At 41.6% G+C, this 60,948-nt stretch overlaps 1 protein-coding gene and 1 pseudogene across 1 annotated transcript; one reads left to right on the top strand and one right to left on the bottom strand.

Moving 5' to 3' along the window:
- Positions 1-14,061: 14,061 nt before the first annotated feature.
- On the top strand, positions 14,062-15,102 carry LOC147437364 (uncharacterized; annotated as a pseudogene).
- A 2,572-nt stretch (positions 15,103-17,674) lies between these two features.
- Positions 17,675-22,412, bottom strand: LOC147437363 (glucan endo-1,3-beta-glucosidase 13-like). Its single transcript, XM_086486912.1, has 4 exons — positions 21,810-22,412; positions 20,165-21,427; positions 18,564-18,591; positions 17,675-18,037 (listed from the first exon to the last, which is right to left on the bottom strand). Exons 1-4 carry the CDS (start codon positions 21,862-21,864, stop codon positions 17,932-17,934), a joined length of 1,452 nt encoding a protein of 483 aa, XP_086343038.1. The 5' UTR covers positions 21,865-22,412; the 3' UTR covers positions 17,675-17,931.
- Between the last annotated feature and the right edge of the window lie 38,536 nt (positions 22,413-60,948).

The raw sequence follows: 60,948 nt of genomic DNA, 5'->3' as shown, positions 1-60,948 counted from the left end.
AGACAAAGTACTGAAAAGCTCTCTTTCTTGTTGCATGGTTTTGTTAAGGAGTTTAAGAAAGATGCATCCATTCCTAATGAAGTCAAAAATGAAAACAAAGAGGAGTTACGATTCACTGGAAACACTATACCACTTGTACAGACTCAAACTTTAGACAAAGTAATGAAAAGTTCTCTTTCTTGTTACATGATTTTTGTCAAGGAGTTTAAGAAAGATGCATGTGTTCCTAATGAAGTAAAAAATGAAAACAAACAGGAGCTAGGATTCTCTAGTTTCCCAAATGAGTTTCAAGATGTGTTTACGAATGACATTCCTAGGGAACTACCTCCCAAAAGGGGACAAGATAATCATTCCATAAAACTTCTACCTCGTAGTTCACCTCCTAATATGTCTCCTTATCAAGTCTCATCGGCTCAACAAGAGGATATTATGAGACAAGTGAATGAACTCGTGGAAAATGGGATGGTCAGGCCTAGTTTATCTCCATTCTATTCACCAATTCTATTAGTACAAATAAACGATGGTACTTATAGAATGTATGTGGACTATCAAGTGCTTAATGGGATAACCATAAAGAATAGATTTCATGTTCCCAAGATAGAAGATCTATTCGATAAGCTACAAGGGTCTACCTACTTTAGTAGATTAGATCTCAGAAGTGGTTATCATCAGATAACAATTGTGCCTGAAGATATGGCCTATATGAATTCTTGGAACTCCCTTTTGAACTTGCCAATGTGTCAGCTACCTTTAACCAAATGATGGAGAGACTCTCCAGACCTCATCAAAATCTACGAGGACATAAGTAGCATCTTTAGATAGTATTCAAGTTTGGAGAGACAATAAGCTTTACATTAATTTTAAAAAAAGTGAGATTTTCTTAAAAGAGATTTAGTATTTAGGTCATATTATCTCTTAAGCAGGGATCCAAATGGACCTTGAAAAGTTGGAGGTAATAAGAGAATGGCCTATACCAACGAATCTACATGAATTGAGAAGTTTCATAGGAATGTGTGCATACTGTAGATGCTTTATAGAAAAATTATCATTCATAGCAAGGCCATTGTATAACTTGACTAAAAAGAATGTTGAATTTGTATGAACTGCAAAAGAGAATGATTTTTTTGAAAATTTAAAGGCAAAGCTTACCTCTCAACCCTTGCTAATATTACCAAACCTTTCAAAGCCTTTTGAAGTCCAATGTAATGCTTGTGGAAAATGCCTTGGATTTGTTTGCTTCAAGAAGGGTATGCCATAGCATACAAAATTAGGGGGTTGGATGACCAAGAAAAGAATCTAGGCATATATGAAAAAGAGATGTTAGCTATCTTACATGCCCTAGATGCATGTAATCATTATCTCCTAGGCACTCCATTTATTTTGTGCTCATATCATCAAATTCTTAAATACTTTTTGATACAAACTAAATTAAGTGATAAGAAAATGAGTTGGGCAAACACTTTTTTACAACTTAATTTTCATATTGCTCACATAGCTAGTAAGCACAACCCAAGTGGCCGATGCTCTTTCACGAAGGCTAAGTGTGAATGTTGTATCAATAGATTCTCATAATGATCTAACCACTATGATAGATGAGTACACCATGGATCCAAACTTCAAAGATGTAATGTCAGCTATTGCACTAAGAAAGAAAGAGGAACCATACAATGTGTAATATGGTTATCTTCTATATGGCAATAGGCTATGCATTACACATTACATGAAAAGGTTATGTACGAATCTCATGTTTCACCTTATGCGGGACATAGAGGGATTCAAGCCACTGTCAAGGGAGTAGAGATGTACTTTTATTGGCCAACAATGAAGGAAAACATATCAGACTATGTTTCCAAATGGATTGTATGTTAAAAGACAAAGTATGATAGAGGGGAGCAGTCTTTGGCTTACTGTAGCCATTGCCTATACTTAATTCCCCATGGGAAAATATACCCATGGATTTCATCTTTGGATTACCAAAATCCATACATGGGAATACGGAAATATGGTCAATAGTAGACCCGTTTAGCAAGCAAGTGCATTTCTTACGAATCAAAAAGACCATATGGCAACTCTCTTTATCTCACACATCTTTAAGTATCATGGCTTACCAACATCTATACTATCAGATAGAGATCCAAGAATGACCATCAATTTTTGGAAGGGTCTCTTTGAGAATATTTGTGCTAAGTTGAATTTTCTTTAGCCTATCATCCACAAACGGGTGGCCAAATTGAGATAGAAAATTCAACCACCATAGATCTACTTAAAGCCTATGTTATGCAAGTAGTAATTACCCTAGGTAGAGTATGCGTACAATAACATTGTCCATACTTCTACTGGAAAAGCACCCTTCTAGGTAATTGAAGGAAGACCCAAGCTCCCATTAATAGTCAAGACACTTGGAAAGATATTTGAGTATAAGAGAGACCTTAAAAAATCTTTTCACAATATTAAGGAAACTATATCTATATCCATCATGCAGCATAAGCAAAAGGTTGATGTTGATAAGCCATAGATGAGCCTTGACCTTCAAAGAAAATGATTGGGTATTGCTCAATTTTTCAAAAGCACGCCTAAGCCACACTCCGGGCAAGGGAACACAAGGATGCCCAATGGGTGAGCACCAAAAATATTATGCTAAGAGCAAAAAGATATTATGACCCATTTTGAATTCTATCAATGGAATTTCTTAAAGTTGAGGTTACCAAGTACCTCACTCATTCATAATACTTTTCATGTGAGCCTCTTGAAACCTTTTAAGGGAAACCAACCCAAAGAACCAGTAATTGAAGAACCACCTAAGTTTGAGGGTCAAGAAGAGATTTTGCAGCCCGAGAGCATCTTTAGACATGAGGACAAGGTTTTAAGAAGTGGTAAGAGTCTTGTCAAATTTAAGAATTATCATTTTGAAGCTGCAAGGTGGATGCAAGACATCCACCTAAAGGATAGTGTAAACCTCGTAAATACTTACAATGACTCTTGTTAAAATGTAACAATCAAGTATGAAGAAGTATACTATATAAATAATTTTTTCTTGTTTTGACTCTAATATTTCATTTAAATGTTCATAAGTTTTAAGTGTATGCATACTATGAATCAAGCTTGTGACAGCTTAGTCTCTCAAGCATCTAGTAGACCTTGCCAATCTACTATGAAAGATGATTAGGGTTAAGACATGGTTGCAACATCTAAGCCTTCAAGCACCAAATGGAGTTAGTCACCAATGTGGAAGAATGTTGACGGATAAGAAGGGATCCTCTTCCCAAAGAAACACGACTAGCTATGAATTTATTTTCCCTACCTCATAGTCAAGGATGACTATGATTTCAAAGGAGAGGTAATTTCATGAATATTAATTTCTAAGCTTCTGAAAGTATTTTCCATCTTAATTTAGACACTAAATTCCAAGGAAATTAAAAAGAGAACAAGTGAAATTGATTAAGTGTTGATGGACCAACCCAGTCAAGGCTTGGGACAACAAGTGATAAAATCATGAGGCCTGCACTTGAGAGTAGCAATGAAAGGTAAAATAAATGCCAGTTGAACTGCTTTGATTATGCTGAAATGAAAAAAAAAGAGTAGCTAGCTACTAAATTGACAAGATGACTAGCCAATATATAGTAATATAAGAAAAGGATAAACCCTTGTATGCAAAAGTGACAAAAAGAATCTCTCATACTTTCCAAAAACTTGTTGGTTTGCCTCTTTGAGCTTGATGCACCTTAAGATAGAAGCTCTCTTCGGCCCATGAAACCAGACTTCTCTGGCGATCGATTCTTCTCATGTCTTCAAGGGTTGCAAGATATGACTTGATGATGGGACGCTTCCGTCTACTGGCAACGCTCTCTGAGACCCTTTTGGTCTTGAGATATCCTACCCCCTCGGCCAAAAAGACAAGGGGAGCAATCGCACTTCCAATGACAACACCACCATGTAGCTTTAGGCATGGGAACTCCTCCCCTAGAGCATGCCAAATTAAATTCCTCATAGCCTTGCCTCCTCTCAGCAACCTTTATTACAACAAGGGATGGCCATACAATCAGATGCTTGCTCTCATTGCTAAGAGCAGTAGTACAAGCTCCATTGGAACTTGGCTGTGGGATGAAGTTGTCCCATGAGTCTCGAGAGTAGCTTTGATGGCATCGCCATAGCCCCTATGCTGCTGAATTTTCTTCTTTTTATATGCCTCTGTGTGTGCTAAGACGTCCCTCCAACCCTTGAATGACTGCATCATTGTACAAACAACACACAAATTGTCCACCTTGTCCGCGAGTAAATTTGGTCTCAACTCTCTATACATGAACCTCAATGCATCCTACAATGCCAATAGGTGTTTCTTGTAGGCTTTAAGCCCTCACCTCCTTCTTATCCTCATCCTCTTCTAGCTCTCTTCATCATCACCATCGTCTGCTTCTTCCTTTGGATCTGAATTTTTTTATCGCCCATACATCAATATTCAAGTGGTATCTACATCAGCCAATTCCATGTGCATGATATCACAAAAACTAAATTCTACAACCTAACATGTGTCTGGTGTGAGAGAGAGAAATGTTCAAATGCATGTAGATGTGTACTTGTAGTCGGATGACGTACATGAAGTAGGAAATGTTATGATACTTGGTCAGAGTCAATGTTCGCCATTGCAACACAAAAGGCCCAGAGCAGTGGACTAAATTTTTTTATCTAGTTCGTTTAGAAAGGATTCTATCAACATAAATTATATGTGCATCATATACTGCAGATAAAGCTAGAGCTCAAAAAGCTCCCCCTTTCATTAAGCAAGACAAGGATTGAGCTTCTTCTCTGGAAATTGTCAACAAAAATGGGACAAGGATTACTTACTGCTACTGAAAGGAGCTGGAGTCACGTTAGATGGTTTGCTTGGTTTGTGACAACTAAAATCAACAAGCCTGCACGAACATCAGTTTGACTGGCATCTGCTCACATGGGCCCTCTCTTCTTCAAGACCAATTCTAAATGCTTACAAATGGGGAGGGCGCAAGGTATCCAAGAATTCCTCTCCTATTCTCCTAGTTACACTCACGGTGGGTAGAATGGCAAACAAAGTAGAATCTGCACCATTTCCATTGGTACAATCCTCAGTGCTGCGAAATTTTAGAGGGCGATCCAAGTTCCTCCAAGGTCTCAATCATCCTTTCCTAGGGCGTCCACCTTTCAAAAATATCTATAGCACATGCATTTGAGAAGTATTTATAAAACCCCTCCACACACACACACACAGCTTTTTTATTTTCTAATCCCTCTTGTACATGTAATTTTATAACTTTTTGAAATATATAAAGCCTCTCAAGGTGAACTTGCATGCTACACTCACATGATCATGGTCGCACAATCATCAACTACCTTGTTGTCAAGCTAGAGAAAGAAATGGGAAATCCTACTTTGCAAGCGGAGGTTCAAAGTCAAATTCAAGCTCTTCAAGTTTCCCCAAGTATCCAGAAAGAGAGAGCTCATGTGAGGCTTCCTAGTGAGACCTCCAAAGAAGAATATCTTTGGGTAATGAAGAGGATATGCTTGAAGGATCTCCAAGGGAAATTTTCCTTTAAGCTGGACTGACAATGTATATATACATACAATACAAGTAGACAATGACCATGATCATCTACTGAATGCCCATGAGTGCCCGACAATGTGCAAACTGCTCTGAAGGTAATCCCTTTGTCAGAAGATCAGCAAGATTTTCAGTGGTGTGAATTTTGGCAAGCTGCAATCGCTTGTCCTCAAGTACCTCACGAATGAAGTGATACTTCACATCCACATGATTTGTCTTTGCATGAAACACTAGATTCTTTGCCAATTGTATAGCACTTTGGCTATCGCAATGTAACACATGCATCTCAACATTGATTCCCAAGTCTCCCACTAGCCGACCAAGCCATATAGCTTCCTTGCAAGCTTCTGAAGTTGCAACATATTCAGCCTCTGTAGTAGACAAGGTAACACGATCTTTAAAACGAGATCGCCATGAAACTGCACCTCCAGTGAATTCAAAAACATAGCCTGAAGTGGACCTTCTCTTGTCCAAGTCTCCTGCATAATCTGCATCTGTGTAACCCATTACACATGCTTCCTTTCTTCCAAAGAAAATGCACATGCCTTTTGTACCATTCAAATATCGTGTAACCCCTTTTACTACCTCCCAATGTTTCTTGCTTGGATTTGACATATATCCGCTAACAACTCCCACTGCAAAAGCAATATGAGGACGTGTAGCAATCATAGCATACATCAAACTCCCAACTGTAGATGAATAAGACACTTGTGCCATTTCAACCTTTTCCTCTTCAGACTTAGGGCAATCATTTTTAGAAAGTTTCACATATGGAGGCAATGGAGTACTCAATGCCTTCCCCCTGTCCATATTGAAACGCTTGAGCACTTTAGCAATGTACTCAGATTGAGACAAATATACCAATTTCTTGCATCTGTCTTGTTTAATGCGCATGCCAAGGATATGGCTTGCTTCACCCATGTCTTTCATTTCAAAGTTTGCATGTAACTCTGATTTCAAGGCTGAAATCTCATCCCTACATTTCCCGGCATTTAACATATCATCCACGTAAAGGACCAAAATCAGCAAACTACCATCTTTAGCTTGCTTAGTGTAGAGACAATGGTCCATATTGCTATGTTTGTAGCCTTGAGAGAGCATGAACGAGTAGAATTTATGATACCACTCCCTTGATGATTGTTTTAGACCGTAAAGAGTCTTTTCTAACTGACACACCAAGTCTTCATTGCCCTTCTGAACAAAACCTTCTGGCTACTGCATATAAACTTCTTCTTGAAGATCACCATGCAAGAGAATGCCGTCTTGACATCCATCTGGTCAAGTTCCATGTCGTCTTTTGCAACCAATGCAAGTACACACCGTAGAGTAGTCATCTTGACAACCGGAGAAAAAATCTCATCAAATTCAATACCCTGCTGCTGCTGCTTAAATCCTTTAGCAACAAGTCGTGCCTTGTACTTGGGTTTATTATCATGAGGTGTAATTTTTTGCTTATACACCCATTTGCATGGTAATGCCTTTTTACCTTTAGGCAACCGAACCAACTTCCAAGTTTGATTCTTATGCAACGAGTCCATTTCTGATTGCTTAGCTTTCTCTCGCCTTGTCATCCATTGACATGGCTTCCTTATAGCAAGAAGGCTCTCCCAATCTATCAACATAATGTAGCCCAGTGAGGGAGTAAATCTATCAGGAGGCCTTGAAACTCTTGTAGACCTTCTAATAACTGCTTGAGCCAGTTGTCCCTCAACAACATCTTGTACTTCAGGAGGATTCTGTCCTTGCTGTCTGGCATTAGGCACTTCAGCCCTATTGTGGACAACTCCATCTTCTTGGAAGATAACTCTCCTGACCTCCACAATATGCACAGGCTTCTTATGCATCTTTTCTTCATTGAAGTATATCTCATTGCTGCAAACTATCTTTTTAGCTTCAGGATCCCATAATCAAAACCCCATCTCGCCAGGATTGCCATAACCAAGAAATATGCATTTCTTTGACTTAGGAGCCAACTTGCTTCGAAACTCCTTTGGAACATGGCAATACTCTTCATAGCCAAAGACTCTAAGATGATTGTAAGAAGGTGGCTTCCTAGACCAAAGCTCTTCAGGTACCTTCTCATCTAAAGCCATGTTAGGAGATCTATTAATAAGATGGACAAAAGTTGCTAACGCTTCCGCCCAAAATCCATTAGGTAACTCTGCATTAGGCAACATGCTACGTAACCTCTCTTGTATGGTACAGTTCATCCTCTCAGCAACACCATTTTGTGGAGGGTTATATGGAGCAGTCAACTCTCTTTTGATGCCTTTTTGGAATCACAAAAACTCTGAAAGGCTTTAGTGACATACTCACCACCATTGTCTGACCTTGCGCACTTGACTTTCTTGCCAAACTGATTCTCCACTAATGCCACAAAATTCTGAAACTTCATCCTTCTTCCTGAGAGGATAAACCCACACTTTCCTTGAGAAGTCATCAATACAAAGTACAATGAACCTCCCATGGATACGTTAGGCATAGGTCCACACACATCACTATGCACTAACTCTAATGGCTCACTTTTTCGATTTCTTCCCTTTTTGTGTGGTGACTGTGTTTGTTTACCATAAAGACAATGCTCACAAACTGAAAAGTTTGAGAACTTGAAGCCAGGCACATAACCAAAATGAGACAGGATTTTCATTCCCTTTTGAGACATATGTCCTAATCGACGATGCCACAAAGAACCACTTGGCTGCTCGGTTACACAAATTACATGGTTTTTAACATTGGATACATGTAGCATGTACAAAGTCCCAGACTTTGAACCATGTGCTACCACTAAAGAACCTTTGGTGATCTTCCATGAACTATCACCAAATGTACAGTAATATCCTGCATCATCCGATTGTTTTGTACTAATCAAGCTTTTGGTAAGCTTCGGCACATGTCTCACATTCTTGAGCATGAATGAAGAACCATTATGAAATTTTAGCTGCACATCGTCGACACCAACTATGTCGCAAGCAAAATCATTTCCAAGACGAACACAACCTTTACGGGCTGCATCATATGTACTGAACCACTCTCTGTGAGGAGTCACATGAAATGATGCACCTGAGTCAATAACCCAATCTTGTAAAGCATAGTCATCAGTGGCAACCAAAAATGCTGAATCCATGGCAGATGTGAGATAAATATCTCCATCAAAATCTTCAACAAAAACATTGTTGATCTCTTCAATCTTTATACTGCTTTCCTTAGTCTTTCCTTCTTCCTGCTTCTTGTCTTTACCTTTCTCTTGTTTCCACTTTCGACAGTCTTTCTTCATATGACCCTTTTTGTGACAATGATAGCATTCAATGTCTTTTCGGCCACGTGATTTGCTACGAGATTTTCCTCTCTGATCCTGTTTGCCCTTTTCTTGTGATCGACCACGAACAACGAGAGCATTGCTAGTACCACGAGAAGTATCAAGATTCTTCCTTCTAACCTCTTCAGTAACCAAAGTGTCCTCAACATCAGCACATGTTAAACCATCAGGAGGTGCTGAGTTACTTACGGCTGTGCAAAAAGTATCCCAACTTTCTGGCAACATAACTAGTAAGAACATTGCTTTGACCAAATTGTCAAAATTGACTCCCTATGTAGAAAGCTGGCTGAAAATTGTGTTGAACTCATTGAGATGGTTCCACATGGGTGTGCCCTCATCCATCTTCAAATCAACTAACTTTTTTAGCCAATAAACATGTGATGCTGCACTTTGGTTCTCATACAAGTCACATAACTTCTTCCACACCTCATATCTAGTCTTTTCCATGTTCACATTGAAGTACACATTCTTTGATAAAGTCAGCATGATGGTGGACCTCGCAAGCTCATCCAACTCCTACCAATCATACTCATCTATATCCTCAGGCTTTATCCCTTTCATCTTTATCGGCCGGATCTGCTTCTTCTGTACTAAGACATTGTAAATTTGTTCCTTCCAAAATGGGAAGTTAGTGCCATCTAACTTCTCAATGTTGAACAAAGAGTTCTTCGATGATGAAGCTATCACTCGACAAGGAACAAAAGTAATAGATCCGCTGCACTAAAGAAGATGATAGAAAACTTGAAAATTTCGGCAGAGTCTCCCCTGCAAAACCGACTTCTGAACCCAAAACAAATGTGTACAATGACTAAAACGCTGATAAAGTGGCTAAACTGGCAAGATAGAATCTCAAAGAACTGCCATTGTCAATGTCTCCAACTCTAGAAGAGTGTCTCTGACCAATTGAACACTGTCAAGCGCATACGCATAAAGATGATACCAATGCCAACAATGGCGGGTCAGCAGATGCACACCAATATTGCACTAACCACATAAACATACATCCTATGTCGATACTGAAGGATCTCCACATTTGAGAATCCCCCAGCTGAATAAAACCTTACCACGACCCTCAATAATAGGCTTTGCATGTTTCCATCACAATACATAAACCGCATAAGATCTTACATCAACCACAGAAATCCTTTTCTGTAACCACTGCGGCGGTTTGTTTGATTGAATAGACCCTCAAAACCCTACATCAAATATGCATGTGACAGAGATTGCAGAAAGAGTCTACAATGAAAACCTGTACGCAGAAGAACCAACGAAGGTAGACCACCTTGCTGTCTGAACTGAATATCTCTCAAACTATGCAAAATTTGCACAAACTTCCTTCTATAAAGTTGTAGACCACGCGAAAACGGTTGGGCATAGCAGGAATGGACATGAAATAAGCTGTTTTTACATGTCAAATTAGAACTGTAAATCTGGAGCTTCTACTTCACTACCTACAGGCAGTCTGAGTGACGTATCTCAAAATTGGTGAAGATTTTGAGAAAACTTTTTTCTGCAAAGTTGAAGAGGACAAAAAACTGGTCAAGAATCGCGATAATCGGCTTGAATGAAGACGTTTTGGTGGGACAAAACAGATATACAAAAACATGTTGCAGTTTTTGTTGCTTCTCCGCTTGCCTCCCCGCTGAGCTCCAATGCTGCTCTCAATCCCTGAGCTCTGATACCAGTTGAAGTGCGCGTGCGAGACCGTGTGTGTGTGTGCAGCAATGGAGAAGAGAGGAGAAGAGATGAGACACAGGTTTGGGTGGACTCCAAATACAATAGTGTTAGGGTTATGAGTCCTTATTCTCTTTATGTAGAATGAATGGTCAGTGTTAGTTCCCGGTAGTCTTCGGCCGCTCAACACTTAGGCGCGGCACATTGGGCTTTACCACCCCAACATAAGTTTATGGTCGTTAATAAGTGAAAGGGAAAAGCTAAAGTCTTAGGTTAGATTAGCCCTTCCTTATTTAGAAAGTTGACTCTACTCCTTCTCTCCTTCTAAGCTCGGCTAGACCACATATCCCAAGTAGCTCATACTTATTTTATGGGGGGTTGGACAAGTGTGTGTGTGTACTTATCAAGTCCAAGAGGGGGGGCGGGGGGTTCAAGTTGGCGAGAGGGAACGTCTGTGAGCATGCATGAGCTGCATTTTGAGTGTTCACTTCTCATTGGATTGAGTCGTAGGCCTTCCATATGGGGAGGATAGCAACTTTGCATGTATACAAAAGCAAGGGCTCGTTGGATTTCTCTGTGTGTGTGTGTGTGTGTGTGTGTGTGTGTGTGTGTGTGTGTGTGTGGATGGTTTCCTACGGCGTTAAAACTCTCTTATTCTTCTTCTTCTTCTTCTTATAATTTCTCACTCTCTCAAGTGCCAAGAGTGGCCAACCAAACCTTCTCTCCCCCCTTTTGTCTCATGGGAGCTCTAAAGATGGCTTCTATGCTCAAGAGCTTGGCTATGGATCCATATCCAAGCAAGTCAAAGATCTTCTTCTTATTCACCATCTTCTATTACTCTATTATGCTAAGCTATGCTAAGAGCTTTCTCATGAAGTAGGCATATACAAAGTACTAATTCTCTTGCTTGCAAAATACTTCTTTCACCCTCATCTCCCTCTTAGCCTGCAGTTCTTTCTCTTTGTGGGGTGTTTAGGGCTTGGAAGGAGGGTTACACCATGGAATCTTGAAGTACACCATCTTCTTGGTTCGAGGATATCTCTGCAAGAGCACAAGTTGTGTTGTAATCAAAGCTCTCTTTGAGAGAGAATTATAATACAAAGACCTTTTGCAGGGGGATTGGCTCCAAGAAAATCCAGTCCTCATCAAGTTATCAATCTTAATTGTGGCATTCTCTTTGAATTGCATGCATGGTTTAATTTTCAATGTGTTAATGTGCAACGAAATTAGCTCGGCACAACCTCTAATCTCCTCAATAGAATCTGTAAAGAAAAACTCTCTCCTTTCATAAGTTAATTTCGTTGAATCTATAAGTACTAGATTCTCTGGCACTTCATCCTCTCCTAAGAATCATTCCTTTGGAAGGCCAAATATATGAGAATTACATGAGCAAGTTTGTGAAACCAATAGTCATGTTATGAGTATGACAATGATGTGTCTCATGATTAGAATCATACATGGAACTTTTGTACCCCTCCTCTCTTAACCAAGATGGTACTCAAGACATGTTAACTGGGAGAGGAAGAAGAGAAAAACTCCACGGCTAGTTAACACGTTCCTTTTCTGCCAAACACATTGTCCTTTTTGGCCTACCTAAGACCTTAGTAAAGCATGGAACTCTTGGGAGAAATTTTGGAATGTGGATAAAGCTTACTGACTAGTGCCACATGGAAAGGTAGTGATGGCAAACACTTTTTTTTATAAGAGGGGCACTAACTAAGAATCCTTTTGTGTATACTTAGGCCCTTGTGAGGCCTTAGTACACATAGAACTCTTGGGAGCAATTGTGGAACGTTGGATAAATTAGTCATAAATGGCAAGTTAACGATGGAAGACCTTTTTCCTTCATTTTTCAAGAGGGACATTAACTAAGCATCGTCTTATGTTTATGTACGCCCATGTGAGAGATAGTTGATATTTTTTTTATGTATCTCTTGCGAGGGACATTGAGTAGTGGGTCACACCCTCTTTTCATCCTCTTACGTAGGCCATTGTGACATATCACCTTGTTGTTTAGGACAATGTCAACTACACAAACACCTACAAAATTAGAATGAAGAGCAAAATATGAATTGACATACCAAGACACGGGGACATCGATTTCATAGGAATTAGGATTATTGGTCCATCACAACAATAGTCCAACATCATTGACAACATCCATTTTGAGAGAGAGAGAGAGAGTGAGTGAGTTTTTGTTATTGTCCTCAAAGATCATATATGAGCTACGGGACCAAAAGAAACATATCATGTGGGGTGTGTGGAGCACATAATGGTTGGAATGAGTATTGCAATTGAATCCACAACTAAGTTGGGAGAGGAATGTGTTTAAGAAGAGCTCATGGATGAGAATGTGGGGAAAGCACTCTAAGGTCCGTGTCACACTGGGACACGCAAAATGCGGCCCTATTGAGATGTAGGACACTCAATTGCCGCACGAAAAAAGCAACTATTGGCCGCAACATGCTGTTAGAGGGTTGGCTTTAGCTGCCCCATTAACTTGTGTTGAAGAGCCTAAAAAACGTGATGCGTGAAGGGTGATGATAGGCTTCAAGATTTGGTTGTCAGAAAGGGAGGCCGAGAGGCCACCAATTGGCTACACACACTACTCTTTTGGAGATGGCCGAAGTTTTCCACACATTCTAGTTTGACAATGTGAGGCATCCCACCATCCAAAATGGAAGTGGGCGGTGTTCAAGTGTGATAGTGTGATCAAAAGCTACGGAGAGCTTTTCAAACTCAAAGTAAAACTTGGGTGTCCCAGTGTGATAGTGTGATCAAAAGCTAGAGAGAGATTTCCAAACTAAGGCTAGGTTCAGACAACCCGACGACCAAAGTACTATAGCGTGCAACCCAATCTACTTGCACCACTGGTCATACCCATTCACAAGGGGCGACAATAGCGTGAGCCTAGCGGGCTTAGGAGGGACCCCCCCCCCCCCCCCCCCCCCCCCCCCCCCCCCCCCCCCCGAGTTTGCCTTGATTCACTTTGTGCATGTGGGCTACCTTCTTTGATCTATAGTGACACAGGAGCAAGAAGGTGATTTTTCCATTTTTGCAAAGCAATGGAATGCTGCACTTTGTTTTTGAATAGCCTACACTTGTTTCCACTTCTAATTTGTTTTCTCCTTTTTATTGAAGGCGATCATCGAATTCAAGGTTGCTAGGAAAATTCTTTGCCATACCAAATCCTTCTACCCCTCCTCCCACCCTTTCCCAACCCTCTTTCTCTCTCTCTCTCTCTCTCTCTCTCTCTCATATAAAAATAAAAATAAAACTAAACAAATATCTATATATATACATGTGTGCGTGTGTGTGTGTGTATTGAAGGTCTATATTTTGAGGTCTCTAGTGATGTATCAATTTACAAATTACTACACATTAAGAACAAAGTTTGTCAATAATTCCCTCTCTCTCCCTGTGTGTGTCAGGACGCTCGCGTGTGTGTGTGCCAACTGAAATTAATTATTCTTTTGAACTCTTTGTGTATGCAAGAATCATGGATCCATCTCAATATTAGAAAAGCTAAAAGGACATGGATGACAATGCATCCCAAAAGGTATTCTCCCAACCCTCTTACTACGCCTTCACACCACGCCCATTCACGATGCCCTTGCAATGTTGCACAACCATGCTAATGTCTCCATTATCCTCCTCGCCTTTCTTGTTCAACCCCCCCCCCCCGCGGCCACCATGTGCTCCACCTCCACACCATAAGCCTACACATGTAGAGAGTGGCCCAAGCCCTAACCCCTCCTCTCATAAATCTACTAAAGGGTGTGCAAAGACATTCAGGAAGAAAGCTTTACCCTTGGGTGGCAAGGATGTGTAAGAGATTGCACCGATGGCCTCGTCGAAGAAGACGAGGATGTCCAAGAAGAAGGGTGTTGTGGACCTCGAAGATGATGAGGACAACATCCAAACATCCAAGGGTCAATGGAAGGACTTTTGGATCGACTAGCTTATCCATGTGAGGGGGGGTATGCACAAGGAATTCAACAATCCTCAAAAGAAGGTGTCAATCTATAGGAGAAAGTGGCTGCATGGTTGGCCTCCACATACCATGAATTTGATAAAGATAGCAAGGCATGCCGCAAAAAAGTGGGGCTGTACTATACTTGGCCAATACAGGCTAGATAAAAGAAACAATGTGACATTCAACAATGATAGAAAACATGCATGTAAATGGTATGATGTGGTAGATGAGTACTATTATGACAGAGCCTCTATGAACTGTGTTAGCCATGCCTCCTCTTCCACCCAAGAAAATACTAACATGAGTGAGTTGCCAAGGGAAGAAAACTCCAAAGCTTCCCAAATCAAAAGTCAAGCCATATCCACCACCAATGGCAAGCGGTCTTTTCCAAAGGTTGAGGAGTCATTAGCACAAATGGCGGACACTGGTCGAGCTTTGCTTGACCACTGGAAAGATAACTCCAACTGGCAAGAGTCACTTGAAAACAAGCATCTTGATTTGTTGTCTAGCTTTCATGACACCATGGCAAGATTCTTAAAACACACTAATAATGACAACAACTAACGATCTACTAACTAGTGAAATCTGGGGTCTTCAAAGCTTATGTCACATGTTTTATCTATTTTTTAAAGTTGGACGTGACTCTAGGTTTAAAAAAGAAAGTGAGCACCTTGTGTCCCTCTGTGTGTGTGTGTGTGTGTGTTTTTTTTTTTTGTTGACAAATTGCATTGCTTGTGAAAACTTACACGTTATGAGACCAATGTCTAAGGAGATGGCGCTTCATTGTGCTTGGTTAGGCTCTTTAGCAATTGCAAAATTTCTAAAGGATCGCCCCAACCATGGCCTTCTTACAAGAATGGCTGCATTTAGTCCAATGTATGGACCGATCGATCAAAATCAACACTGACAGAAGAAGAGGTCACGAGCATATAAAAGCTTAGGCTTATGCCCAGTCCCAAAATTTTCTCCATGACTTTCTTCTAAAGTCCTACTCAAATAGCATGTTCAACAGACACCTTCGAGTTAGCAAGGACACCTTTCGTTACATTTGTGAAAAGGTGGCCCCTTTCCTGTCAAAGCTCATCACTAACATGTGCAAAACCATCAACCTTCCTACATGTGTGGCGATTGCTATTCTCAGATTAGCTTCTGGCACACAGTTGGAAGTCTTGGTGACTTGAATGGTGTGCTAAGAGCACAACATGTGGCATAGTCCTTGATTTTTGCAAGGCCGTCATGAAATCAGAGATGTCTACATTCGTTGGCCTTCTCCATCTTGCTTTGAGAAGTTGGCTAGTGAATTTGAAGCCCTCTGAGGAATACCCTATGCAGTTGGTGTTATTAATGGTTCACATATTCCAATCATTGCACCAAAGGAGAACCATTCATGTGAACATTTCCCAAGCAAGATCTCTTCTGTTGCCTCGTGTGATTGGGGGGGGGGCGGAGGATCCCTTTGAGTTTGCTTCCGTTGTGCTCGGGAACATAAGGGCAGCAAAAATTGCCTTTTTGTGATGCTTCCACTTGGAAACACCCTTTGCAACCCTCCATTTCCCGCTTGTGTTGGGATTTCCTTTCCCTTGGTCTTTTAAGTCTCAACTCATCCATGTCTTGGGGGGGGGGGACTCTTTTGGTGAGCATGGCGCGTACTATTTAGATGATTTTTTTTTCCCCCTCTACATGATGCCCAAGGTCTTGGGTGTGTGTTAGCTGACAACATGTATTTATTGTGAAACAATATCATTTGTTTTGGAGTGGCTGTCCCACAACACTAAGTCCCATGGGGTATTCAATGAAGCTGGAGAGATGGGATCAACGATTGTAAGCCAATCAGGGAATCTCGAGGTGGATGGACGGACAAAAAAAAAAGGCTACGGTCAACGCTTGCATGGTGAATCGAGCCCACCACCTTCCCGTTGACAAGCTGCTGCCCTAACCATGCGAGCGCGTAGCTTTTGATGGCCACCAAGGTGAAACACAGTCTTATATGGTAAACACAAATGAGCAAAAGTAAACTCGGCCAAAAAAAATTAAACTCGAATAACATCCGACGATACACGTTTTTGAGTCCTATTAACGCGTCGTCATTCCCGTAGCTTGGGCTTCATTAAAGACCTCGTGGTCTTTAGTGCTGAGGGTGGCTATCCACACACACAGAGAGAGAGAGAGAGAGAGAGAGAGAGAGAGAGAGAGAGAGAGACGCCTCTGTCACTCATTCGGTCTTCATACATGCAATGATGTGTGAATTGACTGCCTTGTCCATCACTGGAAAGCGGACTGTCGACATAATATGCCTCCACAATATGGCCTTAAAATCTACTAACATAATATGGCGGAAGGGGGAGCCCTTTACACGTGTCGCAATCTGCGACCTAAAGGCTAAAGTCCAAAACAAAAACAAGCCCCTTTGCACGCGATAAAGAGGGAGAGAGAGAGGCCGCCGAAGGCAGCCGGCCGTACTAATACACACTAAGGATGTCCTCTTGGTGGCAACCTTAGGATGCTATATTAACCTCTTTGCTCCTACATTCCGGAATGAGAAAGTACCGCCTTGCGAATAGTACAATTATATGACATACAATACTAAACTCACAATGGCCTGTCATTAATGTTTTATCCTTGCAAAAAAATGTATGAGATAGAGTCAAAGACATGGGAGAGGGGGGAAAAAAGAATTTGCAAGCTCTCCTAGAACCAGCTTTAGTTGTTATACATGCTCTCCCTTATTGAAAAGCCTAATACTTGGGGTGTGTTTGATTTAGTTATAATGCCCTACACCAAAGAGTTGAAGTGCATTTTGGCGAAAGGGAGTCCCTTTATTGAAAAACCTAATACCACAATAGCTGACAAAACTTCCTCATCTTCAGTTCTTACCATTCCTCACACACCCAAAATTGTAGTGTAAATTTCTCGTTTAAAAAATAAAAACCCTGCCTGTATTCGATTGAACTAAAGTTAGAATTGGACGTTTTAGCTATAAATGATAGTAAATACCTTAAATTTCGACATCAATCCCAGTTGTCTCGATAGGTTAGCCTTAACAATCAAGGCCAAGAAAATGGTTTTCTTCCAAGCAATGGCCCTTTCAAACAAATGGACAACACATGAAGGTGGATTTGCGTCACAAAACCAGGTCGCAGTGAACACTAGCAAGTAGGGAGCCTTTTATCTTTACAAGCAATTCATTTCTTACAAGGAATTCATAAATTGTTTCATCAAAATTTGTGTACACAAATCACAGCCCACAAAGACTGCAGTAATGTACACTTTGTCTATACGTCCGACCGACGTATCTTAACCTATTTTAATACAAGTGTGAGTACAAATTTAATTCATAATTTCTAGATATACAAAGAATCCTTCCAATGATTTGAATGAGCCCTGATCCTTTGGCTATAGGGCAAAGACAAGGAGAAATATAATCAAGATAATTTTTGTAGAATTGCTTTGACATCTTGTTGAATTGTTAACATACACGTTCCCAGATGGCGACAAAGCACTGTAATAAAAGACAAGCAAGCTCAAAACTCTCTCTCTCTCTCTCTCTCTCTCTCGTGTATATACCTACACAAAAAATATATATGGGTATGTACATATTGTTCCTATAATGTTAAAAACTTCTCTTCTTCCTCTTCTTCTCTTGTGTGTGTGTGTGTGTGAGCTTGCACCATACAGAGTGGATTATAAGAGAGCACATTAGCTATTGTCAACAATCAAAGAGAGCACAACTCTCTCACACAACTATATATACATACATATAAATGCATGCATGCGTGTGTGCACGCGCACGTGTGTGTGTGTGTGTGATGTTGAGTGCACGCATGTGCACACTCTCAACCCAACAATTCAAGGAAAAAAAAAAAACCCGAAGCAAATCAAGCCCAAAATCCAATGCATACACTAGAGCATTGCACTAATCTTGCTCACTACTGAAGTGCTCCTAGAATGCGCAGATTATATCTTGAAAGTGTTCTCTCTCACTTTGCTTCATACTTGGAGATTAAAGGACAGATATGAATACTTACTCTGCTGGGTATATGCATGAACCATAACCTGAAAAGCAAAAAGAAAAAACATAAATGAGCATCGTTCTTGCTAATGACATGAAAATAGCTAATCATAATCAGCATCAAACAAAGTACACACCATGTGGCATGAAACAGACTCAAAATACCCTTAATGCTTCAACATTTCCTCGGTCTAAAAAAAATCCATGATCGTGTAAAACATTATCATGCACAACAAAGCTTGTGACAGTTGCCAATTAGGGAGGATACACACTAGTGGACAATTTCATTGCAATCTTAGCCTACTACACTAATAAGACCCAGATAGATGCCTCTATGGCAAGGGGGTCATTTTATTACCTCCGAGCATGTAAGTATAGGGGTTTTTTAGTTACCCTTTTAACGCGTGTCATATAGATGAACCCCCAAGCAACCGGCAACTTCATGAAAGACAAGCACTGGTAGTATCGCAAAAAACATCCTTACACTCTTTTGGTCCCTTCAAAGATTATCCATACTAGCCTAGCACAGACACAACTTTTTCACTTACTATCCCAGGCCTTGTACACAAGCCAAGCCTTGTTTTAAGCTTGCCACAAACTTCGAGGTTTGCTGAACCTACCAGTATTGGGGAGATGACCGTAATTTATAGAGAAGGTCTGAGATAAAGTGGAAACATGAAGTTTATATATGCTGTTTGGTATTTGGAAAGCTTAAAAAGAGTTTCTTGTGCTCTGCTCATATATCAGGACCCAACTATACACAAGGCATAATTATCGCACTTAAACAGTGAAAGCAGGATGACCACTAGAAGCATAACATATGAACTTATCAGACCACAAACCTCCACTACCAAGAGTACATACATTAATGCAAATTCAAAGCAGGAGAAAAGCATAGCAATATTCGATGAGGGATAAGCTTCATCGTCAAGAGGGGAACCCATAACTCTTGGGAGACAAGCCCAATTTTGGTTACCGCATGGAATGAATGGGTTGAAGCCCTAGCCCCCCCTCCCCCCCCAAAATAAAAGTCGGCGCAGAAGTATCTCCACCAGGTGGGGGTAAAAAATAGGGGTATATAATCTCCCAATCAGGGCTCGCCTATTGAATACTGCCACTTGGGGTACATGGGTGCCAAATGCACCGTATTTAAACAGAGGTGGCATGTCCATAAGCCCCCTCTTTAACTATTTCAAAGGAGCAACTCCTTAGATATTATCAGAAAGCATTGCAGAGAATTAGGATGGCATGAGTATAAGACCCCTAACAGCAAAAGGATTCTAGAGCATGAAACATTGGTACAAGAATCACTTTCCTCTCTGTAAAAATCTTGTTTGTTCTGTTCCTCTAAGTAGCTAAAATATTCCAAGGAGATTATGGATATGACACCTCTAAAACGAAAACATTCTGCAAGACATGTAATTTCTTGCATCAGTCTCATCAACAGCCACAATGACAACATATGAACAAACAGATAAATTCATCAATGCTTTTGTTGCTTTGTGCATACACGTCGATTATATGTATTGTCACCGCTTTAATTACACAGAATCTAACCCACAATTACCAAAACCAGGAGACCCAACATGGAAGATCAGCAATTCCGAGAAAACTTACTTGGATCTGTGGCCGTGATCATGGCCGATCCACCAAAGTCACATGCAGCATTGTTGTCACCGCTCCTCTGATAGTAGCTGTTGTAAGCCCAAGAAGCATGGCTACGATAAGTATTGGGAAGGTAACATACATTGCCCGGTTGTATTGGCCCACAATCTGCATTTCCCTCCCCACATGCAAAATTCAGCCCTGCCTCCAAACTCTCATTGCTTGCCGCAGGTGAAGCTATGCACCAAGTGGCTCCAGTGCCATTAAAACTCTGAGGAGCCCCAGCCTGAGATCCTTCGATATCGAGATAATATATGCTTGTCAAGTCTACATTGAAAACACCCCAATTGCGCTCGGACTCCTTCCCTGTCTTCTCATCTTCGTTAAAAAGCGAAAAGATGTAGACATTGAGTGGCTGCCCTGGACGACGAGGTGTCCCGGTGTTATTCTGCACAAGCATGAGAAGATTGTTGTTATACGTAGCTGCATTCTGCACGTTAGCTACTGACTCGTCAGTGTCGCCTTTTGTAGGCCAGCCAGACTCACTTATAAGCACACTCAGCTCTGAATGTCCCATGGCTTCCAAGGCGAAGTACACTGCATCCACCTGAGCTGCTAACAGACTTGTATAAGAAAGGGTTGTGATTGGATCAACTACTGGATCTTTGGGGTTGAACAGAGCATAATCCAGTGCAATGTCGTTGGATTCAGCAAAGTATGCATGGTAAGGGTACGCATTGACCATGTAGAAGGACCCAATGGCCTTCAGGTAATCAAGTATAGGTAACATGTATGATGCCGCGATGCTGTTGTTAAAAGCGCCCGACGACGGTGGAAAGGATGTTTCCAACACGCCCATAGAGTTTGCTGTTGAGACCTTAATTTGGGACGCTAGGTTAGCTTTGGTTAAGCCTGTGTGTATGTTCATCATCGCAGGCAAAACCTGTTGGGAAAATTGAGGGGTTAACGTGACGACCTCAACCCCGACGGTGATGAGATCAATTTTTGTTGTTTGGGAAGCTGGAAGAACAACGGAGTTGACCCAATTGTCTGCTTGTTGCTCTGTTTGGAAGTTGGGGAGCTCTTCATTTGGGATGGTGACAATGAGGCTTATATCCGTGCCTGCAAATGCGCTTATCACAGTTGCGTCATAGTCGTAGAGTCGCAACTTGCTGATGGATTCTTTGACAAGAAGCTGTGCAACTGATTGCACACTTGGTAAGTTGTCGCCGTGTCGACCGTAGCAGAACCCAATGCTCCCTCCTTGCACTAATGCTGCTCAATTTTCTGGGCAATCTTAGTAAAGCAAGACAGGTCTTTGCTTGTGAGAGAGAGAGAGAGAGAGAGAGAGAGAGAGAGAGAGAGAGAGAGATCACACACACACACACACACACACACAAATGAACCTCTCTCTTTCTCTCTCTCTCTCTCTCTCTCTCTCTCTCTCTCTCTCTCTCTCACACACACACACACACACACACACACACCTCCATGATCGCTTGAATGGGGTCTTGTATAAGAGATTGCAAACAAGCTGCACACCTACGATCGCTTGGATGGGTATTGCACACAAAATTGCAAACAAGCAGACAACGGAATGTGTGTGTGTGCGCGCGCGCGTGTAGGAGAGAGACAAGCAGACAAAGGAGAGGCATACCTGGGGCAAGAAAGAGCAGCAAACTCAACGAGAAGAAGCACGTACAGACCACCATGTTCTGTGTCTCTTTCTGCCTCTCTCTAGGGCCCCGATGCTTCAAAGCTCAAGTGATAATTGGTGCATTCTCTCTCTCTCTCTCTCTCTCTCTCTCTCTCTCTCTCTCTCAATTAGCGAATGTTACGATACGCAGCCCATCGTCATCGTCATCATCGCCAGTTTCAAATTCAAGCATAGGAGGAGCAGGGGAGCAGCGCTCTCTCTCACTCTCTCTCGATGGAAGTGGGAATTAACCAGATGCAAGCGAAGTAGGGGTGGAGGAAGCGAAGAATGTGGGCGCCCTAGAAGACTCTTGTGTGTTACCCATCGTTGTCAGCGATGGCCTCTAGCATGCAGGGCTAACACAGAGTATTACCGACAAAAGCAAGCGCCCGAGAGAGAGCGAGCGAGCGAGAGAGAGAGAGACAACTTTGAAGAAATTGAAATGGGTGTGCCCTAGAGAGAGAGAGTGCGAGCCTGTACGTGAATGAAAGAGGGGGGCGAGCGAGAAGAAGGTAAAAAGGAGCTAGCGCACAGTATCATGACACAGCACAAGACAACAGGGAAGGGGGAGGGAGAGTGACGAGCTCAAAGCAACCTTTCAACGACTAAACATTTCTTTTATTTTAAATTTTTCTCCCTTGGTGAGTGTATATTTATAAAACAAGGTGAAGATGCACGGTGGCCTGCAAAATACCCTAATTTTCTAAAATTTCCTCCTGACAAAATGAAGGAAAAGGAATTTCCTATGTCTAGACAAATGATTTTTCTTGAACGCTGCCTGCGCTGAGCTGGCGAGGAGATCTTCGCTGACGTGCGCGCTCCCTCTCTCTGGCAGATGGCAGGTGGCAGCCTGTAGTCACCTCCTCAAATGCCCGGACTCCCTCTGGCAGACGGCAACTCGCAGCTTGTAGTCACCTCCTCAAACGCCTCGTGAGTAGCAACTAGCGGGCCTACAGTCGTCTGGACTCTGCAGCCTTCTCCTTTTCCACGGATCTCCCACGCGATGCCATGCAATTCTCCTTGCAGGCGTCTACTCGCTCTTCTTGACTACATTTAATGCAGCGGTGGATTGCCTGGACAGTTGCCTTTGACGCAGTCGAGCCTTTAAGGCTCTGCAATGCCTCACACGTCTTTAATTTCCACGTGGCCGCCATACAGTGAAGGACGCCCAAATGGCCCCAACACTAAGGCCAATGCTTTTAGCAGGCCAAAAAGTTATATAGAAAGCCATGCTTCAACGGATCCATGGCATCAATCAGCAGCCCACAAACAACTAAAACCTACATCAGCTAATGAAGGGTGCCACCTCCCAGGTTGTCCGACCATCCAAGGCAAAGGAGAACCTACTCTTTCTTGGGGTTATACGCGAGCCTTACCACAACCCACCTCTTGATCGCCAAGCTGCAACTAGAATACCAAATCGTCGACAAGAGAACCATCCAACATTACTTTTGCTTCTTCTTTCTTTTTATCAAGCTAATAGTGTTGGCCGTAGGATCAGAAACATTAATCACATGACCAATGAGATCTAACTTTTGGACCTATACTTCATTTGCAGTAGTTTCATGCTCGGAGGAATCAATGGGAGCTAGAGTCTCCATAGTTGAAACGACAAGTGACTTTGGTTTGTTGTCCTGAACCTCAAATGTTGGTCATTTAGACTTATTATCCTCCAACTCCTTTGAGGGGTTCTCAAAGTCTTTGCTTATCTCACCCTGTTTCATCTCGTTGTCCCCCGCCTCCTCTGTAGGCTTGTTAGAGGATGTCGAAGGCCTAGTATCCCTAGAAACACATCTCCATATCGGCCTACCAACCGGAGTGCGGGCCACCTCAGCCTTGGGATAGTTCTTACCATAGTGTCCAATTCTCCAACATTTGTAGCATGTGTGTTGGAGAACGAAACCAAAGCCAACTCTTGCCGATAGGCACCATAATCTCCCATCTTGAGATCTAGGTATTTGGGAATGGGTCTACACATGTCCCACAAAATGTACACTTTCACATACAAGCTCGGCCTACCCCGTTGCATTTTTGAAATTAAAAGTACCAGTTCATAAGGTTAGCAATAATATCTACATTGGCCCGGAGCCAGAGAGGAAGGCTCTTCATCGTGACCCACAACAGACAGAAGTTCATAAATTCTTCATATGGAAAAAATTGGGGCGACCACGACGTTGCGTAAGCAAAGTAATATGTCCCCCCAGATACCACCTCTGATAACTAGATCCTGGACCTTGTTCTTGGAAGAGCACTCTGCCACATAGAAACCTTTGCCAACTATTGTAAGTGGTAGTTTGCGTTTTTGTTGTTTGTCGCCACTGCCACTTAGTCCCACAAGATCTGGGAAGACATTTGTTGGCGCATAATTAAATTCTGCCTGCATCACATACCTGTCCTCAACCTTATCCTAGCTGCACATGTTCAACCCGTGCAAAATCTTCGTCATCATGATACGTACTCCAAAGGGGGATGGCTTCAGGATTTTCTCTGGAGTGGAGGCGTTATCACCAGATTCATTCACTCCTTTTCTACCCTCGACTGTGAATACAAAGTCCATGCCAACGGGCTTGCCTTTGCTATCAAAATGGGGCTTGAGCATTTTTTCCATGGCCAAGACTCCCGAGGACCGGCACGACTCGACCCTAAGCCATGTTTTCACATACGGTGCTTTAAAACGATGATGGGCATAGCAAAGTGCGATGGCTTAGAAGAGAGCGATGGCGTAGTTGGTTGGAAGAGGGCATAGCACACAGGAGTATGAGTGTCTTCTACGGGCAGGCGGGTGTGAAGAGGGAGTTACAACCAGGGGCGAGTGCAGATCCTCTGAAGGGTTTATCCCCTGGTTGCGTGGTGAGCTCCAGCATTGAGGCCCGAGGGTGTGTGTGAGTGACAGTAAGTGTTTGGTGGGTTGGTGAGCGCTTGATTTGGTGGGGCGCTTCAAGTTTTGTCAGGTTTGGGTTATCTTCTCCTAACCGATCAGGATCCAACTTAAAGTTTGTTGAGCTCCGTATGCCCTGCGAGGGTGTGGGTGCAGACAATTTGTGAAGTGCCTTAGCTGTCTTTAATTTCAATTTTCATAGCCAACAAAAACTCTTTGAAGTGTGGATTCTGGAATTAGCCTAAGGACTAACTCCAACGGGGTCTTCAATCAAGTGGGAGCACTCTAAAGCTGGCGACGCACGTCCAATTGTGGCACATGTTCCATCTATCGAGGAAGTAAACAAGGTCTACATCAAGTGGTAGCAATGGGATTGAAGTCGACAAAATTTGCAAATGTCATAAAATATAATATCTAACTTTACCAAATGATTTTCTCATATTAAACTGATCATTCAATGTGGGAGAATAAACGAAAAGAAGAGTTAGAATAGAGACATGTGCTTTTAGACAGGGACCAAAAGGAGAGATGGTTGCATCTCAATAGTGGTCCAAAAGGAGATGGTCTATCAAAGAGCAATGTGCAATAAGTGCTTTTAGACTTACCTCAACAGGGGACCAAGAGGAGAGATGGTTACATCTCAATAGGGGTCCAAAAGGAGGTAGTCTATCAAAGAGCAATGTGCATCTAATGGAGCTTAAAAAACCTTAGGGTTAGCTTCATTAAAGACCTCCAATGGTTAGTGTTAAAAGTCCTTTGACCTTAGGCAAGCTAGGGCTTAGCTTGAGGTGGGAACCCGATCTAAGCTGGAGGTGCTTGTTGTGCTTGATGATTAAAGTGCGTGCTTGATGACTAAGGTTCTTGAGGTGCTTGTCGTTCTTGATGACTAAGGTGCTTGAGGTGCTTGTCATGCTTGATGACTAAGGCACTTGAGGTGCTTGTCATACTTAATGAGGAAGGTGCTTGAGAAGCTTCCTATGCATGAAAGTCCCAAAGTTAGGGGAATCTTTGACTTAACCTTCCACTCACCCAAAGTGCACCCCTTTTCTCAAAGGACACATGGGACACATGTCAGACTCTCCCTAAGCTTAACCACATGGTGTGCTTGAATGCTATTGGTTGGGCTAAAGAGGGGTCCAATGAGCTTCTACCTCCATCCAACAAATATCTAGATATTTTCAAGCTCTCTCTCTCTAAGGGGTAAGGAGGACACTTGTCCAAAGACTACCCATTACTCGAATGCATGTTGCATGTGATTGGCTAGGGCGGAGAGAGGTTCAATGAGCTTGAGACATGTGTAAAAGCTACAATTCGCCCCAAGCAAGCAAGGGGGGTGCTCGGGGGATATACACCACACACACACACTCATTTTGTGGATCATTCTCACTTGGTGAAAGTAGAGGAACTCCACCTCCTTCTCCAAGCTTGTGAGAAGTGAGAGCCTACACCAATACTGTTGGCTATGGAATGCAAATCCAACCAAGAGCCATGCTTCAATGCTTAAGCTTGCCATCTTCTCCATCTTCATTACTATGCTATTATGTATGCTAGCAAGAAGAGTGAGGAACTATTTCTTTCTCCTATGGAATGTTTCTTCTTCCTCTTTCCTATCCTCATTCCCCGCTAGCCCTCTCCACCTTCGAAGGTGTTTGAGGCCTTGGGACTGAGGCTTGGGATAGTTAAGGCTTTCTACTACAAAGTTTATGTTATGCTTGTGATGCATGAAGCTTTCCATCTTCATTGCATCACCTAGGTCACAAGAAACACAAAGATTGTATTGTACCAAGTCTCTCTTGATGGGAGAAACTATAATACAAATGCCTATTGGAGGGGGATCGGGAGGGGGACCGGCTCCGTATGAATCCGGTCCTCAACTATTGTCATGTTCTCTAAACTCTCTCTCTTGCAAAAGTATTGTTCATGGCAAGTTAACTAAGTACCATGTTTATGTTGATACCATCAATTAAGTTCACCCGCTATGCTCACAAAGTAATCTCACAAAAGTGCTTCATTTAATTTCCTAATTCCACTACTCTCAAAGTTCATAGGCCATTTCCATTACATTGGTATCAGAGCCTTTGGTTTCTCTTTTCTTGCTTAAGAAGAGAGGTCCTTAAGTAGCCTATCAATGGTTGATTTTGTTAATTATATTAGGATAAGTCGGAATGGGATCTATTATTGGTTTTGTTGAGCCTACTATGTGCGATATGGTGCACACCTCGAGAGCTTTGGTCTTAATAATGGAGTCTTTTTAGACTTTCCTACGGCTTTACCATTATTGAGCCATAAGAAGTCTGAAAGGAGCTATCCCTAGGCAACTTCGCTATGTTAGACTCACTCCACTACTCTCTATAATTAACCAATTCAAGCCGTGGGTGTAGATACTTAAGTGCCTATTTTCAAAGGCTAAGAGGAGTAGCAACTAAGGTTTTGACTTGCCAAAGGATACACTAAATAAACACACAAATTTTTTTAACATGGCTGACAATAACCAAGAGAGTAGAATGAACATTGATAACTTTGATTTTGCACATGAAGGTGCTAATGATGATGCCCCCATGTTTGTTAATTATCTTGTTACTAGGTTGCAACAAGCTATGGGCAACCCCGCTTTGCAAGCCGAAGTTACTCAAAAATTTGTGCGTATGGGATTTCCTTGCCTCTCCAAGAGGAGAGAGAGCTTAGGAGGCCTCTTGATGAAACCCCCAAAAGAAGACTCTCTCCCATACGAGAAGAGGAATTCAAAGAACAAGAAAGTAATGAATCCCTAAGTTCCTCTGAAGGTGTGGTTCCATGAAGATGGCCAACTCCTCCCAAGAGAAAATGGTTAACCCATAGTTCTTCTCCTCATCACTTCAAAAAAAGGGAGGAGAGGAAACAAAGGACAAGAAAGAGGTCATCCTCTTCTCCTTCTTCTTCACCTTCCTCCTCTTCCGATGAAAGCATTAGTTATTCTCCTAGAGAATACAAGAGGGGAGGACATCACAAATCTTATCCTGCATGGCTAAGGTCACAAAAGCTCAAGAAGTTCAAAGAGGGAGGAAAGAGTATCTTTTTTCTCACCTATGATGGCACCTTTGATGCTACTGACAAAGTATTAGCCTTCATCCAACAATTTGATGCGGCCTTTGGAGACAAGGGTTTCACGGAGTCCTCCAAGCTACGCCATGTAGCTATACACTTCCAAAAATCGGCTCGTCAATGGTGGGCTAGCCTTCGTGGCAACAGCGAAGCCCCAAAGACATGGAAAACTCTACGAGTTTCCATCATGAAGCAATTCCTTGTGAGTGATGCAAATGACAAAGTGCTTACCAAATGGTGAAGTTTAAAGATTCTCTCTCATGAGTCTATCCACAAATATGTGGACAAGTTTTAGGATTTACATCTCAAGGCTACTATCTTTCAAAAGATAGACTTTGCCGAGCAAAAGCAACAATTATGTGCGGGATTACCCAAAGAGATGGCCGAGTATGTCAACTCTCAACGGCCTGGTTCTATCACCAAAGTAATCCACCACACCATGGTTGCTTCGCGCATCAATTTCCAACAAGGGGCTAGATGAAATGTCAAGCCCATGGAAAATAAAGACAAAAGTAATGCAAAGGGAAAAACCAATGCCCAAAATTCTTACCAAGGCTATTCCAACAACAACAACAACAATCGGTCCAAGGAGAAGGGAGTTTACAAAGGTAAATATAAACTCTCTCCTAAAGAGCTAGAAGCTTTTCGTAAGGACCACAAATGTTTTTTAAGTGTGGGGAGCAAGGCCATGGTTATTGTCCTTGCCCCAAGAGAATTGCCCGCAACGAGACTCCTAAAGCCTCTATGTTTGAAGCTCCAAAAGAGGATGGTGATTCCCAAGGATTTCTCCTTTCCTATGCTTGGGGAAAGATGCAAGAGCATGATGCCATTATTTTTTTTGACCCTAGTTCAACTCACAACTTCATATCCACAGAGTTGACCACCAAGCTAGGCATACAAACCCGCAAGATAGGAGATGCATTGAAAGCCAATGGAGCTATCAAGGGACAAGACGTCTCAGTTACTTCCTTGATTGGAGAATTGAGGCTTCATGTCCAAAGTTATGTGGACAAAGAGGATTTCTTCATCTCTCCTCCCAAACATGAGAATGTTATCGTTGGGCACCATGGTTTAACCGCATGGCTTCCAACATGAAGCTCCCTAAAAGGAAAATCTACTTCACCTTCAAGGAAAAGAGCATGTATATAGATGCTAATGAGTTGGGGAACACCATATCCCTGCAATAAAGGGAATCAAGAGGAATTAGAGTTGTCTAATTTCCTAAGTGGATTCCAAGATGTTTTCATTGATGACATCCCTAGTGAGCTACCTCTAAAATGAGGAATGATGACCATGCAATTGAGCTCCTACCAAGAAGCTCACCGCCTAACAAGCCTCCTTATCGAGTTTCACAAGCTCAACAAGAGGAGATCATGAGGCAAGTGCATGAATTGATGGAAAAAGGGATGGTGAGGTCTAGCTCCTCTCCATTTTGTTCACCATTACTTTTAGTGCAAAAGAAAGACGACACATATCACATGTGTATCAACTATAGAGCACTAAATAAGATCACTATCAAAAATAGATTTCCCGTGCCGCGTGTAGAAGATATATTTCATACTTTACAAGTTTTGGCCTGACAAATGCTCCAGACGCATTCAAACTCATGATGGACAAAAATCTTCAGGCCATTCAAATTCTCTTGATGAGTACAAGCAACACCTCCAGGTAATCTTTCAAGTTGTGAGAGAGAATAAGCTTTTCATTAATCAAAAGAAAAGTGTTTTTTTCGTACAAGAGATTCAATATTTAGGTCACATTATCTCTAAAGATGGCACCCGTATGGATCCAACAAAGTTAGGGATAATAAAAGGATGGCCTAATCCAAGGAATCTACAGGAGGTAAGAAGCTTCATAGGTATGTGTGCATACTATAGATTCTTCATTAAAAAAATTCTCGCTAATAGCAAGCCCATTACATGACTTAACAAAAAAGAACGTTAAGTATTCATGGACTGCAAAAGTGCAAGAAGATTTTGAAGAATCTTAAGGAGAATCTTATCTCTCAATGTGTGCTCACACTATTAGATCTCTCAAAGCCATTTGAGGTCCAATGTGATGCTTGTGGTAATTGCCTTGGAGCTATTTTGCTTCGAGAAGGGCATGCCATAGCATATGAGAGTCAAAGACTCAACTTCGATAAGTGAGTATTCGACAAATACAAAAAAGAGCTACTAGCTATTCTATGCCTTAAACATGTGGAAACACTATCTCTTGGGGACTCCATTCATCCTACGAATGGATCACAAAGCCTCAAGAACTTCATGACGCAAACCAAGCTCTCCGACAAACAAATGAGGTGGGCAAATTTTCTTTTGCAATTTAAATTTCATATTGCTCACATTGTTGGCAAGCACAATCAAGTGGTCGATGCACTTTCACAACGACCAAGGGTAAATGTTGTGTCTATAGCAACTCACAATGATCTATCTTTTATGATAGATGAGTATGCTACTGATCGAGACTTTAAGTAGGTAATTAGAGCCTTTACATTGAAGGATGGTTATCTTCCAAACGGCAATAGGCTATGTGTTACTCACCCATACAATAAGAAAGTCAGGTATGAATCCCATACTTCTCCTTATGTGGGGCAAAGAGGGAATCCATAATCTACTCTTCAAGGAGTAGAAATGTATTTATGTTGGTCTACCATGAAAAAGTAAACATACAAGATTTTTTAAAAATGCGTGGTATACCAAAAGTTGAAATTTGATCGAGGGAAGCAACTTGGATTATTTTAGTCGATAGGCTTAGCAAGAAAACACACTCTATGCCTGTCAAAAAGACTATTAAGGCACATCAAATGGCAACCCTCTTCAGATCTCAAAGTTTCAAGCATCATGGCTTTCCAACACCCATAATGTCGAACAAAGATCCTAGAATGACCAGTAAGTTCTAGAAGGGTCTCTTTGAGAATCTAGGAAGTAGATTAAATTTCTCTTTCGGCCTATCATCCACAAACGGATGACCAAAGTGAAATAACTAATCTTACAATTCTTGATATACTAAAAGCCTATGTCATGGAAGTAAATCAATGTTCTCAATGATAGAAGTACCAACCTCTTATAGAGTATGCGTACGATGATATTGTACATACTTCTATGGGGAAAGTACCTTTTGAGGTTAGATAAGGAAGATCCAAAAGTCCCTTACTACTTAAAGTACATGGGAAGATCTTCGCTGCTGATGAATATAGCCGAGACCTACAAGAATCTTTCCCAAAGATTAAAGGGATTATATCCATCTCATAGGAAAGGCAAAAAGGGCTGCGCTAATAAGCACAGAAGAGCCTTAGCCTTTAAGAAAAATGATTGGGTCTTGCTAAAGTGTTCTCAAGGCTCGTCCAAGGCATACTCTGGGCAAGAATCTATAGGCCACCAAGAGTATTATGCTAAACTAGCAAAAAGACACTATGTTCCTTTTTAAATTCTTAAGCCAATCAATGAGATGGCTTATCAATTAAAGTTGTCCAACCATTGGCTCATGCTGCACAATGTTTTCCATGAGAGCCTACGTAAGCCTTACAAAGGAGCACCACCAAAAGAAGCAATAGTTACAGACCCTCCAAAAATTGAAGATCAAGAAGAAGTACTTCAACCTGAGTCTATCCTATGACATGAAGACAAGGTATTAAGAAACGGTAAGATTATCTGACGATATCTTATTGAGTTAAATAATTATGATGCTAAATGCATGCAAGGAACCTAGCTTAAGGATAATATGAACCTTGTAAATGCTTACAATGCTGCACTAGAGGAAGCATATGAAAAGGCATTTTAAATGAAAAATGTTTTTGTCTTATAAGACTAGTTCTCTTTTTATTGTGCACAAATGTAAATAGTATGCATGCTTAGAATCATGTTTGTGGTCACGACGTCTCCCAAACACCAAGTAGAACTTGTCACTCTACTTTGGAAGTATGATATGGACTAAAGAGCAAACATGCTTGCGGCAGCTACATCTCCCAAGCACCAAATGGACTAGTCATCCATCTTGGAATGATGTCGTAGGGTAAAAAGGGATCCTCTACCCACTAAGAAACATGGACTAATGACTAGGCTTTATCTTCTCTACCTCATAGTCAAGGACAACTATGATTTCAAGAGAGAGGTAATGTCATAAAATATAATATCTAACTTTACCAAATGATTTTATCATATTAAACTTATCATTTAGTGTGGGAGAATAAACGGGAAGAAGAGTTAGAATAGAGACATGTGCTTCTAGACCTATCTCAACACGGGACCAAAAGGAGAGATGGTTGCATCTCAATAGGGGTCCAAAAGGAGATGGTCTATCAAAGAGCAATGTGCAATAAGTGCTTCTAAACTTACCTCAGTAGGGGACCAAGAGGAGATATGGTTACATTTCAATAGGGGTCCAAAAGGAGGTAGTCTATCAAAGAGCAATGTGCATCTAATGGAGCTTAAAAGACCTTAGGGTTAGCTTCATTAAAGACCTTCAATGGTTAGTGTTAAAAGTCCTTTGACCTTAGGCAAGCTAGGGCTGAGCTTGAGGTGGGAACCCGACCTAAGCTTGGGGTGCTTGTCGTGCTTGATGACTAAGGTGCATGCTTGATGATTAAGGTGCTTGAGGTGCTTGTCGTGCTTGATGACTAAGGTGCATGCTTGATGAGTAAAGTGCTTGAGGTGCTTGTCATGCTTGATGGCTAAGGTACTTGAGGTGCTTGTCAATACTTAATGAGGAAGGTGCTTGAGAAGCTTCCTATGCATGAAAGTCCCAAAGTTAGGGGAATCTTTGACTTAACCTTCCACTCACCCAAAGGACACCCCTTTTCTCAAAGGGCACATGGGACACATGTCAGACTCTCCCTAAGCTTAACCACATGGTGTGCTTGAATGCTATTGGTTGGGCTAAAGAGGGGTCCAATGAGCTTCTACCTCCATCCAACAAATATCTAGATATTTTCAAGCTCTCTCTCTCTAAGGGGTAAGGAGGACACTTGTCCAAAGACTACCCATGTACTCAAATGCATGCTGCATGTGCTTGGCTAGGGGGGAGAGGGGTCCAATGAGCTTGAAACATGTGTAAAAGCTACAACGCGCCCCAAGCAAGCAAGAGGGGTGTTGGGGGGATATACACCACACACACACACACTCACTCATTTTGTGGATCATTCTCACTTGGTGAAAGTAGAGGAACTCCACCTCCTTCTCCAAGCTTGTGAGAAGTGAGAGTCTACACCAAAACTCTTGGCTATGGAATGCAAATCCAACCAAGAGCCATGCTTCAATGCTTAAGCTTGCAATCTTCTCCATCTTCATTACTATGCTATTATGTATGCTAGCAAGAAGAGTGATAATAAGTGAGGAACTATTTCTTTCTCCTATGGAATGTTTCTTCTTCCTCTTCCTTATCCTCATTCCCCGCTAGCTCTCTCCACCTTCGAAGGTGTTTGAGGCCTTGGGACTGAGGCTTGGGATAGTTAAGGCTTTCTACTACAAAGTTTATGTTATGCTTGTGATGCATTAAGCTTTCCATCTTCATTGCATTACTAGGTCACAAGGAACACAAAGATTGTATTGTACCAAGTCTCTCTTGATGGGAGAAACTATAATATAAATGCCTATTGGAGGGGGGACCGGCTCCGTATGAATCCGGTCCTCAAATGTTGTCATGTTCTCTAAAATCTCTCTCTTGCAAAAGTATTGTTCATGCCAAGTTAACTAAGTACCATATTTATGTTGCTACCATCAATTAAGTTCACCCGCAATGCTCACAAAGTAATCTCACAAAAGTGCTTCATCTAATTTCCTAATTCCGCTACTCTCTGTTCATAGGCCATTTCCATTACAGCACATGAGTTGCGAGTTGCCGACACCCACCCAATGTATCGAGGAATTCAGTTCAGGTAGATAAAGTAATATAAAACAGGGGGGGGAGGGGGGGGGGGGGGGGGGGGGGGGGGGGGGGGGGGGGGGGGGCGAGGGGTCATGATTTACTTCAAGTATGAAGCTTGGATTCCCATCCATGTGGCTGCAAATCCTTGCAGCTATGGTGGATCGATTTGTGACCAACTAGCCACCTCCTCTCTTACTAGTGCCCCCCATCCACCATGGCTGCAAATCCTTGCAGTCATGGTGGATGGGGTTACAACCAACTAGCCACGTCCTCTCTAGCTAACGCCCACGTGGCAGTGCATTTTCCATGCAAGCTCCTTGGCTTCCCTTAATTAGTGGGTCCAAGCCCCCTCAACTTGCCTCAAGTAGTGGGTACTGGCAAGGCCAATCTCACCTCAAGCAAAGGACCCCTCGGCTTTCCTCGACCAACACTAGGTGCATGCGCTACTGCAACCTCGAGCAGAGGCCAGGTGACATTACATGCATCTACTAGTAGTCTCGAGATGTGGGAAGACTTGAGAGGGCCTAGAAATTTCTCTCTCTCTCTCTCTATATATAAACTCCCCAAGACACACCCCTCTCTCCCTTCTCACAAGACCTTGAATCCCATCTCCAACATTTCCTACTGTTTTTCTCCCCCGTACGATAGACCGTATCGATCTCTATAGGGTTATAATTAGTTTACTACTTGCTCGAGTAGGTGTTGTAGCCATGATGAAGATTTCTCTGTTGGCTATTGGTGTGATTGACGCTGGTTTTGACGCTGGTTTAACTGAAGAGCACACCCCCATGACGTGAGGTTATAAAGCCCATTGCCATATGGCCTCATGTAGCCTACAGGCTCGTTGCCGTGGCCTTCACTTCATCTCCCCCGAGATATCAAAGTGGTCAGTGCTATTTTCTCCGCCCTTCTCAGTCTCATGATGTGTCCAAGCCCAGGGCTTGTTCTCCCCCCCCCCCCCCCCCCCCCCCCCCCCCCCCCTCTCTCTCTCTCTCTCTCTCTCTCTCTCACACACACACACACACACACACACACACACACACACACACTAAGGTACTAGAGAATGCTTACTACAAGTCAATTTTTTTCACCCCCCTACAGTCCCCCCCCCCCCCCCCCCCCCCCCCCCTATTGGCATGATAGGGCTTCTTGCTGTGTTGGTATAAAAAACCTGCCTTGTAATGGGACAATGTCCTTGTACAATAATTATAAGTGCCTTGTAAAAGGGCGTGGAAATATTCTGCCATCATCATACGGGGAAGGCGGCCCCTTCCACCCGCAGACCATGATCCCCCCTCTCCCTAGGCGATGGTATCTGTTGACACGAGAGGTGCTCACACAGTAGTGGGCGGCTTGGCCCTTTCATTTCGGCTGCTCTGGATGCGTGCAAACCAACCTATATAAACTAAGGTGAGGGCACACCTTGGCCCTCACTTAGCGTGGGATTAGTTTTTCTGTTCTGCTCTGTGTAGTTACTGCTTGAAGTTTCTAAGCTATGGAGCTTGCCGCTCAAACATCTCAGGTACTGTGGTGTACCAAGCTCTCATTTGTTTCTATTGAAAGTCTAAATAGTGTATAAACACTGTACATAGTAAGATTTGCTAGGCCTGGGCATTATGTTTGGCCTTGGGACCGCTTGTGCATAAACAACGACTGGTTGTGTTTTTTCTGTTGACAATATTAGTGAAGGGAATGATTGCATAAATCGGGGGGTCGCTACATAATGGTATAAGCGGCTCTGTTTTTAGCCGCTGCAGGACTTCACCCTTGCATAAGTTTTTGTATGTATGTGAGTGTGTGTGAGTATGATGGTTTGGCTTGATAGCATGGCCATTCTTAACATCTGCTAAATCTGGACACATATATTGATTAACGGGGAACTGGTTTTTTTTTGACTGAGTAAAGTGAGGCAACATTTGAGGATTGGTTGGGGTTTTTTAGCGTTGTTCTAGCTACTGCAAAAAACTACATAAACCGGCATATAGACCGGCTATGTCACTGTTTTAATTGGTTTTTCTCATTAGGAAGTAGAGTCATTTGTTTGGTACCTTTGGTTGGTACACAGTATGGAAAAAATGAACTGATACCTTGCACAAACTTGGTCGGATATTACCTTTCTTTGTTTGAAGGGATGCTAATAGATGGTATAATGAAATCATGGGTCTATTACTTCTGAAGGTAAGTATATAAACAACTACTTTGGGTTCTTGGCATAATAACCGAGCTATGTTCTTGATCTATTTTCTGATAAACAACATAAACATGAGGCAAGACTAGCATGATTGGAAACTACTTGTTTAAAACATTCTCTGTTAGAATGTTGCCACACCTGGGCATGCATACAGTACTGTCCTTGAGGGTTCATATGAGGAAAAAGTTTGGGGTATTATTTAGCTCATGTAGTACCTTTTTTGTTGTTGAAACAGTAAGGCATCTTACTCAAACAGGGCCGGACACTACTGTTCTTTATGATGCTAATGACTTGTAGAAATCTTGGGGTTTTGAAGGTAAGTATATGGATGACACTTTTGGATTTGGCATAGCCACTGAGATATGGCTTGTGATATAAGGTCCCTCTTTGTAAAGATGAAGTCTCGTTACTCTGCTGACTGGTTATACTGTCTTTTTACTGGTTGTAAAAAGGGAGGTATTCACAACCCTCATCTAGGTACCATTGGTTAATGAACAATAGGATAATTAGGCATCTTACACTGATAAAGTCGGACATGACCTCTCTTTATTTAAAGAGAGGCCTATGAAACCTTGGGATTGCTACTTCTGAAGGTAAGTATATGGTTGCTACTGTAGGCTTAAGAATAGCTACCGAGCTATGGCTAACAAATAAACTTCACTATTTGAAATCTTCTAAAGAATAAACTCTTGATATTTGGATTCTTGGTGGACTTCACCACTCAGATAAAAAGGTAGATTGATCCACTAATTTTGGAAGTAACGAATAAAGACTGCTAACATATAAGTTCTACATAAATGACCTAGCTTGGCAAAAGTAAATTAAATTCTGTAAGATGGACATGGATAATAACTAATATGGTCCATTGATACCTGTAAAACACATCCAAGTCTTACTGAATTTTTGTCTTGTTTGGATGGATGCAGGTAAGGACTCTATCTTATCTTGGAGGGTTTTCTTTTCTTTGGCAAGCTACCTTACTTTAATGAAGCACTCACTGAGGACCGGGGAAGTTCTTTTACTACTTGCTTATTGAAAGAGGATCTCTTTCCGACAATCATTGCACCTAAATAATTCTAATACTGAGTTATTTTTGTACTTATCTGTTCATTGTTCCCTGGTCAGCTATCTTTTGAATGTAAAAATTCAATTATGTCTTATTAGTTAAGATTTAACAGCTACACACACACACACACACACACACACACACACACACACACACACACACACACACACACACACACACACACACACACACACACACACACACACACACACACACACACACACACACACACACACACAGAGGCTACTTTGGAATTCTGAATCGGCCACTTATAATCTTATAATGATTGTGCAATATTGTTGTATACGTTGGTAGCAAAAAATCCCTAGCATTGTGGTGATTATTCTTGCTATGTAGCATTTGTCATGTTGAGAATATAGTGCTTTTTGTGTCACTTGTCATGCACATTGAGTGTATTCTTAGAAATAGAAGATTGACCACCAATAATATACAAACAACTAGCCTTCCAAATCATCCACAAAGTGAATAAGTAGCAGAAATCAACTCGCAAGCATGAGGCTCAATAGCATGTATAATATTTGGCAACATATCCAATGTGTCCCTTTGTAGTTAAGGTCCATCAAAACGAAACCAAGATCCTCTCCTTCCCCCTCAAAAGTAAGAGCCGATTGCACCATGGGTTAGTGGGGGTAAGAGGGGTGAAGCATTGCACAGGGTCACACCCATAGTAGTAGATGAAAAGGGTTGGAGTTTCTATTTTCAAGAAGATCATGAGGGATATTTCATTGGAGATTGCAAGCCTACATTTGAGGAGAGCTTTTCGCTACGTAAAAGCTTATTCCCCTCCTTTTTCAAAATGCTAGTGGGGTTTGTGAACGTCTTCTACATTTGTGGAGGAAAACATGGATATGCATTTATTTAGTAAACACTAACCCTACTAACCCATGGTGCGACCCAGCTCTAACGTGAGAACTGGAGAATTGTAACAGTTAAAAAAACCAAACCCCAAGAGAGAAAACCTATGCAAACACCCATCTATTTTTTTTTTGCAAAACTCACAATTGTGAGTAATTTATATTGAGTAGCCCAAAAAATTACAAGGTCTAGTCATGCTCTTGTTGAGCCATGACATCATCCAGAGACTATAATTACATCAGGGTAGCCATCCCCACCAACCCGCCAGGGTCCAAAAAGTTGTCCTTTTGAGATCTTTACACCGTCCTAGGCATTCCATCTGCTGACAACAAGGCACAAGTAGTCCTAGACCAATCCTCCGAGTGTTGCTTGCGCCTGAGCGTCCATATTAGCACTTTGCTTTCTTGAGTAAATTCTGCGAAGCTTGCCATCTCAGAACCTCCCTCAAACACACACCGGTTCCTTGTCTGCCATACATTATGTAAGAAGAAATATATGACGATTTGAGAGCTGACGAGGAGGACAGGACTTCCTGAATTCTTGCCCCAAGGAATAGGTCAGTCTTGAAGAACCTAATTTTCCATGTTCTTTGGACCCACTTGCATATTTTCCCTGCGAGGCCTTTTATAGTTGGGCAGTCCATGAATAGGTGGGCCAGATCTTCTCTAGCCATCCTGCACCCCAAGCATCGATTTGACCCAATCCCTCTCTCCTGAATCTTCACCCCTGTCGGTAGAGCACCCCAAATTACCTTCCATAGAAAGACCTTCATGTGATGCGGAACCTTTGGCTTCCATATGTACTCCAATACTTGCTCCCACCTTTCCTCCGGCCATTGCTTTTTCCATAGCTTGTTTAGGGGGCTAGACCAATTCTTCTTATGCATCATTGTCTGATAAATGCTTTTAGGATGGGGTTTCCCTAATAGACTGCTTCCGGGACATTTCCAGGCATTCCAGTCAAACACCGAATCACAGATTGGCATCACTAAATTGTCAAGCTCCTTCATCACTTTGTGGACCGCAAGACCTCCAAGCTATTGAGTTGGTACTAGGTAGCCAGAAGGTCAACGGTTTTCCAACTCTTGTTGCCACTGTCCCAGAAGTGTCCAAGTCGCTTCAGAACCTTATTATTCAGTTTCCTAGCTATCTCAATCCAATAGGGAGTTTGTGGTGGATCTACAACTTTGGACAGCCAGGGGGACCAATGCAAAATGGAGTTCTTGAAGTATCTGACTTCTTCCCCCTCCTGCTGCTCTCTTGTATTTTCTTACCAATTCTCCTGAGCTATCTCCCATCTTAGGGTAGACCACTCCGGGGCTAACAGTTTGTCATGAACCTCCACCTCTCTCCACTTTCCACCATCCGAGCCAAGTTTAGATGTTTCTATCATATCTTTGACCATGACAGCCCAAATTTGATCCTGTTTAGCCAAGGAGACAACAAACTTGGCGCAACAAGCTTCTGCATGGGGCACTGGGTTGAGAATTCCTAGGCCTCCTTGATTCATTGGGCGAGCAACTAATTCCCACCAGGCCCATTGCCATGGTCTGGAGGATTTCGTGTTGTTTTTCCATAAAAACCTTTTTACTGGTTTAAGAACTCTTTCCAGTGACACTTAGCCATCTTGAGAAGCGGGCTAGTGAAGGCAATGTAAGGAATCATAAAGGCATTCATCACTTTTATCCGACTTGAGAATGGGAGAAGAGCATACTCCCACCTACTCATTTTTGTTTTTATTTTCTCAAGCACCCACTCAAATCTTTGCTTGTGAGTCACGTCCGCCCCCAAGGGGGCTCCCAGATGCCTGAATATATTCCCTTTTGTGACAATCTCCCCCAATTAGACAGAAGGGTCAAATGAGTCATTTTCCGATAGGGAGATCAGCCTTGAATTCTCTATATTACACTGGGACCCCGAAGCTTTTGAGAATATTTGAACAATCTTCAGAGCTTTTCTGATGACCTGGGGGCACGCCTTCAAGAAGAGGAGAGAATCGTCTGTAAGAAGTTTTGCTAGGAGTTGGCTATTTCCTGGCAAAGCGAGGCCTTGCAACTCCCCTCGTTCCGCACTAGCTTCGAACGTCGTGATTAAAGGTTGTGATCCTATGGCAAAAAGTAGGGGGGCCAGAAGGCATCCCTGCTTAATAGACCTTTTGACCTCAAAAGAGCCCACAATTCTATCGTTGAATATGAGCTTTGACTGGCTTCCAGCCCCCAATATGCGTACCAACCGACATAGGCTAGGCCCAAAGCCCATAGCTTCCATGATGGCTTCTATATATGTCCATGTTATTCTATCATAAGCCTTGTCCAGGTCCAATTGCAGCAGAATGCACTCCTGCTTTGTGACAGTTGCGTATTTGATGCCCACCATTGCTGCCAAGATGTTATCGTAAATGGACCTTCCTTTTATGAACCCATGTTGATGGGGAGAGATGAGCTTGGTTAGTAAGGGGGCTAGTTTGAGGGCTACTGCTTTAGCTATAATTTTGTAGGCCACCGACATCATTGTTATAGGGCGCCAATGTTTCAGTTGAGAACAACAGATCTATTTTGGGATGGGTTTGATAAGCCCTCTCTTTACACTTACCTCCAACGACCCTTCGACCATGGCTTTATTGTCCAATCTTGTGATTGGGGCCTTGAGATCATCCCAAAATTCTCTATAGAATTCCACCGTCATCCCATCCGAACCAGGCGACTTTTCCTTGCCAAGGGCTTGCAATGCTAGTGAACATTCATCTTCGGAGAATGTCCATTCCAAGCAATTAGCTTTTGAGTGGGGAATTTCCTTCTTGACACTCTGCAGTAAGGTCCCTTTGGCGTCTTACACTTCTTGGGACTGGATCTCTGGCCGTCCAATGATTTGACTAAGATAGCTCAACATCAGACCAGCCATCTCATCCTGGTTATGAAATGCTGTCCCTTTCTCATCATAGAGCGAGTGGACGTGGCCTCGGCTCTTCTTGATTTTTAAAGCCCTATTAAACTGAGTTTGATTGGAGGCTTCAGGTTGAAGGACAGTCTCCCTCAAGAGAAGCCTTGCCTTTCTGATATCTTCTAACTGCTCATTAGCAAGGTTAGATTCGTTTGTGCTCCTCCTCAGTAGCATGCCCATTGGATTTTATGGAGGTAAGCACCTGGACCCCGTTGTAAGATGCAGAAGGTGTACCTCCCTAGCTTTCTTGAACCGGGGGCCCGAGGTTTTGATTGCTTTCTGGATGCTCCGAGCAAAGAGGTCCCACGCATTGTGTTTGTTGAAGTCGACATATTTTTTGACCTTACCCAATGCTTTCTTGGTTAGATTCCTAAAGAGAGGGTCTTTGAATAGGTGTGCCCCTATTACTAACAGTTTTTTCCCACCACTTGGGGTCTCCTCCTCCCCTTTATTCTTCATAAATTGTATGTGCAGAGGAATGTGATCCGAAAGACTTTTTGTTGGGATTACCTTCATCTCCATCAACGACGGTATCCAGTCAGCTTGGTGTGAGCAATAGCATCTGTCTAGCCTTGAGGCAGTGCGGGCATACTGGAGGCTTGTGTAGGTGAAACCAGGCGTGCTCTTCCATGGGCCGACTTCCCATAAGTCGATCATCACCCACTTTTCGCACAAACTTTGCCATTTAGACCTTTCCAAGCCACAACCAACATACTGGAGGATCCTGTTCTATCCCTGCTCTTTTCTACCATATTGAAGTCGCCAACCAACGCCTTCAATAGGAGTATCTCTAAGATGCATCCACAGTTTAGCTCTTTCTTTTGCATTGCAAGGGCCGTACACATTCACAACTGTGAAGGGATGCCCTTTCCATCTGATTCTAATCCCCAAGATTCTGCTGGATGGGTGGTTAAGAACCACCTTCGGCTCCAATTCTCTATCCGCAATGCTAAGGACGCCACTAAAACCGTTACTTCCTTCTCCATAGAATACTAGTTTTTTTCCTAGCACTTGTTTTCTCTTGCTATGGGCATCCAAGTGGTGTTCTTGGATGGCCCAACAGTTGACTGTCTTCTCCTTTTTTACTTCCTCCTAGAAAAGGGTACTCTTCTTAAGGGTTTTCAACCCCTTTACGCTCCAAGATTGGATAGTGAGAGACTCCATCATTAATGAGGGGTTCATTGGGATAGAGGAAAAAATTCTTTAGCATCCGAATCATTCCCCCCCCCCCCCCCCCCCCCCCCCCCCCCCCCTCCTTGGTCACAAGAGAATCCGAGGGTTCCAGGTCAGGGGATTTCTTTTCTTGCAGTGCTGCAAATGAATTGTGCAGTGGGACAGCGAACCCCCCTCCTTTCAACGGGGTGGAGGATGAATTAGATCCTTTCACCTCAAGTGTGAGAACTTGAAGCACTTTGGAGTCTCTTGCCACTGCCTTCACTCTTCTGGCTCTTTTCAAACCAAGGACTTGGACAGGCATAACCGTTGTCACTGTCATAAATTTGGGGGTAGCAACGGAAGTACTGCTCCTATTATTATTTCCTGCACCTTCAGAAGTTTGCTGTATGGGAATCAATTCCTCCACAATCTTGTCCTGTATCTTGATATCCATTTTGTCACAAACCATACCTCCTTTATCCTTCTCTGCATTTACCCCTTCATTACTGCCTCCTTGGTTCTCCAGCTCTTCCATCGAGGAATCCATTTTACTGGGGGCCTGTGCTGCCGGAGCTGCAGTATCATTAGACTTCAAGGGGCGGTCCTTGGCGAAGTGTCCAAATTTGTTGCATTCAAAACATGCCCCAAAGTATGTTCCAAAGTTTAGCGGATTAGTAACTAGCCCTGCTCCGACATTGATAACCATTCTCTTAGGTGGCATTTTAGACACATCCTAGCCTATACAAACCCTGTTTGAAGTTCTGCCAAACCCTCTCTTGCTAGGTGAAAATAAGGGAGTGCCCAATTGGCTAGCAAGCATCCTGAGATTTTCCCACAGCCAGCTAGGCAGACCCACAAGCTCAACCCAGACCGGATGAAACCCTTGCAAAGATTCAGCTGAGTTGAACACTTGCTCCCAAGGCACCACACAAACCATAGTCCTATTAAAGACTATGGGCCCTTTGTCAAGGATCTTTTCCACGTATGAGGCCTCTTTGAATCTCACTGAATAGAATCCTTTAGCTAGGTAGAAAGTACTTTCAACTGCTCCTCCATGGCCAAGAATTTGAGGGCCTTGAAGCGATTGAATCATCTCAAACCTGTTTGGGATTGTATGCAAAAACCCATCTAATAGGGGAGAGCACAAACTGCATGCCATAACATATACCATATGGGCAAACCCAAACACAATGACTAATGGTGTCATCTATGTGTGAGGTGCACTACGAAAAAGCTTGATCATAGCCAACATTTTTAAGCCATGTTCCATTGCCAAGCCAACGTGAACCATCAGCCACAAGTAGAGTGTAGACTATATGACATTTGATCTGCAAATTCTAAAGGAAAGACCAAAATCTATATTCATATGAAAGCATGAGATAGGCTAGCATCTAGCCAACACTCTTGTCATGTGGACATCCAATCCAAACTCAACTACCCCAACAAAGTATGCTCACCAATGTAGCAAAACACTCAAAAAAGAAGATTTTCTAATATTGATCCCATAGTTGAGGGTCAACACCACGGGTCTCAACTAGCCGAGGAGCAAGAGCCGTCACATAGAATGGTAACAATTTCCAACCTCGCATGTGAGTACTCTTTGTCACTGAATTTAAATTCACTGTAACAGTATGCAACAAGGTGAGCACCCAAGGGAACCATAGGCATCAAACATACCCCATCTTTTGTGGTACATATTATGGATAAGGGGATAGTCTCAAGCATGTATGAGTGCGTACATTCTCCTCTCTTAGAGAAGAACATGGTTTGTAATTAGGGGCAATTCCGTGGTGTACTTCAAAAAGTGCGAGCCTTCAAATTTTTCCCATCCGTCATAGATTGCAGTTGTAGGAAAGCCTCATGTTGTGATGTAGAAGTTGCAATCCCTCTTCCAAGTAATTTCTTGATGGTTGCATTCATCTCATACTTAATATTTTGCCTCTATGAGTCTTTTAAACTTTGTTACTAGTCTCCAATGAGATTTTAGGAAGTCGATGTGGCAAACCATTTGATACATGTTTATCATGTACTCCACAACTCTTTCCATGCCCATAACCTCAATGGGAAGTCATCGGATTCAAGGAGGGGGATCATTTAAGGTGGTTATGCCTTCGCTTGTATAAAGTTTGCAAGACACTAATACTACCATGCCTTCAACCCAAAGAGTTACCAAGGTCTCTATATCTCTTTAGAGTCCAACATATGATATCCCTTGCTCACACATGTTTTAAAATGCATAGACACCCTTCTTGGCTTCAAGCTGATGCATAGCACATTGTGTGTGTGTGTGTGTGTGTGTGTGTGTGTGTGTGTTTGAGAGAGAGAGAGAGAGAGAGAGAGAGAGAGAGAGAGAGAGCATGTGCTCCTCATTGCCCTCTATTGTTGGTTTCTTGGAAAAGGTGTGAAGTTGAAAAGTGTGAATCCACATGATGATTCAAATATCAAATTTCAAATTAAAACACCTCATTTTGTAATTTCCCGTTCTCAAGTCGTATCAAAAGAGACATCTCACTAGTAGTAGTCACTACTATTAGGGCACAGTCAGGGCTAGCCCTTATAAGGCATGTTAGCATCTCTTAAGGCTATCAATAGGCTATCCATGGACAAGGCCCGCCCGAGGGGGGGGGGGGGGGGGGGGGGGGGGGGGGGGGGGAGGGCGGCAAAGCTGAGGTCCTTGCAATTGACACATGCAAATTTGGTTGTTGTGACACTTTGTATGTGATCATAAGCTTGATTGCAACATGTGTCAAGTTTTTTTTTTTTCCTTTTGAAATGCTCATTTAAGCTAGCTTTGAATGAACTCAAAATAATACATTCAATCTCTGGCATATCCTTTGCACATTGGCATCCAACATGTGTTATTCTCTTCATAGAGCTAAGTTTTTGGCATGCTTAAGAAAAGGAATTAAGGACTGCATTCATAGAGGTTTAATCCCAGATATTGGCTCATTGAGATTTCTTTGATAAATTTCTTTTAGCCATACTAAAAAATGTGAGTGGAGTATATAAATTAGCATATTGGCAAAAAGAATTAATGCACCTCTATGCTCACAGTGAGCCATGGATGACATATTAAACCAGGGAGACATAATGTCACAGTCCATAGACATGGGCTTTTTACATGGAATCCCATAACCTCATATACATGATGACCATCTATTATATTAAAACCACCACAAATTCAACAATCTGTGAGAGGGTCATGTAAGCCACCCCCTTAGGGGGTTTGCCATTCCGCCCTGAGACATACACAACCCCATCATAAATCGAAGAGGAGCAAATTACAAATGACCATCATCAACCAGTACCTTTCATGGCCAACATAGCATAATGATCTCCAAACAGCAAGATGACCCGAGCATCATAAGAAACCCGTCGAGGCCAAGCTCAACACCCAAATGGGCCAATATAGCACCGAACACACCGTGAACCACACCTTGAAATGAACCATGTTGAAGGTGCCACCATAGCCAAATTGTCTTGCAAGCACCACATTCCAACCTACAACCCATAAGATGAACAAGTCAACTTCAACAAGAGCATGGGGGAACGGCCTCCACCAAGGCAAAAATATGCCAAAAGATGCACCACTAGACACCGTTGGCGAGGGCTAGTTGGGTGCCTCCCTCCTGGGACAACCCCTATCCCTCAAGCCAAAGGTGAGACCCTGGCAAATGCTAGCAGGACCTATATCATGACCTGCTTTGAGCAAAACATGCCGCCAAGCCTTCAAACAACCCTCCTAAAGGGCCCAATCCAATGAGGCATCGCTGAATCAGGCAAGCAATGTGCAAAGCTAGGGTTTGGTGGCCCTCTATGTAGACAACACAACAATTGATATTTTTAGTGTTTTCTTATCTTGTTTACCATTTTTTAAATATTTTAATTTGTGAAAGAGTCCTTTCATTTAAGAGCTCATAAAGGTCCTTTTCTCTTAAGAAAGCATTACAATATTCTTTTGCTTTAGTTTATCAACGAGTCTCTTTATTTTATTGTTTTTAGTTAGTTATTTTTCAATTTATTTTGTTTTAGTATGCTAATGTGATCTTCTCACCTTGTTGTTGAAGCAGGCTCTTCATAAAATTTTGGGAATTTGTGATTTATGTGTGTATAATGGACAATACAGTTTTATATTAAAACACAACACAAATGACATGTGATTGTAAACGCTCATTGTAAGATGTGTTCGAGGGGTTGTCTAAAGTTCATGGAATGCCCAATAATTAGAGGCATGGCAAGGAAGGTGTGCAAATGTGAACATGGAAGATAGGGTTCTTTAAGAAGGATATATTGTGCCTTGGTGGGAAATAGTTTTGAAGTTCCACACTTTTAATCTGTGCTCAAGTTGTCAGATACTGTTTCTTCAGTAATATCTGGAACGCCGAGAATTGCCGTGTCTTTGATAACGACCTCTCTGTGGCTAGCTTCTCAAAGATTATGCAAAAAGGTAAGGAGATAATATGTGTGGTAGGTAAAAGACACAACTCGGATGATTGGCCTAGGGTGACCCTCTCCATCCGGTTGAGCCTTGTTGTGTAAAGGATTGGACTTTTGGTAATAGTATACGTTACAAGGTACTTTTAACTAAGCTCCGGAGTAGGAGCTTGAGGTTGATTTGTATTTTTCTTGGTGACATTGTAATACAATCACTCACAATTGTGAGTTTTGCAAAAAAAAAAAAAAAAATTTGCTCGATTCAAGCATCCGCTCCCCTCCATGTTGAAGCCCCACTCCCTGCCGTAACAGGGTTATTTCCCCAAATGCTAACCAATGTTGTACTAGTTCTCTTGCTTTAATGAGGTAATTGCATAAAGCAGGTATGGTTTGGATTGGATTGATAAGCATGGTCCACTGATAATTTGGTAGTACTACAACCTGGTAAAACCCATCGGTTGGATTTTTTGAATATAAGGAGTACTGATTTGACTTCGTGCGCGCTGTGTGCGGGGTTGGTTGGCCCGACTGCATACGTTTGCTGTACCAAACTGATTCACAAGTTTGTCTATTACCTCTGTCGCATTCGCTTGGCGGTTATACAATTTTGTAAATAAGTATTCCAAGACCTGTTGCACCTGATGCTTTGTAACAAACCCCATTTTCTTACCAAAGAACCTGTACCTATTAAAGGTAAGTATACACTATGGGACTGTTTTTTTGACTACATTTGACTGCATAGTATGTACCCCTTGGATTGGCATGGGGATGATATGATGCCGGTTATCTTCTTGTGTAAGAATTGATACTAGCTCTGTTCTAGCTTATGGTTTTATTTTGGAAGGCTTGGCCTGCCGGCTGCATATGGGTATTGAACTACTCTTCAGATATTTGGTTACTTCAAGGGCTCCTTGCCACTTAATGTGCTGAGAGATTTATTTGGTAATAGATATACATACTATAGGATGTTTTAGATTCCATACCATGATGAACATTAAACTCTATTTGACCTAAACAAACATAAACTAGCTTATTACTTTTTTGAACAATAATAGAAGTTTTTTTTAGCTTCGGTTGAGTTCCATTAATCTTGAAGTATATTTTGATAGGGGACTATGACACTTGGATTAGAAGGGGTGCCGGCCTTCTAATCAGAATAATGTTTTTTGCTAGTAACTTGGTTTTAGGAAAAAGAGAAAAAGAAGAACATTTTTTTACACATATATCACTAGGCTTGTTAAAATAAGAAAAGTTTATAAGATGGACATGGATAACAACTGGTATGGTCCATTGATACCTGTAAAACACATCCAAGGCTAGCTGAATTGTTGTCTTGTTTGGATGGATGCAGGTAAGGACTCTATCTTATCTTGGAAGGTTTTTTTACTTTGGCAAGCTATCCTGCTCTGGATGGAACACTCACTGATGACTTGGGAAGTTCATTTAATTTCTGCATACTAAAAGGGGATCTCTTTCCTACAAACATTGTGCTTAAATGATTCTAATATACTGAGTTGTTTTTGTACATATCTATTCCTTGTTCCATTGCCAGCCGTCTTTTGAATGTAAAAATTCAATTATGGCTTATTATCTAAGATTTAACAGCCACACACACACACACACACACACAGTCTACAAATCCTTAACTGGTCGACATGTGTTAGGTTGTCTCTCATTGACTATAAACTGGATTCCTACTCACGACTATTGTAGTCTTTCTAGCTCAATCGGTTTTAAGTAGCAGGTTAATCCAATTCTACTTACCTATGCTTTTGCAAATTATTTTTGACAATTACAGGTACATGGTACTCACGTGTTGACTTTTTGGAACAAGACGACTAGCTTTACAACGGCTACTCTATGACAACCATACTTATTTCAAATTGGCTGACAAAGCCTTAAAACTCCTATAGGAGTAATGTCTTCCTTGAGGATTTTATCTGTTATTGTACATACATATCTTCCCTTTTCAGGGTCACTCCTATTTAGCTCTTCTATGCTAATAAAATTACAAAACTCATCTTTTTGATGAGGCACCAGGCCCATACACAATGGGCCTAATGCCGAATCCCATTGTGTATGGCGCCTGGGATAGGGCGGGTACACACACACACACACACACACACACACACACACACACACACACACACACACACACACACACACACACACTTTGGTACTATAAATACTTTGGCTCTTTTTCCTTCCTTCTATATAATTTTTTCCCAAACCCCCCCCCCCCCCCCCCCCCCCCCCACCCCCCCCCCCCCCCCCCCCCCCCCCCCCCCCCCCCCCCCCCCAGCACTCATAAAAACAACAAATGGGATACTTACTCACAAAATGCCACTTATGGGCTATGGGACTATGCCCTTGCATAACAAATTGTCTCTCCTGGAATTATGAGCGTGAGTGAAACGCCGGGCTCTCATTACATGTGGTAGGCGGCCTGCGCATCCTGGCTATGGATCTCCCCTTCCAATGCTTTCTGTGCATCACTTGATGACACTACACAGTAGGGTGGCTTGCCTCTCGCATCGATCACGCTCGGGAATATGCACTCCAACCTCTATAACTAAGGTGAGGGCGCACCTTGCCCCTCACTTAGCCCGTGTGTATTTTTTGTTGTTCTAACTAAAGGCGGTGTACCGTTTGCTTCACTGTTTGAGCTATGGAGCTCACTACTCAAACTACTCAGGTTTTCTTCTAGGCCTTTTTACCTCACGCCTATGTTTGAGAAAAAATCTTTGTACTTTGATTATTTGTTACTTCTAGTAGCAAAAAATTTGGTTGGTACTTCTTGCATTAGCTCTCATAGCATGCAGTAGTGTTAAACTGTATACAAACAATCAATTTTTTAGGGGTTCTACTTTACTGGTTTGTTTCGGCAGTACTCTGCGTGAACTGGTTTTTTGACAGAAATCCGCTGTGGCCCTTAGATATTGTAGCAAGGCATTTGATTGCTAAAAAGCACACCTAAATTGAACTTATTAGAAAGATTGGGGATTTACTGTCGACTGGTCTTTTTGAAAAAAACTGTGCATCATGTATATCTTGGGTTCTCTTGGCTCTGGCTCAAGCCGCTGCAGGTCTTGACAATTGCCGACCTAACTAAGTTTTTAAAAAAAACAGAGGGCTCTGTTTTAGCCGATACAGGTCTTTTTGGGCTCTGTTTTAGCCGATACAAGTCTTTTTTCAGGCCTAACATTAGCCGTACACTACAATTTTTTTGTGTGTGATGACTAATCACTTGGGATTATGAAGGTAAGTATATAGCTAATACATTTTAGCTTTGGCCTGAAGCTAAGGCTGGTAATTTATAACCGCACTGGATATGAATGGAACCTTGGGTTGTTGAAAACTTGTTTTTTAATCAAAAATGGTGATGAATTTCTGTCCAACACCTGCACGGATACGTCTGTTTTTTTCTTTTTGATGAACTATGGCAACACTTGGACTTCTGCACAATACTTTCCCTCATGATTTCATATGAGGAGAAGGTGTTGGGGTTATCTTAGCCCATCTAGCACCCATGATGGTGGAAACTTTAAAGCATTTTGACTAAAACACGGCTGAACACTACCGAATTGTATGGGATGCTAAGGACTTAATAACAAAGTTGAAGTTTGAAGATAAGTATATGTGGATTACTCTATGCTTTGTCATAAAATACTGGCCTTTGGCTCATGACATAACGTTCCACTTGAAAAAAATGGTGTTTTTTTGATACTCTATTTGATTGGTAAGTATATGGTTGCTACTGCCAACTTAAGCATAGCTACCGAGCTATGTAGAAATCTTGGGAGTTTGAAGGTAAGTATATGGCTGGTACTCTCAGCCTTGGCATAAATACCGAGCTATGGCTCGTGACATGAGGTTCCACGTTGTAAAAATGGAGTTTTTCGATACTCTATTGATTGGTAAGTATATGGTTGCTACTATGGGCTTAAGCATAGCTACCGAGCTATGGCTAAACAAGTAAACCTCACTATTTTTAAATTTTCTAAAGAAAACTCTTGATGTTTGGATTCTTGATGGACTTCACCACTCAGATTAGAAGGTAGATTGTACCACTAATTTTGGAAGGAATATGTAAAGACTGCTAAACATACAAATTCTAATAAATGACCTAGCTTGTCTAAAGTAATTAAATTCTGTAAGATGGACATGGATAACAAATGATATGGTCCATTGATACCTGTAAAATACATCCAAGGCTAACTAAATTGTTGTCTTGTTTGGATGGATGCTGGTAAGGACTCTATCTTATCTTGGAGGGTTTTCTTTTCTTTGGCAAGCAACCTTACTGTAATGAAATACCCATTGAGGAACGGGGAAGTTCTTTTACTACCAATCTTACTGAAAGAGGATCTCTTTCCTAATCATTGTACCTAAATAATTCTGATACTGAGTTATTTTTGTACATATCAGTTCATTATTCCTTGGCCAGCTGTCTTTTGAATGTAAAAATTCAATTATGTCTTATTAGTTAAGATTTAAACAGCTACACACACATCCTATACATAAGGTTTCTTCTTTTCGGGGGAAATCGGGATGCTGGCCTAGGAAACTATCTTAGGAATGGAGCTCTAAATTGGACCCACAGTCTGTAAACCCTTCATTGGTAGACTGGTGTTAGGTGGCCCCTTTTAGACTCTTTTTCTGGTTCCATGCTACGGCTACCATAGTCTCTGACTTTGCCGGTTGAAGGTTTGCAAGACCTAAAAGACTTTACAATATAGACACTCTGCTAATTTTTATGTCACCTCTGTTTCAGGACTGCTCACGTTATAGAATGACAGCTCGCATGAGTACTAATCACAACCCTGAGGATCATGCAAAGATTCTTGATCAGATTAAGCTTTACCTTAAAGACCATACACCAAAGGATGCCTTGGATTCTAGAACTAGACCTTTCCTTGCTAGGAAAGCCAAATTATGTATCACATACTATGGCAAGAAAAAGTAAACTTGACCTCACTGTTTTTGCAGACTCTTGCTTTATCTCAAGGATTGGAACTTACCTCGGAGCCCCTCTCGGTGGCCTCCTCTTTGGTCCTCAGATGTATTAGCAGTTTGGATGCTTCACAGCTTATTTATGATTCAGCTCTTGTTTCGGACAAAAATCTATCTGTCTTGCATATGTTGTCATTTAATGACTGCTTAAAAATTTTGGCTACATTAGACAAAGACCCCCTAGAAGGTGTTAATCTGCTATCCCAATATATTGCCCAACTTCTTGTCCTTGCTTCACAACACCAGCAAGAGCTTGCCCTATTCTCCTCATCTAGAGCTGAGCTGTCAAACTTCCTTAGAAAACTATGTGGGCTTAACCCCTCGTTTGTCTGCACCCCAAATACCCCCTCCATCCCTCCAACTGGTGGCATTTTTTGTTGAGATAGTGAAGCACTAGAAGCGGTAAAAGAATTTCAAAATAATCTTTGCTCTCTCAATGATGTTAACCTCCTTTAGATGGTACCGAAAATCTCAAAAGTCTTTCCTGTCTTACCAATAAGACAAATAGAAATTGAATCTCTCGGAGTTGACCATCAACTGTGGGTTCTACCAAACAAAACCTTCCTGGCTCCTATTCTTAGTGAAACCTGGGTATACTTGGCCAACCTTCCCGCCTCAACCGTGGAAGACTGTAAACTCAAGATTCTTAAAGGTGGGCAGTTCGTGGACAAGGGAGAACTGATTAAAGCCCCCTTTAACCTTCATCTCATTGATCACTCCAAATGCCCCTCAAATACTGGATTGTACATACGTACTAAGAGTAGCATGGAATTTGCGAAAAGTAACCCAGATTTCTACACAAAGTCCATCTGGAATATCTTTTGCCCCTATGTGAAATGTGCCTGCAGATTTCTTGACCCCAAAGCTACCTGTGAATCAAGCATCATGTGGTTTGATCATGCAATATGGTATATCCTCAACAATTTGGATCTGTTATTCCCAGAGAAACTAGTTGACTTTCATCTATCCCTCATCTGCTCATGGCTAGGTGGGCAAGCTAAGCAGATTGTGATTGCACAAATTGCCTTTAATATCTTCCGTGGTCTTATGCATGATATTCTGAAAGAGCTTAAAGCTGATGAGCCCGGTCTATACCTCACCACTTATGCTAACTTTAAAGGGTTCAAGTTCATCACTAATCTGCTTAAACCTTGTATTGAAGATGATGATTCTCCTACTCTGAAAAGAGCTAACTCCTTGGCGTCTCCCAACTCTTTCACCTCGTTTTTTACACCTAGCTCCTCGTCTAATCGAGGAAAGTCTCGTAGCTTTACAAGAGGGAGAGGCAGATTCCCTGTAATCAGAAACTTCCCTGAAATCTAACCCATGAATATATTGCAGGTCTCTACAAACCCATGTGGAAGAAAAGTTCTCAGCAAAGAAGATTCGAATTGTGGTGCTATCTACATACACTGTCTGTTTCACAATATACTTCTCGATTGGATCTTACCAATAAGTCTTTTTTGTGAGTGCTTTGACTTATTTTTTGGGAATCATAAACTGCTTGACAATATTCTCATAGGATGGAAATACCATCATCCTATAAAAGGATTAGTTTTAAATAATGACTTTCTTAGACAAGAAACAATCCCTTACTGTACATGGTGCATTCAATTTGCCTCATTCTGCAGGGATTTTGAAGGATTTGGTAACCATGTCTGTACTCAGGACCCCAGCATTATTGATAATGTCACAATACGTAAGCTATTGGCTAAAGGACTCAATCACATACCTAACTATCCAAAAAACCCTTACCTTGCCCTATCAACTTTACTTAGCTGCCGGACTTAAAGAAATTAGTGAAGGAATGCTTTTTTCATAAAATTTCTCTACTTCCTAGGAAATGGCTTTCTTCTGATAGTTCTTGGCTTACAACTCAACTAGCTTTTGATTTTCAACTAATCTCAGATAAATGGCTTGTGACCGGTCGGGCTTGACAAAAGCACCAACTATCCTACTATTATGTGCAAATACCTTGCTTGGAAAGCAGCTTGGGATCGAGTATTAGGAAAAGAATTCTATCATACTAACAAAACGCCGCAAGATATCTCTAACAAGATCTCTAAACATTTAGGACAGCTTGGTTACTCTATTAGTAACACCAGGTTACCAGTACTATTTCCTACATATAAATTCCACAAACATAAATTCAGATGGATATCTGATGCCTCTAACTGTATCTTCACAGATATCACCAAAGATATTACTCTTTGCCTTGATATTATTCTCACTGAATTTGAACTCATTTGTGCAGAGAAGCAAAAAATCTGCAAGGATTTCCTAAATATCCAATACAATCCCTTCTGTCTAACAAAAAATGCTACAGAAGTCACACTCAACCTTCCTCAACATATCTTCCACAACTTTACAGCTAATATTACACAATGCTATGAAAACATCCCACTTAGTGGGGATCTTGGCCTTAAGGCTGTTTTAGCCAAGGTTATTAATTTAGCCTTTACCAATGCTAAAAGAAGAAAGCATCATTTTATCTCTGTAGCAAAGAAACCTAGATAGATTCAAGCATCTCACTCCGTACACCCTCTACACTTCAATGAAACAAAACTTTGCTCCTATATTTTTTGGTTGTTGAATAACTGCACTATTATTACAGGTGGCTGTTGCTTTAATCAATGCCTTGGCATCCCTATGGGCTTCTCTTGCTCACCACTTATGTGTAACATTTACCTGGCTTTTTTTGAATACAGATGGTGTCTTAAGAACATGGAAGCTAACCATAAAATTCTTCCACTATTCAATCATACTTTTAGATATATGGATGACCTGCTTAGTATTAACAACAGATTGTTCTCTACTAAGATTGATCTAATCTACCCCCAATGCCTAAGAAATGAGCCTACTTCCCTCCCAGAAAATTCGACTAACATGCAGTCCAACCTCTATAACTAAGGTGAGGGTGCACCTTGCCCCTCACTTAGCCTCTGTGTATTTTTTGTTGTTCTAACTAAAGGCGGTGTACTGTTTGCTTCACTGTTTGAGCTATGGAGCTCACTACTCAAACTACTCAGGTTTTCTTCTAGGCCTTTTTACCTCACGCCTCTGCTTGAGAAAAAATCTTTGTACTTTGATTATTTGTTACTTCTAGTAGCAAAACATTTGGTTGGTACTGCTTGCATTAGCTCTCATAGCATGCAGTAGCGTTAAAATGTATACAAACAATCAAATTTTTAGGGGTTCTACTTTACTGGTTTGTTTCGGCAGTACTCTACGTGCACTGGTTTTTTGACAGAATTCCGCCGTGGCCCTTAGATATTGTAGCAAGGCATTTGATTGCTAAAAAGCACACCTAAATTGGACTTATTAGAAAGATTGGGGATTTACTGTCGACTGGTCTTTTTGAAAAAAACTGTGCATCATGTATATCTTGGGTTCTCTTGGCTTGGCTCAAGCTGATGTCTGCAGGTCTTGACGATTGCCGACCTAACTAAGTTTTAAAAAAAAACAGAGGGCTCTGTTTTAGCCGATACAGGTCTTTTTTCAGGCCTAACATTAGCCATACACTACAGTTTTTTTGTGTGTGATGACTAATCTCTTGGGATTATGAAGGTAAGTAGATAGCTAATACATTTTAGCTTTGGCCTGAAGCTAAGGTTGGTAATTTATAACCGCACTGGATATGAATGGAAGCTTGGGTTGTTGAAAACTTGTTTTTTAATAAAAAATGGTGATGAATTTCTGTCGGACACCTGCACGAATACGTCTATTTTTTTCTTTTTGATGAACTATGGCAACACTTGGACTTCTGCACAATACTTTCCCTCATGATTTCATATGAGGAGAAGGTGTTGGGGTTATCTTAGCCCATCTAGCACCCATGGCGGTGGAAACTTGAAAGTATCTTAACTAAAACAGGGCTGAACACTACCGAACTATATGGGATGCTAAGGACTTAATAAGAAACTTGAAGTTTGAAGGTAAGTATATGGGGATTACTCTTAGCTTTGATGTAAAATACTTGCCTTTGGCTCATGACATAAAGTTCCACTTGAAAAAAATGGGGGTTTTTTTATACTCTATTTGATTGGTAAGTATATGGTTGCTACTGTCAACTTAAGCATAGCTACCGAGCTATGGAGAAATCTTGGGAGTTTGAAGTTAAGTATATGGCTAGTACTCTCAGCCTTGGCATAAATACCGAGCTATGGCTCGTGACATGAGGTTCCACTTGGTAAAATGGAGTTTTTCAATACTCTATTGATTGGTAAGTATATGGTTGCTACTATGGGCTTAAGCATAGCTACCGAGCTATGGCTAAACAAGTAAACCTCACTATTTTTAAATTTTCTAAAGAAAACTCTTGATGTTTGGATTCTTGATGGACTTCACCACTCAGATTAGAAGGTAGATTGTACCACTAATTTTGGAAGGAATATGTAAAGACTGCTAAACATACAAATTCTAATAAATGACCTAGCTTGTCTAACGTAATTAAATTCTGTAAGATGGACATGGATAACAAATGATATGGTCCATTGATACCTGTAAAACACATCCAAGGCTAACTGAATTGTTGTCTTGTTTGGATGGATGCAGGTAAGGACACTATCTTATCTTGGAGGGTTTTCTTTTCTTTGGCAAGCAACCTTACTGGGGTAAATCTTGCGGTGAGAATTCGATATAGGTGTGGTGCTTTGACATGGTTTTGCCAACTCTAAAGCGCATTTATTAGCCTTCCGTTCCTCTTTACTATAGGCAAATGGTAATTTTATCCGTCCACCCTAAAGTATGAGTTCCAACACCTTGGTTTACCAATCTTGAACCACTTTATACGTTCTCATCAAGGTAACGTCTAGTACCATGTCTTCATTCATATGCTTATCTAGGATGAAGATTGAGGTGTGTGGGTAGGAAAATACATGTACTAGACATTTGAGATTAATCATACCAAAAATTGGAACGAATTCCTTGTGAGGCACTTTCACTTGGCTCGGAAGTACTCCAAGGATTTTGTAGTGGATTACTTGTAAGTAGAATAGCTTAATACATTGATTCTAGCACACGTATCTACTAAGGCATTGACACTTACTCAATCTTTGCATGTCACTGTGATTATCATGTCAAGTCCATCCAATCATTCATAATTTGGTTCTACATCATCTTCTGCTAAGGCTCGAGTAAAATGTAGAGCTTGAACTTGTAGCATGTTCACTAGCACGAGTTTTGGGGTCGGTCACATTGCTGCTTTTCTCCTCAATACTCAAATGCAAGCCTCCTCTTGAGCTTCTTCAATGAATTGTTGATGTCTGATCCTGCTCTCTTTTGCTACATGCATTCATTCTAGCAGTTCATTGGTTAGGGGCAAAGTATATTTGCATAAGCAACCACTTATCCAATTCTCCATGAATTCCCCATCTAGAGTGGCTAACTTAACATCCCCGCTTATTAGTGAAACACTCTTAACCGCGAATGGATGTCCTTGTTTCTTGAATTTTGGATTATGATAATTCAAGGAATATACCAACATAAGGTCCCCTTGCTTGAAGATTTTGGCCAATAGATGAGAGTCAAAGAACTATTTTTGTTTCCTTTTTTGGGCATAGATGTATGCAATGGCTGCCAACCTTTCCTCTTCCAATTTTTCAAGATCCTCTAATTGTTCAAACAATTCATGATCCATCCACTCTAGGTTATTTTCAACTCAAAGTGTCGGCAGAAAAAAAATCCATGGGTACTATTGCATCAAGTCCATAGAGTAGATTGAAAGGTGTAGTATTTAGAGATATTTTATACAAAACCTTATAATCCCAAAGAGCTGAATGAAGATTCATTTCCCAATTGATGCGTCTAGAGCTCACAATATTGATTAGCAATTATATAAGAATTTCTTTTATATGATCTGCTTGGCCATTTTCTTGAGGATGATATGGTGCGGATTTGTTATGGATAACCATAAACTCAATCAAAAAAATTTATATCACCTCATTGAGAAAATGCGTAACTCAATCACTTTTGGAGTTTCGTTGGGTGCAAGTGGTGTGTGGTGCATGCAAAGTGTGAGAGATGAGAGAAGCAGATATAGGGTTGGGTGGATCTACTCACCACACAATCTATGAGAGAGCCCCTTATTATTCAAACTAGTAAAGAATAAGGGTGTACAAATGATGGGTGATCAAATGCCTTTGGTGCATCTGGCCGGGGCAAGAGAAACACTACCTTTACCCTAAAATCTCCCACTCAAAGGAAAGTGTGTTGATAAGTAGTACTACTATAGGACATAGTAGTAAATAGTAGTGGAAATTGCATCAATACCATGTGCATTGACCTCTACCAATCTATCCATGGTAGGTATCTCAATGCGCACTATATCACCACTAGAACTAGTCATATACGGATGCATCAATCCTCACTCCAGGGTAGACATCACTTCCTCATCATCCCTATGTATTGTCTATACATGTCATGGCATCACCATATAATCCTCTAGCATGAGCATGTTGAAGAACTCAGAATTGCTCATCTTTGTTGTACGAGGTTAAGAGGATCAATCTAATGTGTCTTGCTAGAGCATGGCCACTCTAACTCTACGTCTACCAACATGTCGTGCACAAACTTTGGAGCTCATCTGCAAAAAGTACACATCTAGTCTCTTACTGACATGGTTGTAATGTAATCGAGACTAAACCATCTTTGACCTTAGATACATGCAATGGATAGATCAAGACAATCTTGGCTCCTCTCACAATGACTAGCAAGCCGCAATGGATCTGAAAGGATTTATCTCTAAGCATTATCTCATATCCAAAAAAATTAAAAATGTCTCATCAAGATCAAACTCTCTCTTAGCTGAGAAATGTATCACACATTACAAAGTGTGTATGATGCACCACTAAGCAATGCCAAACATACATTTCATGCGGCCTCTATGTTTCACATTGAACCATAAGCAAGCAGCACATAAACAAGTCCCCCCTTAGAAAAACTACTAAACCATTCACGACATGGTGTGACATGGAAAGCAACGTCACCATCTAGTAACCACTGTGAAGAAAGTGTGCTATCCACCCATTAGCTTCTACCATATGGAAGTTGTGAGTTAAGCATTCATGCCTCTATGCCATTAGAGAGAAATTCATTCATGTGCCTCTATGCCATTGGAGAGAAATTAGTTGACTCACTTAATTGTAGTACCTAGATGGTGTGTATAGCCTTGCCTTGCCCATTAGTGCCTATTTATTAGTGCCCTTGGTTTTGTCCTGATCTTCATTTTTCTTTAGATGGAACTCTTGCTTAGTTTTCTTGTCCGCAAAAGCAAAAAAAATCATTTTCTTGATTTTCAAAATGTGTGGTAGTCTGGTAGATAAAGGACCACAAGTACCCTTAACCTTTTTTGGTAGAATCTTGTTTAGTTGAAGATACTATGTTTTTGTTGTTATCATAATTAGAAGAGCGATTGTCTGCTACATGGCATTTAGCACGAGACCCTTTCTCATTGGCATCCTGCCACTAAAATGGCATCTTCCAAATTTTTATAATGGAGATGAGTAATTTTTTCCTTATCAGGATATAATCCTTGTAGGAACCTCCACACATTGTGAAACTCACTGAAACCATTTAATGTGAGAATAATTTGTATATAATGAGAGATATAAGTAGTGAGAGATGAAATATTCATAAAACACTCATCCGAGGCTTTCCAATCATGTCATGTTTGTTGCAAGCCTATCTTTTCATGTTTGTTGCTTGGAAGAAATTCTTTTTGGAACATATCTTGAAACCATGTCCAACTTGTAGGCTTTTGTTCAAGTTTAAGTGATTAAACCACTTTGGGCCTTTAAGGAAGTCTACTGGCGGACTGAGTTTTGGAAGAGTTGGACAATTTTTGTATGACAACGTGTGAATCTTAGTTTGAATGGAAAGCCTAGCGATGGCCCAATAATATAGGCATTTTGTAAAACCAAAAACTAAGGATGTTTATCCCTCTCTGGTGATCTCAATTGAAGGTTCTCGCCCCTCAAAAATCAATGGGGAAAACACTGGCCAGAGGCAAGATGGGGGTAGGTAGTGAATAACATTGGGTGCCACAATGGCCCATGGCAATGAAGTGCTTTGTATGGAACGTACTTGTGGGAGCTCTGTCAATAGGAGTGAAAAGTTTAGGCTAGAGGGATGGGCCCAAAGAAATGTTGTTGCTACAAAATGGCTTGTGAGGACATTCCTCACTTATTTTCAAAGACTGACCAGCTATCAAAGGCCTAGCAGGGAAAATGTGCAAGTAGGGTGCAAAAGACATGGAGGGTAGGCTTCTTTAAGAATGACATGTTCTTTGGAGGGATGAGGGTAAAAAGTCAAGCACTCCTATTATACACTCAAATTGTCATGTTTTTCTACTTTAAAGAAATTTGAAAGGGCAGAACCATAGGGTGTTTGAGAATTCTCTTGTAACTACTAGCTTGAAAGGAAGGAACTATTTGTCTCCATTGGTGAAAGGAAGGTCTCTGACAATCGGGATTGGGCCATCAATGCCATTTTGATAGGATAAAATTGACATGTTGAGGGGTTGTTGGTTGCCTCTTTGGGAAGCCCAGTTGTTATCCAATGTAATATGTTAGCCCTCAAGGCTCGTCACGAACTTGAGGTATCTTTGTACATTATTTTGGTGAATAAAATTCATACACTCGGTATTGTGAGTTTTTTTTTTCCTTTTTTGGGGCGCGGGGGAGGGAGATACAAACACTTCAAACTGTTTTTAAGTATGTTTGAGCCTACTGCTTCTAGATGATTTGCACTTCCTGCCACCTTCTTGGCAGCCATGTTGCTCACTCTATGAGGGATTTGGAGCTGGGGAGCTCATAGGAGCCGCATGAGATAGGGAGCAAGTGCCATGATCTTGGGGGTTAATGAGAGAGACCCTCCCTCCCACCTCTCCAAGGCAAGGCAAAGGAGGCCTAATTGTTCTAGGTTTTAGCTAATATGTTTCCACTGGGCTTTTCTGCATTTGGTAAGTCAAGGTTCCGTGGTAGGGTCCCTTCCCCTTGGTGACAACATTCTGACTCTTTTGAACGTGCATGGCTTGCCTTGACACGCTACTATTTGTGTTCCTCAGCTCGATCTTGGCTCTTGTGGGACAATGCATAGCTATGGAAATTGGATCTAGTTCATCCACCTAACAAAGGAGGCACAACAAGACATATAATGTGATAGGACTTACAGTAAGCACTTTCGAAGACGTGGCAGTGATGACCCCTTTGTGATGTAGGGACCAGGCTTCTCTCTATTCGAGATGTTCATTGTAATCATGGCTTGCACGGAGGATGGGCGATCCTCAAGACTATCGAACACGGGCACAAGGGGGATGGGATCAAAGGTGAGAAACAGATAACACATGCATTGGCAAAGGAGGATCATTGATTTTGATGAAATGCAAAAAAAAAGTAATCTCGGGTGAAAAAAGTGATCTCGGGTTAAAAAATTAATCTCGGGTGGGATGACGGCAAAACATTTCTTTATGTATTTGATAAGAAAAAGGAAAGTGTGTGCAATCATTTGTGAGGAATTTTGTGGATTCTCATTAAATATCATATCTTAAAAGTACTAGTTCTTTTAAAGCTACATAATTTGAGTGCCTTTCATGAAAAAGTAATCTC

The sequence above is a fragment of the Adiantum capillus-veneris genome, chromosome 17 (genome assembly GCF_014529385.1).
Source record: "Adiantum capillus-veneris isolate H3 chromosome 17, ASM1452938v2, whole genome shotgun sequence".
In the NCBI taxonomy this organism is placed as follows: Eukaryota; Viridiplantae; Streptophyta; class Polypodiopsida; order Polypodiales; family Pteridaceae; genus Adiantum; species Adiantum capillus-veneris.
Note: the sequence above shows the minus strand (reverse complement) of the source record. Positions and strands in the feature narration are given on the sequence as shown.

Coding starts and splice junctions, on each gene's coding strand:
- LOC147437363 (XM_086486912.1), bottom strand. CDS start 21,864: ATGGTGGTCTGTACGTGCTTCTTCTCGTTGAGTTTGCTGCTCTTTCTT. Junction 21,428..21,809: donor GCTGCTCTTTCTTGCCCCAG/GTATGCCTCTCC, acceptor AAAATTGAGCAG/CATTAGTGCAAGGAGGGAGC. Junction 18,038..18,563: donor TCATGCATATACCCAGCAGA/GTAAGTATTCAT, acceptor CTTTTATTACAG/TGCTTTGTCGCCATCTGGGA.